This window comes from Rosa rugosa, chromosome 4 (genome assembly GCF_958449725.1).
Source record: "Rosa rugosa chromosome 4, drRosRugo1.1, whole genome shotgun sequence".
NCBI classification, from domain to species: Eukaryota; Viridiplantae; Streptophyta; class Magnoliopsida; order Rosales; family Rosaceae; genus Rosa; species Rosa rugosa.
Genome location: NC_084823.1, coordinates 21,876,678 through 21,948,766, shown reverse-complemented (window position 1 = coordinate 21,948,766; position 72,089 = coordinate 21,876,678). Strand labels below are relative to the sequence as shown.

The 72,089-nt window shown below is 39.5% G+C and overlaps 3 protein-coding genes and 2 pseudogenes across 6 annotated transcripts in view; 3 read left to right on the top strand and 2 right to left on the bottom strand.

The window, feature by feature from the left end:
• LOC133741973 (uncharacterized) overlaps nucleotides 1-1,899 on the bottom strand; it is a 3,557-nt gene extending 1,658 nt beyond the window's left edge. For both annotated transcript variants that reach the window (XR_009862287.1, XM_062169673.1), the window contains exons 1-5: nucleotides 1,813-1,899; nucleotides 964-1,053; nucleotides 793-840; nucleotides 412-558; nucleotides 1-3 (exon numbers count right to left, since the gene is read on the bottom strand). The exon at nucleotides 1-3 is cut by the window's left edge and continues 147 nt beyond it. Coding sequence is in view for 1 of the 2 variants with exons in the window: in XM_062169673.1 (XP_062025657.1) it covers nucleotides 1-3; nucleotides 412-558; nucleotides 793-840; nucleotides 964-1,048 (283 nt within the window). In the remaining variant the exon portion in view is untranslated. The remainder of the gene's footprint in view (nucleotides 4-411; nucleotides 559-792; nucleotides 841-963; nucleotides 1,054-1,812) is intronic.
• Nucleotides 1,900-29,126: 27,227 nt separating this feature from the next.
• Nucleotides 29,127-34,127, top strand: LOC133745908 (protein kinase STUNTED-like). Its single transcript, XM_062174071.1, has 9 exons — nucleotides 29,127-29,913; nucleotides 30,014-30,141; nucleotides 30,224-30,321; nucleotides 30,779-31,347; nucleotides 31,958-32,121; nucleotides 32,552-32,619; nucleotides 32,762-32,897; nucleotides 33,012-33,164; nucleotides 33,671-34,127. Exons 1-9 carry the CDS (start codon nucleotides 29,448-29,450, stop codon nucleotides 33,734-33,736), a joined length of 1,848 nt encoding a protein of 615 aa, XP_062030055.1. The 5' UTR covers nucleotides 29,127-29,447; the 3' UTR covers nucleotides 33,737-34,127.
• Nucleotides 34,128-41,184: 7,057 nt separating this feature from the next.
• On the top strand, nucleotides 41,185-43,080 carry LOC133745893 (3-ketoacyl-CoA synthase 7-like; annotated as a pseudogene).
• Nucleotides 43,081-43,284: 204 nt separating this feature from the next.
• Nucleotides 43,285-52,254, bottom strand: LOC133745892 (pentatricopeptide repeat-containing protein At1g10910, chloroplastic). Of its 3 annotated transcripts, none has more exons than XM_062174054.1 (11): nucleotides 52,064-52,254; nucleotides 51,493-51,802; nucleotides 51,049-51,133; nucleotides 50,686-50,949; nucleotides 49,951-50,253; nucleotides 47,246-47,350; nucleotides 46,349-46,448; nucleotides 45,539-45,858; nucleotides 45,085-45,261; nucleotides 44,844-44,972; nucleotides 43,285-43,797 (listed from the first exon to the last, which is right to left on the bottom strand). In XM_062174054.1, exons 2-11 carry the CDS (start codon nucleotides 51,762-51,764, stop codon nucleotides 43,573-43,575), a joined length of 1,980 nt encoding a protein of 659 aa, XP_062030038.1. In that variant the 5' UTR covers nucleotides 51,765-51,802; nucleotides 52,064-52,254; the 3' UTR covers nucleotides 43,285-43,572. The 3 variants fall into 3 exon arrangements, with proteins under 3 accessions (XP_062030038.1, XP_062030037.1, XP_062030039.1); XM_062174053.1 differs by lacking the exon at nucleotides 52,064-52,254 and adding an exon at nucleotides 51,929-52,058; XM_062174055.1 differs by lacking the exon at nucleotides 52,064-52,254 and adding an exon at nucleotides 51,884-51,905.
• Nucleotides 52,255-54,958: 2,704 nt separating this feature from the next.
• On the top strand, nucleotides 54,959-65,269 carry LOC133706562 (anaphase-promoting complex subunit 2-like; annotated as a pseudogene).
• Nucleotides 65,270-72,089: the final 6,820 nt, after the last annotated feature.

Sequence of the window (72,089 nt, the reverse complement as noted above, 5' to 3'; positions counted from 1 at the left end):
TGCCTGCATGCAAACAATCAGATTTTGTCTCTGAGTTTCTCAGATTTTATCAAAAAGGCTTCCTTCATTTTCTGTTTTTCGAGAATCAGAGAGAGAATTACAAATACAAAAACCAAAAGTACAACAACAAATAGGGATGCCTACATATTATATTTTTATGCAAAGATAAGAATGATAAAATATAATATACAACACACAGGAAAACCATTTATTTAATGATTACAAAAACATAGTTATCACCTGTTAGCTTATTCCAAGTCTAAACTGGTATCCACATTTATAATAAGCAAAGTGAAGAAACATATAAAACAGTACAAAAATCAAAATCAAATATAACTGAACTTGAGCAAACAGATAAAAATGATCAAAATGGTTGAGAAAAATATCCGAAACTTGCTAATGCTCACTCACCACGGCTTGATCTGGTAAAATGACTTTCCTGCTCTTCAGCACTATCAGAAATAGGAATTGCTTGCATTTCCCTTCCATTATTACGATTTTGACAATAACTGTCTTCTAACAGTCTTTTTGTTCTTGTCCATTTCTTCGGACCCATACCTGTATACAAACAATTATACTTTATAATTCTCCTACGTATGTGTAAACTCAAAGCATTTTATTTCTTAACATTTACTAATAAAACAGGGTTGTATGTCTCACAGCACTGAAGAACATGAAACAAATCAAAACACATGCATACTTCATTTCCAAATCCAAGCACAAAATCTTGATTACCAAATAGGAACCGCAAAATGTGACAAAAATAATAAACATAAAATTACAGACTCATACCTGAATCCAAACCAGTTAAAAGACTTGACAGGCTACTGTTCCTAAGATCTGTAGAACAAAGGAAAACCACTTGAACAGGTTGATAATCAAACCATATACAGAGATATGATAGCCAAACTGCAAAAACAATTAAAATCAAATTCTTAACTATAAATAATAAAAAGAACAAACCTGATGAGGAACACGACACCAAAATAATAACAAATGATATCCACAGGAACAGTGCCAGCAAACTTGTATGGAAATTTTTTTGCATAAAATCTAAAAAACACAAACAAAACAACACCAAAATTGTAAAGTCAATCATTAGACAATAAAAACTGACTTTAACATAAGCTCTCGTAAACAGAATCAGAACAGAAATTGTTCTTACTTTAATAAATTAGTAGATGCCTATTAAGAAACCAGCAAATGAAAAGTATAAAGCAGCAAACAATACAAACATTAAGTTGTTTTTTTTCTTATTGAAAACAGAAAGTAATTACAACCATAAGCGCAAGTATTAAACTGCACCAAATTTACTTGTCTCCATACATATGCATGAAGGAAAAAAAAAAAAAAAAAAAAGCTACCGTAAGCAATTCATTTCTATAAATTTGTTCGCATGACATAGCATTCACCAGAGAAATAGACAAGACCTTTACCAACTAAAATTCCAGAGCTGGTTTCTCTTTAGCATACATACAGAATGCTAACCTTGGAACAAACTGCTTAAAGTCTAAAACTTCTATGTTTAGAAGTTTAAAAAAAACTGGTGTTGCCAACTTCCTGACTATATACAACTTTTCAGTCTGAACTACATAAAAAAACCCAAAAAAAAAAAAAAGTAAAAAACAATAATCTCTACTTTCATTAGCAGAGTCTAACCTTTGAGGATTAAAACGCAGCATACCAAAAACATAAGATTATACTTTCAATGATAAACCAAATACTTGTTTGTAACTATCTTATTTCTCAAAATCCAGGATACCAAAAATATAAAACCATACTTCCACATACAATAAGAACGAAAGCTCATACCTGATCACCTTCACGGTAGAGACAACAGTACCGAATCAACAAAGCAACAACAGCCAAATATTCCAGTCAACAATATTGAGAACTGCAGAAGACAATGAAACAATAGATGAAACCGAAAACTCAAAATAACACATCAAAAATTGATCATTGAGTTTGTCCTATCAATTATCATAACAACTTCTCAAAGATATGAACAATCAAACAAACTGCCTCTAGAAGCAGAGAGGGGAAAAAAAGAGAGAGAGAGAAAAAAAACACATTCTATATTTTCTAGATAATATAATAATCGTTATGGAAACCGAGCAAAAACAACTTCCAACATCCTATATATATTTGAAATAAGAAGCATTCTGATCCATTCTTCAGTCATTCTTCAGTCGTATTCATACATCAGTTGCTAACTATAAAGCATATACAACTTATGATGAATCTTTCGCGTCAACACAAACTCACAATTCACTAAACAATAACAAAGATGAGAAAGATTAAAAACAAAACCTGTTCTATTTCTTTTTAACCCAATCCTTTTCCCTCAGAATCTTCAAAAAAGATTGGATCTTGGAAGCGATTAAATGTTAAAACCCAGACTACCAAACAAAGCCAAATCGCATACACTAATCTGATAAAAAATCACAAAACAAATCCATAAAATCAAGGAAGCCACCGTTTAATATCAGATAAAATTCAGACACAAATAACACAACGAAAACCACAATATGATATAACCGAAGAACATCCAAATCCTACCAAGAAAAGAAACCCAACTCTTTTGTTGCTTTTGCTGAAAAGAAAACCACAAAATGCAAACCCAGGTTAATTGAAAACTACTTAGATTGGTTCTTGAACAGGAAAAACCCAAAACGGTGATGTATGATGATGGAAAAGCTGAGAGACCAACAAAAAAGTAAATCAAATGTACATACCTCCAACAATATGGAGTATTTGTTATCTCACCAAGCATAAGTAACACCCTCTTTGGGACACCCACAAGCCATGGTGAACCCCAACCGCTACTTGCATCTTGTAGCCCTATGTTCAAGCTACGCTACGGTATCCGGAAATGGCGAATCCGTCGCCGGGAAGCCACCTTCCCGGCCTTGCCAAGTTGCCTTCATAATAGGCCTTTCTACACTAGAATAGTGATATTTGAGTCCCACATCTAAGAAAATATCTCCCCATGCTCGTAAGCACCGATACTATCTACTTTTACTTTAACTGAATGTATTTTGCAACTGCCCACGTGCAGTATTGAATGATATGATATTACCTATGAATTGAATACTCTCACAACGAACGAAACACTCCTACTCGCCACACCCACCAACTGCATTAAACGAATGCTAACGATTATCGCCATTCGACCTATGATCGGTCAAACATTTTACTCCCGTCATTATTGCCATAGGCCTTATGCTGGCCACCATAACACACAACAGGCAAGGGCACGCTGTATAGCAACCCCAACTTATTGCCTACGCGTTCTATAATGTCAATGCGATATCGCTCAAGGCCGGTTCCGCTAATACAGCACGATGCTGTCCCTCGCGAACCATTGCGCTGCCAATCGCGATCAACGAATGAATGAATGCTCTTATCAATGAATGAATATTAACGATAGGCGATACTCCGCCATCAATGAATGAATGTTAACGATATGCGATACTCCGCCATCAATGAATGCTCCCATCAATGAATGAATGTTAACGATAGAAGATACTCCACCATTAATGAATGCTCCTATCAATGAATGAATGTTAACGATAGGCGATACTCCGCCACCAATGAATGAATGTTAACGATAGGCGATACTCCGCCATCAATGAATGCTCGTATCAACGAATGAATGAATGCTCCTACGAATGCATGAATGCCTAAACGCCACACGATACATCTCCATGAACGAATGAATGAATGATACGCGAGTCTCCATGAATAAATGAATGAACGATATGCGATACGTCTCCATGAATAAATGCATGAATGCTACGCAATACTTCGCCATGAACCAACTAAATGAATGATAGGCGATACATCGCCACGAACAAATAGTCAGCGCTACGCGACACACCGCGATTCATGAGCCCCTTTAAAAATGTAACGATATACGATACAAGGCAGCAACGGCCAATGCTAACATGATGCAACGCCAAACAGTATCACCCAATGCTAAAGGCTCGCCACTTGCTCTCACCACAAGTATCGACATCATACTGCCTCGCCACAACATGCGGCATCCACACTCGCACTCCACCACAATGACATGCGATACACAATAAAAAGCATACAACAATAAAAGGCGATAGCATAATGAAAGGCAATACATTCTCCAAAAGGGGATGCTTATTATAAGAGGCTTTGCGGCCAATAGCGATACACCAATTGATACTCCATACAGATGCGATACACAGCGACAACATATTACATATTAATACAAATGCGATACAAATACAACTATCTTCGCTTGTCCTCCCGAGTCCGGTGCAAGCTGGCTCCGACCAAGTCTGATTCTTTGGAATATGAGGAGCTCCAGAAGAAGATCAATGAATTGGAGGATTGATAGGCTAGCGGGGCTCCGGTGGGACAGACTGGGGGCAGTTGCACCGCACCACTCTCCGCCATATCGCCACCCTATCTCCATCGTTGTAGCCCGCCGCCCCTCCAGCGACCTTAGTCCTTGGGTTTCTCACTTGGATAGGTTTTCAGTTCCGCAGGGGCACAGAGTGCTCAATCCCCAAATGGGTGATGAAGCCGAACCCTTGTGAGATTAGGCTATAAAACCTATAACCCAAGATGAGATTAAGCTATAAAGCCCAGAAATCTGGAAACACACACCGCCTAACGGAAGAAAAGATTTCAGAAGCAGGAGCACAATGATAAACAAGGAAAACGCCATGTTGAAAATTTGATCAACATACCTCCTTTCCTTTGCCTATTTATAGAGGCAAACCACCGCCATTAACCGTCTCCAGACGACCAATCATCGCGTCGCTTTAATGACCTGCAGTAATGACAAGCCAACCAATCAACAAAGCAATAAATGAGTTCAACGCACGAGGGACTATCGCCCAACAATATCTATTTCCCATAAACTTTTCGTGTCCCAACGACAAGTGGACACTCCAAAAACCAGACCACTCGGTCAATGTCTCAACAAAATCCAAAGCATTTACAAAAAAGAAAAACCTATCGCTAACACAAAGCAAAGCAATCCAGAAGTTATGTCTCGCCCTCGGCACTACGTGTCTGCTCCCCTACTCGATCTCACCTCGCCCTCAGTACCCACGCGAGCCTCCCACTCGCCAGTAGCACCCTCCGCCTCGCGATCGCCAGCTTGGCCCGACAAATGCTCCGGAACAGCCTACTCGCAAATCACAATCCCAGCACCTCGACCACCACTCGCGGCACTGGCCTACGACCTCGCCGCCTTCTTGGCCTGTATATCCCGAACCATCTTCTTCTGATCAATCCAACCGGCAGTGATACCATCTCGGATCGAGTGCAGGGCCCCATCCGAGAAGGCTTTGTTCATCTTCTCTTGAAAATGGTCTGAGCGGAGGTAGAGATCCACCGTCTTATCCGCGCCATCCCGCTTAGCCTTCTGAAGTTTGTCAAAATGTGTCTCGACAGCGGCGCGCAAGCGAATGCAGTCCTCGGTAAAGCTATTGGCCCGAGTCTGCTGCTCAGCTAACTCCTTCCTCAGTCACTCCATCTCAGTCAACCTCCCTCTGCAGAATACCAACCTGCCCCTCCAATTCTACTACACGATCGAGAAAATGAGCCAAACTCTCCAGAGCAGCCGCACGAAGCTCCAACTCGGCATCGCGATCCCGGACTTGCCTTTCCAACTCTTGCAAACGCTCTTCAGCCTTGCTAACCCGGGCCCTAACCTGATCCACCGCCTTCAGGCCATCCTCCGCCCGTTGTAGCTTCCCAGTCAGATCCAAATTGGACTCCTTCAGCGGAGCGATGGCATCCTCGGCCTCTTGACGACGAGCCTCCTCCATTGCGAGTGATCACTCCAACTCCATCCTCCTCGCAATCCCTTCATCAATTGCACACCTCATATCCTCACACTCCACCTGGCCTTGGTCCAATACAATCTGAAGCTCGTGTGCCCGCCCCTCTCGGCATCCAGCTCCCCCTGAAGTCGGCTATCTCCATATCAAAGTGGGCTACCAACTCGGCCGAGGCATGGTAATTCATGTTCACAGCCTGCACCGTACACCATAGTGTCAACATACCTACACGAAAGAAATAAACAAACCATACAAGCTCATAGAAATACATACCCTCATCAGCCTCTCCTGAGCCTCCCGATACCCCAGACGAGAATCTTCAGCATTCGCACGACTGCGGTCTCGATGACAGTTCCGCAAGTCGGCAATCTCGCCCAGAGTGCGCGTGAGACCTCCGGCAACCTCATCGCGCGAACCCCTCGAGCCCCCACTTGTCGACCTCGAGTGCGATACATTCTCAGTCCGAGACCTCTTGCCCCCATGAGTGTCGACAATCACACTGACTGGGGGACTCCCGAGCCGAAGCTGCGATGTAGTCCTTTTCTTCGACTCGACCTCGTATGTGCGGGCGCATGTATCCTTTACTCGGATCCTATCTCCCTCGCCAACCTGACCATGGGCCCCCACCTCGGTAACCTGGGCACCCCCAACCACGCCTTCTCCAGACTCCGGTTGCACATCGGGAACCTCAACCGTCAGACCCGTCTCGCTCACAGCTTGGCTGGTTACCTCCGTCTATCCACTATCGACAATAATGACATCCCGCGAGACTGGACCGCCAGTGTCATCGCTGAAGACAGCATCCAGCTGCTCTAACACCGCATCCTGCACTAGACGTGCGCGAGCGCTGGTATCGCTTTGGCATCGCTCCACTTCTTCCAGCAACTCCTCGACGGAGATCTCCACCTCAACCACTGGCTCCGAAGGCCTAGCCACATCACCAAGATCCACCCCTCCTGCCGAGACTCGGGGGGACTGTCTCGCCACTTCCCGATTCTTGGGGGACTGGTACTCGCCAACACGTACTTGGGGACGCTTGCCCGCTCCACCCACTTGGATTGGTGGCCCCTGGGGATTTTGAGCCGGTTCTCGAGCATCCTGAGCCTCATGCCCCTCGGCACCAGCTTCTTCCTAGGCCCGCTGGTTGAGATACTCTAGAACAGTATCGGGAAACCTCTGATACATCTCGTCGGGCAACGACATATTCACCCGATGGTCAGTCATACGTACCTTATCTGGAAGATCAACATCAACTCGCCTTGCCGTCTCCGATTCTCGCAACAACCCCTGAATAATGGTATCGGGATCAACATCGGCGTACGGGGCGTCGCTCTTGCTAGGGGCCTCGTTCGGCATGTCCACTGCAAAATAAACGTACAATGTTAGCGAGGCCACAACATAGCATACAATTGGCAACCACGAGCAAAAAAAAAAAAGAGAACCCCTCACCCGGACACCTCCCCAACTCAAACCTCTCGTATATCGGGAGCCTACACAGGCGATAGAACCCCTTCGCTCCCCAGGGAAACGCACTCATCAGCCTCGCCACACACTTCCGCTCCAGCGTGGTCAGGTCAACCTCCTGCCTCACTACGATACAAAGACATGCTATTAGCACACACACCAAAGGCAAAATCCACCAAAAATGCAAGTCACGATACTCACAGATGGGTTGGAAACGGGTCGGAGCCCGATGCACCATATCCGGATTCTGCCACCGGCCTCCTACCAAGCAAGGCCTTCCCCGCCAACGAGCATATATGTTTGACGGCAAGTCCACAATAATCGAACAGCCGCGTGCCCTAAAATTTACACATCCCTATCGCCAGTTTTGGTCGAGTATTGCATCTTGAACATGGAATTAAACTCGCCAATGTTGGGACATAACAGTCTGCTAAGCTTCCATAGCAGCAACACTCCCATTATTTGCCTCAACGCATTTGGCGATAGTTGCCCTGTCGATATATTTAGGCACGATAGCATATACTACATCTCCTCTGGTATCGGGAACGTCAACCCACACTTGAGCTGATACTCGTATAAGCATGCCCACCCCACCTCGGGGTGGCTAAAATTTTCACTCTCCCTCAAAGGGCGCAACAGGATATTGTCCGGAATCGGCCAAGTGGCCCTCATCTCGGCGATCTGCTCCTCCGTCATACTCGGACCGGGTTGATCAATGGGCATATCGCCAAGGAGCAACCGCCCTCGTGGAAAACGCGGCATCTCTAATACTTCAACATCCCCCACATCAGGTATGTTGGAAACCACGGGTTGCTCAACCCTACTAGGAACTCCACGAGACGAACCCTCACCACTTTCTCAGGAAATACCCTCGCCGCCTCCTCAAGAACTGCCCGCGGCACCCCTGCCAGGAACACCATCACCACCTCCTCGGGAAGCACCCTCGCCACCTCCTCAGGAACCACCCACGGTACGCCCGCGGGGAACACCTTCGCCACGACTGCGAGAAGTGCCCTCGCCACCTCCGCAAGAAGCGCTGACACCACCATGAGAAGCTCCTTCCCCTCCACGAGAGGAACCCTCTCGCCTACCGCAACTGCGATTCTCCCGCGCCATGCTGCGAGCGATAAAAACAACTGGTCAATCGCCTCTTACCTATCGTCTTCCTCGACCCTCCCCCGCAAAATTTCGAATCTTAACAACTTGCCCGGAACCCCAACGGCAAACCCAGCTCAACCCGAAATTCACCCGTCCCCAAAACCTCACCAGACCTAACGCAACCCAGAACCCGCCGGTAAATCTCACTCTCGGAATATGACCCCCCTCAACAAAACCCACGCATACAAACGCACCCAGACGGACCCAGAAAGGCCAAGAGAGCGTACCTGTTCACTCCTCCAATCGAAGACAGAGACAACGACGCCTACAACACAAAAATTCCGACCACCTCCTGAAAGTTCCAAGCTTTCTACACACCAATGGCTCTAACTTCACCCAGTACTTATCTCAATCTCCAACAAGAACGCAGGAACAGTAACCATCTCAATATCTCCCCTTTGTCCTTATATAGGGACCTCGAGAACATAGGGATCGTTGGACGTGCAAGGACGACGACACCAGATCTCACCACGTGTCCGACATCCCTGAACCTTACAGAGGTCATGCGCCGTCGCCTCGGCTCTTCACCACTATGTCATTATTACATGTTACGGACTCCAGTGCATCGGACTTCCCACACACGAAAAACGAATGCCATCACTACATGTGTCACCAGGGCACGGCATATGCGCCAAAAGGCGCATGAAACCCTACCACCGATTCGCGATAGCGACACAATGCCAAGTGCGAGTACAATCTCCTCACCCCAGCCAAGACTCCTCTTAAGTAGGGACTTGGGGAACTGGGGGTAATGGCTGTACGGAAGCCACGTGGCATGAACTCGCCTTGAACTTCCTATACTTTTACCGAAGACAAACTCCCTACCCAAGAGAACTCTTGACCGGGGACTTGAAGGACTTGTTGGTATGCACATACCTCCTAGGCACAAGTATCGGAAGCACAAGACTCGTATCGCCAATACACAAGCAAGGTAAGCTCCCAGCCAAGGGTCCCGATACCCCTCGGGGAGATATCGGGAACCCCGAGCGTCCCACACCGAAGGAAACAGAACCAAGCTCCCACAAATCTGCTACATTAAGGTCATCTCCAACAACCCAAAGAGGTAACTGTTCTACTATCACTGTACATACCTCCAATAATATGGAGTATTTACTACATCACCAAGCATAAGTAACACCCACTTTGGGACATCCACAAGACATGGCAAGGCCCAACCGAGACATGCATCATGTAGCCCTATGTTCAGGCTACGCGGCGGTATCCGGAAGTCACAAATCCGCCACCGGGAAGCCACCTTCCCGCCCTTGCCAAGATGCCGCCACAACATGACTTTCTACATGCTTCTAGGCATTTCTAGACTAGAATAGTAACTTTGCTTGTCCCACATCGAAGAACAAGTAAATGAGAAGCATTCCTTCATCTATAAAAGGAATGCCTCCTCCCACAACTCAACACATTCATTACATCTCTTGTAATCTTGTTAGGCCGCAAGGCTCGACACACTAGTATAGCTTTCAAGTGGACGTAGTCTCCCGCTCATGCGGAGACGAACCACTATACATCTTGTGTCAACTCTCTCTCTCTCTTTACTTATCGTTAATTAGATCCCCAACGGATCAAAGCATTAACATTGGCGCCGTCTGTGGGAAGCCAACACAATGGCTTCGTCACCTACCGTGAGCTAAGTCTGCTTAGCGGAGCTTGAAGAAATTCCTTCCTTCTTTGAATTAATGTTTCTTGGCGGCAACTAGAGCAGAATGTGCAGAAATTTGCACTTTGTGGGCCGGTCAACACTGGTCAACGCCGGTCAACACGTAGTCAACGCCCAAGGAGTGGTCAAAATTTGCAGAAATTGCTCAAAACACCAACATATGGGGCGGTCAATGCTTGGTCAACGCCCAGCGGGGTTGGTCAACGCCCGGCGGAGCTAGTCAACGCCCATCAGGCTTGGTAAAACTTTCGGTCAGCGCCAGTCAAGGTTGGTCAACGCCCAACCCATGAAGGTCAACACTGGCTGCCTAAAAAAAAATAAAAAAAGGGTGGCGGTAAACTGCTCTGGGCACCCAGAAAATTTCTCTGGGCACCCATCTCCTTTGTTTTCAAATTTCCCGCCAGCCTTTTATCCGCCAGCGACAACTCCAGTCAGCGGAAGGGCGACCTTGGGCGCTCCAATCAGCCGGAAGCTCCAGTCGGCGGCGGAGCTCCAATCAGAGGCGTAGTTCCAGTCAGCGACAACCCAGCCCGCCGGGGCCTTCCGCTAAGCGTCAAACCGCTGGCAAAAAATCACCGCTGAGATTCACCGCTGGACAACCACTCATCCGGCAACGCTCTCTGCCAAGCCCCCCGCTGAGTTCCGAGTCTCCGCCCAACTCTTGCGGACTGAGATGCTCCGCCGGACTGCGATCTCCGCTGCACTTCGCTCCGCTGAGCTAGCTCTCCACCATCCTCCGCCGAACTCCCCCGCTGGGAATCATCAGCGGCACACCACCGCCCAGCTCACCATGCTCCGCCGGGAATAGCTCCCCCCAACCTCATCCGCCGAGCTCCGATTCCCCGCTGAGCTCCGTGGTTTCCACTGGCCATCAGCGCTCAGCTCCTCCGCTGAACCTAGTGCTCCGCCTCTAGCTAGTCCTCCGCCGGACTGTGCTTCAGCGGCACACCTCCGCCGAACTTAGCCAACGGCTCCTCTCCGCTAGACATCTCGGACGGCAATGCTCGGCTGCACACCCACTGCCTTCGAGCCGCACAGACCGCCAGGCACCACCGCTGCCCATCTCTGCTAGCCGGCCTCCGCTCCCCTAATATCCATCAGCGGTGGTTTTTCCGCTAAGCTCCATCGCTCATGCCTTCATCGAATCACTCACTTTGCTCGAGCCAAAGACCACCCAAGATAAGTCCACTGCTTAACAACTCATACTTCTCTGCTATTCTGATCGCCTGATCCTTACTCACAAGCAGACCACGTGCTTATTTGTGAGACAGCATGGCTATTTATTGCCACATATCAACGCCTCATAATGCCTCTGATGCAATTACATGCAATTATACACTTGCCATGCAATTACACATGCATTTAATTGTGACCTTGCTCTCATTTATCTCTAAATGAAGTCAACACACTCTTTATTTGTGCTGCATGCTTCCTCTGTTCTGCACGTAACAATTTATGCGCACATGCTGCATGGTACATAGCATACTTGACGTACACTTAGTATATGCACTTGGTCTATTCAAACATATGAAATTCCAATCATACACATGGTATAATTCCAATCATACACATGATACATGTATACACATGTATATATCAACAAAATTCATGGCCAAATAGCAACTCATCTTCGATTGCCTATACACTTTGCTCACAAGTTTGTCACAGTACATATGCAAAATACTAGTCTTGATTCTACATACTCATGAACTAATCACCTATTCTGTTCTAAGGAAATTCAATTATTTCTATGGAGCATGCACTCTCCACTACGAGTTGACATCCATTATCGGAATACTTTATCCGCCACAGGCAGTGGACCGTCATGCTCGGCCAACTCCGCTCGCCTCCAAACCGGCACCGGATAAGTACCTTCCTCTTATCTTTGCGCTCTTGCAAATTTGAGCTACCGCACATGCCATGTCTATACATGCTTGCTCTGTGTGTTGTCATTTTTTTTTTTTTTTTTTTTTTTCGTGCACATACAAACTGTACGAGTCCACGGTCTACGACCAAAACCGCCAAGCGGTCAGGCAACGCCTCATAATAGCCATTGATCCGGCAGCAAGGGACTAGTTAACACAGCCTACGGCAGCCATTGATCCGGCAGTTAACCCCGACGCTTGGGTACCAAAGATTGGGATCGCTTCCCAACACCCTCTGCTCCGTGCAGCTCCCCCTCAACAAACATGGCTGGGGAGTCGGGGACTCTCTAGCGGGGCCTAGCAGGGGCCCACCCCAGTGAGCTTCCCGCTCATGCCTTCCCGGCACCCATTGAGCTTCCGCTCACGAGCTTCCGCTCACGAGCTTCCCGCTCATGCCTTCCCGGCACCCATTGAGCTTCCGCTCACGAGCTTCCCGCTCATGCCTTCCCGGCACCCATTGAGCTTCCGCTCACGAGCTTCCCGCTCATGCCTTCCCGGCACCCCTTGAGCTTCCGCTCACGAGCTTCCCGCTCACGCCTTCCCGGCATTCTACTCGACACACCAGACGTTAATGGAACATGGAATTCTTCTACCATTTGTCGCTCCCGACAAATTGAATTCTTTTCGCGTTCCATTAATACGAGCGACAACCAAACGCTTACCTTCGCAAGCGCTCATACAACTTACATTTATCATATGCAATCCATATGCTCACACGGCCATACGCGCTCTCGAGTTGTGTACGTCGTAATCGATCGTCCTCGACGCCATTCGCGTGTATACATCAAACATGTATCACGCACCTCATACGTTTGTATATGCCAACGCATATCAATGCACCTCACATTTTGTTGCCCAATGCAACGAGCATTCTACATATGCCTGTCTTCTTGTCTTTGATTGTACAGGTTAACGAGTCCCTTCTTGCTTACGGAGTTCGGGGACTTGTAGGGGCTTCGTACCGCCCGGTTACTTATGCTTGATGACTTCATGATTTGAACTCCCCAACCAAGAAGCTCCTCTTACTTGGGGACTTCGGGGACTTGTACATACCTCCAATAATATGGAGTATTTACTACATCACCAAGCATAAGTAACACCCACTTTGGGACATCCACAAGACATGGCAAGGCCCAACCGAGACATGCATCATGTAGCCCTATGTTCAGGCTACGCGGCGGTATCCGGAAGTCACAAATCCGCCACCGGGAAGCCACCTTCCCGCCCTTGCCAAGATGCCGCCACAACATGACTTTCTACATGCTTCTAGGCATTTCTAGACTAGAATAGTAACTTTGCTTGTCCCACATCGAAGAACAAGTAAATGAGAAGCATTCCTTCATCTATAAAAGGAATGCCTCCTCCCACAACTCAACACATTCGTTACATCTCTTGTAATCTTGTTAGGCCGCAAGGCTCGACACACTAGTATAGCTTTCAAGTGGACGTAGTCTCCCGCTCATGCCGAGGCGAACCACTATACATCTTGTGTCAACTCTCTCTCTCTCTTTACTTATCGTTAATTAGATCCCCAACGGATCAAAGCATTAACAATCACTTTCCATTATCATTATCTTATACGATACTGACTTAGGCATCGAAGCGTTGAAGGCCAGCACACCCGGTCTTCCCTCTGACCTTCGTCTGTTTTGCAGATAAACGGGACCGATAGTGACAGTAGCAGGCTGATACATCCCGTGTTTAGCTGGATCAGACCCATCTCGAGACAGCTGAAACACAGTACATATTGATATTTAACAGAAGAAGTTGGGGGATCTCAAAATGTTGGATTTACAAAGACTGATTGCTATAATTTTGTAAGCAGAGAGAATGATTATGCTTGAAGTAGGGGATGCCCAAAGCTTGAGCAATTTATTCAAGAGAAAGCAAATTGAAGATCCTATGTTTTTCTACACCATGCAAGTGGATCAAGAAAATCGAATGACAAACTTTTTCTGGGGAGATGGAAAGTCGAAAACTGACTTTGAATGCTTTGGGGACGTAGTAGTATTTGATACTACTTACCGAACCAATAAGTATAACATGATTTGTGCTCCTTTCATTGGGGTTGTGCATTTTTCTAGATGAGACAACTACTTCATTTATTTGGTTATTTGAGACATTCTTAGAAGCAATGGAAGGTAAGAAACCCAAGACTATATTTACGGATCGATGTCAGGCAATGACAAATGCCATTAAGAAGGTCTTTCCTGAGACATGTCATCAGTTATGTCTGTGGCACATATCAAATAATGCGGTACAAAACTTAAATTGGATGTATAGAAACCCTTATTTTAGTGAGCTTTTCATGAAGTTGCATGTTTTTTGGACGTGTGACAGAAGATGAATTCGAGTCCACTTGGAATGAAATAGGATTAAATTCAGTTTACCCCCCTAAGGTTTGGGGGTAATTTCATGTTAGTCTCTGTCCTTTCAATTTAATCAGTTTACCCCCCAAGCTTTCCAATTTCAATCAACCGTGTCCAATTTCTACTATTCCGTCCAATTTGGACCATTAAGTCTGACTTTTGAGGGCTAAAATGGTCATTTCAAGACAAAAAAAAAACTATAAAAAAAAAAAAGGAATTTTTTTTTTTTTACTTTTTTTTTTTTTTTTTCATTTACAATTTTTTTTTTCCATCTTTTTTTTTATATATACAAATTTTGTCTTCAACCTATACACCACAAGTTATAATAGGTTTATAAAAACAAAAAGATACTCTAGGCGGTTGAAAGTCTCTCGCTGATCTACGATATTTATGATATATCTCCGATAAAAGAAGAATTTTATGATATATCCCCAATAAAGTGAAGAAATGTCTGTGTAAAATTATTTTTTACAGATATTTACAGATAAAGTGTAAAATCATGAAGAAATATCTGTGTAAAATCATTTTTTACAGATATTTATAGATAAAGTGTAAAATCGTTTTTTACAGATATTTCTTCACTTTATCGGAGATATATCACAAATATCGTAGATCAGCGAGCGGCTTTCAACCACCTAGAGTATTTTTTTGTTCTTATAAACCTATTATAACTTGTGGTGTATAGGTTGAAGACAAAATTTATATAAAAAAAATGAAAAAACAGAAGAAAAAAAAATTAAAAACGAAAAAACAGAAAAAATAAAAATAAAAAAAATAAAAAACAGAAGAAAAAATAATAATAAATTCCTTTTTTTTTTTAGTTTTTTTTTTGTCTTGAAATGACCATTTTAGCCCTCAAAAGTTAGACTTAACGTCCAAATTGGATGGAATGGACACGGTTGAGGAGAATTGACAAGTTTGGGGGGTAAACTGATTAAATTGAAAGGACAGGGACTAACGTGAAATTACCCCCAAACCTCAGGGGGGTAAACTGAATTTAATCCAATGAAATAATAGAGAAGTTTGATCTTGCAGGGAACACATGGCTCAAGACACTTTATGACTTTCGTGAAAAATTGTGTGCATTATTTAGCAAGGATACATTCTCCGCCGGAATATTATCTACACAAAGAAGTGAGAGCACAAACAATGTATTTACCCTCATGTCTACTAAAACACTAAGTCTTACTGAATTTGAGCATCATTATGATAAATAAGCAGAACAAATGTGTTCAAGTGAATTGGAAAAGACTTTTCGATGCAATAACGGAATACCTTCTATGGCTGCAAAAAGTAGTGGAATTAAGAAGCAAGCTGGTATGGTCTACACTAGAAAAATTTACAATTTATTTGAGTTTGAGTTTATCGCTAGCTTGGCAATGAAGATGGAGGAGGTTGGAAGTGATGGAATACTGCAGACATTTGAACTTAATGAGAAAGGCCATAAAAGAGTGTACATTGTCTAATTCAATTCTTCGAATCTGATCGTCTCTTGTAGTTGTCAGATGTATGAATCTATGGGCTGGTTATGTCGTCATGCTTTGAGGGTTTTAACTGTGAAAAATATTACTCAAATACCAACACACTATATACTAAAGAGATGGACAAAGGATGCAAAGAAAGGAGTTTAGGCAAATAGTGTACCACTACAGGTCAAGGAGAAAACAACGGTGACATTGCGCAGGAATACTTTAATGTGAAGGGCTTATGGTATAATCAGTAAAGGCGTAGAGACAACTAGTGGTAAGGGTAATGCATAAAAAAGTAAAACATGTTTCTTTTTTTCTTCCTTTTTTTCTTTTTATTGTATTTTATAGTGCAATAATTTTAACTCGTTTCAAAAATGAAATTTTTGCAGCTGTTCTATGATTTTGGTGATATGGATATGCTATGATTTTTAGGGGAGAAGACTTTTGATATGCTACCGGTGGAGAAAAAACAACCAATAATAGTAGTTTGGGGATTGGCTTAGATTGGCTTGGATTGTTATGTTATACTAATGAAGAGTATAAAATGTGTTTGCTTGGGATTTCGGTATTTGTGTAATGCTTAGTTGAAATGAGTTTGGTTATGCTCAATAGAATCCTACTTCTATCTTTTTGTTTCACGTCTGATCCATGATCTCTCTGTCTTTTTTTTTTTTTGATAACTCTCTCTGTCTGTCTCTGATGATTGTTTATTGCTAATGTCACGCCCCGAATTTTGAATAAATAAATTCAAATCCGAAACGCGATAACTTAACAAGCACAAGAAAAACACATAGAAAAATTTTCAAATAAATTAAGCAACTAAACAACTGAGCTCACAATGTACATACTGACTCATTCTTTAGAGTCACATATTACATTACAGATAGTTTACAAATTAAACTGAATGACAATTCAATAAGTAAACACACCCACCACAACTCACTACACAGCGGAAGACTAAAACCAAAGTACCCTTCGACGTCCACGCTACCGAACGTACACCTCAGCTTCGACGACGATCACTTGATACTCTAGCCTGCACAATGACCCCTACACCATGGAATAGTGCACCGGGATTGTAAACAACAAACCCGATAAGCTTTTTAAGCTCGTATGAGTAAACTCAAATAAAATGACTCACGTCACTCATGCTTATAATTTCTCAACTCGTGAGATAAATTAAAGCAACAATACTTAACTCCACAAAACACAACCAAACATCAAGTTCATATCATATCTTATCATGCTCACGTAGGTTAACTCATATCAAAATCAACATGCTCTGACTCTCGACTCATGCACCCAATTTCACAAATATACAACTAACAATCAAACTCCAGTAATCTCAAATCATGCTCCTTTTATCTCAACCAAATAATTGTCACCTCAGTGACCTTTCAAAATCATTGAAATCTCAACAACCACTTCTCGAGAAATGTAAGGCACTCACAATTCAAAATCAAGTAAAAAGTAATCCCTGCATATGAATTAGTTCAGGAGATCACATCAAAAGCACATCAAGCAAATCATAGTAATCCCTGCGTATAGTTTAGTTCAGGAGACTACGAAAGAAGACAAGTAAGTCCATAATAGAAATAAACTAAAAGTCAATACCATTCATCTATTAATAACACCAAACACCACATCTACAATCTCAAACATCAATCATCGCCACTTTGGTCACCACTTTGGTATTACAATATAAACTATCGTCACTCTGGTCGCCACTTTGGTATTACAATATAAATTATCGCCACTTTGGTACTACTATATAAATTATCGCCACTTTGGTCACCACTTTGGTACTACTATATAAATTATCGCCATTTTGGTCACCACACAGGTCAACAACTCACACTAGAGTCGATGATCACCCATCAACACCAAAGTCGATGATCACCCATCAACTTCAAATAAATCATCTCACAACAACCCACATCATTTACACAATAATCAACACATCATGATAATTGTATGCTCGTAAGAGAAATGCTCGAAATAACAATTCAATCAACTCTCAATGATTACTTCAACAATATCATACCATCCAATATATATATTCCACGTAAATATATATATATATATATATATATATATATATATATATATATATATATATATACACGTAGTCATTCACGCAGGAATGACCACTAATACCAACTATAGTTTTATAAATTATACGTCTCGAAAATCATTTTATATCAAAACATTGTTTTAACTTACCCATGAACCGTTGTTGATCAAGTTCATATATTTTAAAACAAATAATTTGTTTCGAAAATTATTTATCAATTAAACAAGTAATTCCGAGTAATAAATAAATCCGTTTGTAAATGAACCACGTGAGATTTACTCACCTCCAAATCTTGCTGCGTCTTCACACAAAACCAAGACAAGCACAAAATCATCCATACTCCGCTCACACAATTCCGTCAATCACCTAATCACATCAAGGTCACACTCAATACAACACAAAGCACACAATTCACAACACACAATTATACGACGATCCAACAGTCAGATCCTCATCCGAGACCATCCAACAATCTCGGAACACTTCTACGATCAATAAATCAAAACTACAAGTCGATCGAACGGCCGAATCCTCACGGATCGATAACCGAAACTATCGAAATCACAAAAACCCTAACATGCTCATACGATCTCCAAAAATTACGTATTGTATATCGAAATGCTCGTATCGACGAGTAGATCGAAATCAGAAACATAAACCATCCCTGAGGTGGCCGGAAACCGCCGGAAAACACCACCACAGTGGTGGCACCGACACCGGCCCAAAGTCGGAATTTGGCAAAACTTCTAACACCAAAGTTCTTCATCTCAACTCCAATTGAAACTTTCATAACTAGCACAAAGTCAGAATCAAAGCCATTTGGCCGGAATTTACCTCGCAAGTTTTGAAAACCGATGAACCCTAGATTCCCAATCTTCCAAATTCGAGCTCCACAAGTTGAATTGTTGCAAGCCACCTTGGGAGAAGCATCTACGTCCTCTGGGCTCTAAAAGCCCTCAAGAAACACCTGCTATGGTGGCCGGAATCGGAAGTTCCGATCTGGGTTCGAGGCATCGCCGCCGCCAAACTTCCCTGCCTTGTAGCGCCGTCTACGGTGCTTCCCACCACGAATCACCACCACAGCCGTGTAGAAGGGACTAAGGAGAGCAGGATTCCCTTTGGAATCGAAGCAAAAGGTGGCCGGAGGAGGAAGAACGACGCCGGCGAAGGTGAGGGGGCGAATCGGGGTCAGGACCGAAGAGAAAGAAAAGTTTCCCAAAATGGAAACTCTGATTTTTCTGATATTTTTCCGGAAAAATCCCATATATACCAAAATTGAAACTTTTTCCGAAAGAGATAACTTCATCATACGAACTCCGATTTCTGCGTTCCGCATGTCCACGAACTCGTATCGACGCGCTCTACGATTTCCGTGAAGGAAGTTTCGACAGAACCCTAACGTATAAAAAGTCAAACTTCGTAACCCCCTAAAACATGCACTTCGAATAATTATTCGTCCGAAAATAATTCCACTCCACCCTCGAACCACGAAATCGTACAAACTGAAAGCTTGAAGAAGAAAAGCAATAAAAAAAACAAGGAAATTGAGAGAGAAGAAAATTGTACTAGAATGTATAGGCTCTGATACATACGAAAGGAAGACCTGCAACTACATATACCAAGTCCATGTGGTGGTAATTACACATTTACCCTTAACATCCCCCCTCAACCTGATGGGAAAGGAACACTCATCAGGTTGCAACAGAAACAAAAGAAAAAAAAACAGTTGTAGTTGATACAGGAGCACAAAAATGTTTATCTTATCCGGGTGGAATTAGTTGCTGTGATTGCCGCAGCCCCATATCATGACAGATCTGCCTACAATTCATTAATTGTCTATCTGGAGGAGTGGAGTGTAGCTGCAAAGTGCCTTGTATCAACACACTGTTAATTTCTTTGAGTATAGCTTGTTGCCATGTTGGGGTATCAATGGAGACAGTCATTGGTTTAAAAGTGGGAAAGGCAGCCGGGGCTTGACATTCTACAGTAGAGCCAGAACCATCCTGTTGAGATTGAGTCATCTTGGTTACAGGAGGCACAACACCAAGTTCAGTGAAGGCACCGAGTTGTTGCAATATGTTATTTTGCTAAAAACCTCCATTTTGCTGCTGTGAAAAGACACCACCATTTTGCTGCAGTGAAAAAGTATCCACTTTGCCATTGTTTTTGTTGTTGTAGTTGAGAACCCTATTGATTGGAAATTGAGGATAGCAACTGCTATTGTTGTTCTCTAAAATATTATTATAGCTTCTTTCATTGAACTTCCCAGAAGGATCCCCAGATTCCTGTGAGAAATCATGTTTTGGACCATAGCAGGGCAGTAATATTCTACCACTATAGGGAACTTGCATATATCCACCATCAGAGTATACATTGTGATTAATATGTGCTTGCTGGGATGTGAAATTACTTGTATTTCTTTGTGAGAAGTTTCCTTGCTGTGGGGCCCCATAGTGCATAGATGGTGGTGAAGCATATCCAACTTGGCTTGTGCTAACAGGAGACATATTATATGTGTTGTAGTTTGTGACCCCAGTAGTGACAGAAGGCATATAATATGTGTTTGTGCTAGCAGGAGTAGAGCAATTAAAGGGCATAGATAAACTAGCAGGATTAAAGCTGCTACCAAGATGTTGAGAAAAACCAGTAGGCAAATATGGTGAGGTGTGAACAATATTTGCATTAGGAGGATGAACAAAGAAATCAGATGCACTGGGAGAGAATGTCATCATGTTAGTCAGTACTTGACATATAGGGTAACCCAAAATTTCCATTTTGCATCATGGCATTAGCAGCATATGCAGTATTCATAGCAGAACCAGATGTAGTGACATAGTTGGTATTATTAGGCATAATAGTATGTTGAGGTACACAAGCAAATTTAGTAGTAAAATGTGTACCAGGAGATTGGTTCTCATGATTAACAACAGATGTAGTCACGGGAGCAGAAGCAAGAGATCTTGATTCTTGAACAATGTCAGACTCAAAATCCAATAATAGTGTGCGCAGCTTGCTTAGAGTGATCGGCGTCTTACTAGCTCTGATGACAATTTTTATGGTTGAGAAATCAACAGGCAATCCATTCAAGATCAAAGTCACTATGTCTTCATCAGAAATATAAACTCCAGCTAATGAAAGTTTGTCCCGAATAGTTTTAAATCGCTCCATATACTTGTCAATGCTATCATTACCTTTCTGAATTTTCTGCATAAAGTTCTGGAGCTCAAAAGCTTTGAACTTCGAAAGTTTAGCAAATCTCTCTTCAAGCAAAAACCAAACTTCTTTTGAGGTCTTACTTCCAACAATGAATGAAAGAGCATCTGATGACAAAGTAGCAGCTAGTAAAGTAATCAAGGCAGAGTCATTCTTCCTCCAATCCTTATACTCTTGTGTAAACTCAGGGGTAATACCAGTCTCTGTGTTTTTGTATTGTGGAGGACAAGGCACAGAGCCATCAATATATCCCATTAGATCACACCCTACCAACATTGACTCTAGCATGAATCTCCAAGTGACATAATTGGTATCATCTAACTGCAGAGTGATGAGATTGCAGAAGTTGGAAAGGAGACAATTATCCAATCGACTGGTATTCATGATTATGAGAGCAGTGGTAATAAGAAACACACAACTGAATACGAGTTAAAGATGCTTCTAATTCACAAAAAAAAAAAAAAAAAAGACCAAATAGAGAAATCTGGAAATAACCAATTTCCAAACCTGCAATTTCTTCACAAGAAAACCAATAAAACTGAATTGCTTCAATTATCCCCAAAATCTCAGAGTTCAGAGACGTTCTTCTAAATTTTCACTCTATCAATCAAAACCCCCAAATTTCTGAAGATCAGATTACACAAGAGTAAGTAGAGACTGACAGTGAACCAAAAAACTGTATGCTGGAGATGAGTAACTTTCAGTAAACACCAAATCGAACACAGGTAATAAAAATGGCTTGAATAAAAATGTATGTAGTATCGAATATCTCTCACACAGAGAAGAGAGCAACAAATCTGAGTCTTGAATTTCATCAATCGAAAAAGCTAGGGTATCAATCTTCACTTTCAACTTCCAAATCAAATTACTAAGAACAACTTGCTTGAATTACTAACAGTATGCTTTTGTATTAAGAATCTTCAACAAATCATCAATATATTCCAACAAATCTTGACTAACCCAAATTGTAGAGCTATGAAATTGAGCTTATCTGAAACTAGAACTCAAACCCCCTGAAAAAGACGATCAAGAACAGAATCCACCGAGAATATAAGCTTTGCTTGAGTGGCTAGGGCTCCGATGAAGAATTCCGGTCCCGATCAGAACCTGGCTCCTGATGCCATGAAAGCTTGAAGAAGAAAAGCAATAAAAAAACAAGGAAATTGAGAGAGAAGAAAATTGTACTATAATGTATAGGCTCTGATACATACGAAAAGAAGACCTGCAACTACATATACCAAGTCCATGTGGTGGTAATTACACATTTACCCTTAACACAAACGAATTCTTTATTAATCTCAGGAAACATTTTGGAATTAATAACAAATTTCCGAGGTCTTACAGCTAATCTGTTCCATTGATTACCTAAAAAAAAAACATAGAAATATGTACACAATACGCTACAAAATACATGGTAGTCTTGCTTAAAACAAGCAAAATTCGTGAACAGAACACATTGATCAATCCCTAAGCTTCTGTATATTTTAGGCAATCAACCATAATTTGTGTCCCAAAGAGCAAGCTTGATATAATTATCGATCCGATTACAGATAATCCACACGTAATGACACAAAGTCATCTGATTAACTAAGGACAATCAAGCAACATAACTCCAACAATCTAACAAGTTATATATACCAAATCATGTTCACTAGTGCAAAGGCCCACGCGACGCTGCGAGTTTCTTTGCTTCCTGAATTTTATGCTTAATAAATTGCATCATCATAAATTCCTTTTGAGCTGCACTGAGCACAGACTTGAGCCAATTGAGCATCCTTGTCTACAAGGCTGAAACCTGTGAAACAGCTTTGGATCGGTCATGAATCAATAGTTTCATAATGGTCAGTAGTGCCCTCCAGGCTTCAAGTAATATTCTGGTCGATAGTATCCTGCAGAATATATATCCAGTCAGCAGTACCCTCTAATGCGTCATCTGGTCAGCAGTGCTCTCCAGATGGTAGGAAACGGTTAGTCGGCAGTACCCTCTGTAATACCCCGGAAATTCATTATTAATTTATGATGATTTTCCAGAATTTATTAAGTTCATTGTTGGGACGATTTCGTAGTTCGAGGGTGAAGTGAAAGTGTTCCAGACGAATAATTACTCGAAACGTTTTATTTTCGAGGGGTCAAAGGGTTGACTTTTATTCGTTGGGTTTCTCCGAAAACTTCCTTCACGAAAGTCGTAGAGTGCGTCGATACGAGTTTGTGGATATGCAGAACACGAGAACCGGAGTTCGTATGAAGAAGTTATGACCAACGGAAAAAGTTTCCATTTTGGGATATATATATATATATATATATATAGGAAAAATCCGAAAAAATATCAGAAAAATTGAAAGTTTCCAAAAAGGGAAACTTTTCTCTCTCTTCGGTCCCGATCCAGGTTTCGCCCCCTTCCCTTCGCCGGCGTCGTTCTCCGTTGTCCGGCTACCTTTAGCCACGAGACAATTTGCAATAGTTTCGCCTCAATCTCCTCTTGAAGTCTGTGGTGGCAATCGAGCACGAAACGAGCTGTGGACGGAGAAGCAAGGCCGGGAAGTTTGGCGGCTGCGCTGCATCGAGCCCAGATCGGAACTTCCGATTCCAGCCACCATAGGTGATGATTCTTGAGGGCTTTTGGAGCCAAGAGGACGTAGATGCTTTTCCCCAAGGTGGCTTGCAACAATTCAAAGTGTGGAGGTCGAATTTTGAAGATTGGGATTCTAGGGTTCATCGAGTTTCAGAGCTTTCGAGGTGATTGATGGAATTGCGTGAGCGGAGTTTGGATGATTTGGTACTTGTTTTGGTTATTGTGTCAAGACGCAGCAGGATTTGGAGGTGAGTAAATCTCACATTGTTTTGGGTGATAAATTAGTTGAGTGATAGTTAGTAGAATAAATTGTTAGCTGTAAGATCATATCTGTCGCAAAATAATTATTTGTTTTGAAATATATGAACTTGATCGACAACAGTTCATGGGTAAGTAAAAACAAGGTTTTGTTACCAATGATTTTTGGTTTGAGTAGATTTTGAAATATAGTTGGAATTGTTTGGAGAAGTGAAAAATATTGTTTTGCGTGATTTTATCATTATTGGGTTGCGAGGTGATTTTGAGGAAAATAAATGAATTTGAAAAGGGAAATGACGATGTGTTTGATTTCTGTTTTGAAAAGGAAATTGTACGATTTAGAAAATGTTTTGTTATGGTTTTGAGGTTGTTGGAGATAAGGAAACAATACTTGAGGCGATCAGTTTTATTGTGTTAATGAGATTTGGGATTGTGTTTGGAGTTGGGTGATTATTTAAGTAGAGCGTGGTGTAGTAGGACCTGTGTGGCGGAACCAGTGTGGTGTAGGAGTAATTAAATAGAGTGTAGTATGGTAAGACCTGCGTGGCAGAACCAGTGTGGCAATTTGTGTGATGATTGTTATGAAAATGATATGGATTATTGTTGAGTGATTGATGTTTGAGATTGATGATGTGGTGTTTAGTGTTATCAGTAGATGAAAGTGTATGGACTTTCTTGTTTATTCTTATTAATGAATTGCTTGTTTTCTTGCGTAATCTCCTGAACTAAACTTTACGCAGGGATTACTCTTTTCTGAATTTGATTGGTTTTAATGTAATCTCCTGAACTAAACTATATGCAGGGATTACTGTGATTTGCTTGATGTACTTTTGAATGTGATCTCCTGAACTAATTCACATACAGGGATTACTTCTTACTTGATTTTGAATTATCATTGCTTTACATTTTTCGAGAAGTGGTTGTTGAGATTTTAAATGATTTTGGAAGGTCACTGAGGTGACAATGATTCTGTTGAGATAAAAGGTGCATGATTTTGGATTATAGGAGTTTTAATGTTTTAAAACGTTACTTGAGTTTGATTGTTTAGTTGAGCCTTAATTTGTTAAATTAAATGCATCAATTGAGAGTCAGAGCATGTGTGTTTTAGATTTGAGTTAACGTACGTGAGCATGATTTGATGTGATATGAACTTGGTGTTATGTTGTGATAATTGTATAATGATTTGCTTAGGTTGAGATGGTTTATGCATGTGTTTCTTCTTTGTTGTTTTGAGTTTACTCACACGAGCTTTCATAAGCTTACCGGGTTTGTTATTTTCAACCCGGTGCACTATTCAATATTGGTGTAGGGGTCTATCTGCAGTTTAGGATGAACGTGATAGAGCTGTGGGCCCCTGCCATTGCAGTTGTGAGTTTAGGAGTTCATTCATAGTGTGCAATTGTTAGTCTTCCGCTGTGTAGTGAGTTAGTGAGGTTGTTTACATATTGAATTGTTATTTCAGTTTAATTTGTAAACTTGGTGTAGTGTAATATATGACTCTAAAGATCGGCTCTGTATTAACATTGTGGGTTAATGACATCTTTACTTGTTGTTCTTTAAAGAAAATTTTTCCAAGTGTTTTGTACTGATGTCTGAACCATCACGCCTGGAGTATTTGTGATTGTTATTTGTTTATAATTGTACTTGAAAATCAGGGCGTGACACCTCTAACCTTGACTTCCTAGTAATCCGGTCGGTAGTACCCTCCGATGTGTCATTTGGTCAGCAGTACGCTCCAGATGGCATGAATGACTAATCGGCAATACCCTCTAGTCATCGCGCAGATTGTATGTGTTATTTAGATACTTTAGATATAGTGAGTAGAGTTGTAATGACCTGGATTTTCGTATTAATTTCTCGTATTTTTCTTGAAATTAATAAATGTCCCAGTTAGTAAATATTTTGGGTTCGATGCCTTGTTCTTTTGGTTAATCGTGAATTAGATATATTTTAAACTATTATTCGCTTGAAATGTTTCAATTCAAGAGTTGACTTTTTGTACATTTCGATTTTGTGAAAACTTCCTTCACGAAAGTTGTAGAGCGTGTCGATACGAGTTCGTGGACATGCGGAACGTGAAAATCGGAGTTCGTATGAAGGAGTTATGGCCTTCGGAAAAATTTTCCATTTTGCTTAAATGGGAAAAATCCGAAAACAATCCCAAAGTTTCCAAAAATGGAAACTCCTTCTCTCTCATCTCTCCCGACCCCGGTTTCGCCTAGCAACCTTCGTCGACCTTTTTCTTCCTCCTCCAACCACCATAGGACGTCAAACCACTTGGGTTTTCTTTGCCTCGATCTCCTCGACAAATCTGTGGAAGAATTGCATCAAGATTCGAGCGGTCGAGGGCGTGGCAAGGCCTGGAAGTTTGGCGGCGGCACTACAAATGGCCTTGGTCGGAGTTGACGATTCCGGCTACCATAGGTGGAATTTCTTGAGGGCTTTTGTAGCCCAAAGGCTGAGGAAGGTTTCCCCCCAAGGTGGCTTGCAGCGATTTCACATGTGGAGCTCGAATCAAAAGATTGAAATTTTAGGGTTTCAATCGGCCCCTTTTGTTCCAGGTAAAATTCGATCATATGGCTTCGATTTAGACTTTGTGATAGTTGGGAAAGTTGTTGTACATGTTGAGAAGAAGATTTTTGGTTTAGGAAGTGTGGCCAAATTTTGAGCTTGACGGCGGCGGTGGTTTCCTGCCACTTTCGGCCACCCCAGGAACAGTTTATGTTCCTCTTTTTAATCTACACATCGATACGATCATTTCGATAAACAACACTTAATTTTTTGTGATCGTATGAGCATGTTAGGGTTTTCGATTCGATAGGTTTTCGATCCGTGCGGATCCAGCCTTCTGATCGACTTGTAGCTTTGGTATATTGATCGCTTAAGTGTTCCGGAGACCTCGGGTGGTCTCGGATGAAGTTTCGCCTCGATTGACATTACTTTTGGGATTTTAGGGCAAACGGGGGTTCGAAACTTAATCGTTTTTTATTCATGTACTAAGTTGTGACGTACATTCCTTAGGTGATTGACGGAGAGTAGTCGATACCTTATCTCTGCGGTAAGAGAAGACGCAACCGGATTTTTAGGTGAGTAAATCTCACGTGGTTCATTTACGAACCGAGTTATTTAATAGTCGGAATTGATTGATAATTGTAAATCATTTCAAAAATAAATATTTATTTTAAATATATAATATGAACTCGATCGACTACGGTTCATAGAACTGCGGTTCACAAGTATGAAAAATGGATTTTTATTATGAAAATGAATTTTTCGGTTTTTGGTGCATGCGAACTATAGTTGGTGTTAGTAGGCATTCTTGAGTGGATGACTACGTATATATACGTGGAATATATATGTTGATGGCGTGACATTGTGATATGAGTGAATTGTGATTTATTTAGAATATCGTTTTGGAACTGTTACTTATTGTGTTGAATAAGTAGTCGAGTTCAGTGATGTGTTGAGTCACGTGGGACTTTAAATGTTTTCGGATCTGTGGATCCGGGTCACAAGTAGTGACAGAGACAATTATTATCGTAGGTCTGAACTTCGGCCGAGGTGACAGGCTACGATTCAATTAGAGCTCTAGTATGTCTGTCATTATATTGCATGGGAGTAACACATGGGTTACATGAGACCCTTGAGTACGCATTTTAAAAGAGAGTTCGTGTGGTTTCTTTCTTTTATCGTCCATGGGGGGACTTGGGATATTATTAATTATGGAGTTGTGTTTGGATTCCTTTGATTTCTCTAGTGTGGTGAAATTGTCAAGCATGCGGGCTTGTGTCTTTTAAATTGAGTTTACTCATACAAGCTTCAAAAGCTTACCAGGTTTGTTATTTACAACCCGGTGTACTATTCCATGGTGTAGCGGTTATTCCTGTAGGTCAGGACCACCAGGGCTGAGTTCGAGGCATAGTTGCAGCAGTTTTAGGTCCATAACTTATTTTGTTATCATACTGCTGTATGTGGTATGTTCCTAGCGAGCGTTTACATTTGTATTTCTTTTCCCTCGAGTTTTGTAAACACTTGTTGATGTAATATTCGACTCGAGTGAGTGAGTCTTTATTGACATCATGTTTTTGGTTATGTTGTTGCTTAGATTTAATTGAAAAAGTTTCCATGTATTTCGGGCAATTAGTTAAGTTATCGCGTTCCGGATTCGAATTTCTTTATTCGAAATTCGGGGCGTGACAAGAGTATTTCGGTCGATAGTACCCTCTGATGCGTCATTTGGTTGGCAGTATCTCCAAATGGCATGAGATGTCAGTCAACAGTAAAATATAGATATTTCAACTAAAGTGAGTAGTGTACAGTGTAATTTGTCCTTCTGGCATCTTCTGTTTAGTGGGAACTGATCTTAGTAGCAGTTTGGTGAGTGCTACTGGTGACATGATCCTAGCGACCGTCTGATGAATGCTTCTGGTGATATGATCCTAGTGGTCGTCTGATGAGCACTACTAGTGACATAATCCTAGTGGTCGTCTGGTGAGTGCTGCAAGTGAGGTAATTACTCAGCTAGTGACCACTTGGTGAGAGTTATGGGTGAAGTGCTTGATATTTATTTCGTATTATCGATTTTTGGTTTTAAATAGATTACTTTAATTGCTATTATTTCTTTTTGTATCAAAAATTTATTGGTCAAGATTTAAGGGCAGTGACCCATATGTATTTTGTTTGGAGATGGTTGATATTATGGGAGCAGGTAGGCTCCAAGACTCTTGGAGGTTGGAATTGTGTAATAGGAGTGTTGAGTTTGTTTTACAGGTCTGGGTAGACCACTTTTAAGGGAAATTCTGCCAAATTTTCGGTAGAACTTCTTCTAATGTGTGCTAGCCGACTTCGAATTTCAGAGTGAAATCTGGGACGGGTCATGTCAAAAACAAACAATATAAATGTCGCATTTTATGCTCCCATCACCACCATCTACGTAGAACTCAAGCATGATTCCTCAGCCGTCAATACTCTCAACCACGGCCACGACCTTCACGATTGGGAAACCAACATGCACGGACAAGATTGCGACCCGTGTAGCAAGGTAGTCGACCCGCCCTACACGATGGGCTAGCGCTAAAACTCATCGTCGATACCGCCCAGCCACAAACTCCTAGGGTTTGCAAGAGAAACCATAAGTTTTCGACTTTTTTTAATGGAGATAAGAGTTGAAGTTAAATAGTCATTTTTCTCATAAAAACAAAGTGTTAAATCACGTTTTAAAACAAAATTAAAAACGTATATATAAAATCAATTGGCACTTTGATCTCATCAAAGACAGGGACACACCCCGCGCGGCCTCTTGTGGTGAAGCTAGCACTTGGGGCATTTGATGAGCAACTTCTGTTTTTCCTTGAGATTGATGAGTCAAACAACAAACATAGGCAGTTGCAATTGGTCACCCAATGAGTCGTGCAACAGAGTAAAAGGTATAGTTTGTTTTCTTCGATGAATCATCATCTCAAACAAACAAAAAGCTCACATCAACGTAACGATAATAACTACACTCCCCCTTGTTCAACCACCTTGGAAGCTAAGCCGTTCATGGCGGAATCGGCTATGAAACAACCCCAAGAAACTCTACACCATTCACAAACCCATCCAAAACCCTCGTCTTTATCACATTTTGGCTCCACCCTTTCATCATCATCATCTTCATTACAACAAGACTTCAAGTACCAGAGTACCACAGAAATGAGAACTGAGAGGGAGGTGTCAAGAGAGGCTGTGATTGTGGCGGTGGACGCAAAAAGGAGCAAGGAAAACTTGGAAACAGTGGACTGGGCCTTCAGATACTTGGTTCGTCCAGGAGACATCCTCCTTGTCTTGGGAGTTTTGCATGATGACCAACTCGGACAACCCAAGAAGCACTCCTGCTTTCCCTCCTTCAATTTTCTCTCAGCCACCAGCCATTGTAATTTCCTCGTTTTCACGAGCTCCGAAAGCATTTTTGTTACCTAATATGACACCCCAATGTGTTTGATGTAATTCCTAATAGAGCGTCTGTTTTGCAGGCGAGAGATCAGGAATGGTTGACCACGAGGAACTGGATTCTATCGAGCTTAAAGAGACATACGAGAAAAGGAGAGGAGAGTACCAGATTAGCCTCCAAACTATAAGGCGCCAATGCCAAAGCAATGATGTTGGTGATTGTAACTACTACAAGCCAGTATAAGTTTTGGCAATGTAATGCATACTTTTTAAGTACCTGTTGTGGTGTGCAGGTGAAGTTGCAACTTAAATTCGCAGCGGGGTATTGTCCTGCGGGATTGGCAATTGAGGAAGCACGAAACCTTAATACCCGGTGGATCGTATTGGACAGGTATAATCTCACGGCACTCCACGCTATATAACAAAGTTGGGCAAGCATTTCACAGAGCCAATGAAAATCAGTTACTTCATATGCTTCTACTCTTCACTACTAAGTGGAATCAGTAAAAGTGGAACCAATGAACTGCCATGCTATCATAGTTTAAAATGGCAAATTAAGAATCAGAGAGAGATTATAGCATTGAATGTAGATCATGATAAGGGAGAGGTATGGAACAGAGTAATGATGTTTTTGTAAGTCCCCCATAATTTGGGTCAAATCTTATTTACTTGCAGTCTTCAAAAATCTCTTAGGATTTTAATTGAGTTCAAGTCTCTCATGTAATAAACCGGGTTACATATTGTGCTCTACATAGAAGGTTTGCAGTGATTTTAAAACTTCATGTATTCTCAGTTTTCCTTCTTCACATTGTGCTCATTTTTCTGACTATTGTATTTTGGCTTGCCAGTCACTTTAGGAAATCCCAACTTTTTCTACGGGGACATGTAAGCTGCAACATTGCAGTAATGAAGGGTAAAGATTTCGCTACCTTGATGCTGTCAGAAGCTACCCCACCAGACATCTTTCCTGGAAATTCTGAAGAAAGTTACAATTCAGCTCCTATAGACAATCCTATGGAAGTGCCTACTAAAATTTTAAGTCCTGATCAATTAAGAAAGTCACATGCACCCGCACCTCATCGTCAAAATCCTTGTTGCTACCCAATGTCTATGAGAACTGGCTTCCCTCGAGTATTTTCGCACAATGAACTTGAAGTGATAACAAATGGCTTTGCTGATGACTATATATCAAAAGAAATGGAGGGCTTGAAAGTTTACCTAGGAATATTGCAAGACACAACTGTTTTAGTCAAGTCTTATGAAGAAGTAAATGAATGCTTCTGGTCAATGCTAGTGATCCTTTCTCGGGTATGTCACCGCAATATCATGAACCTTGTAGGGTACTGCTACACTGGTGCTGCTGCATACTTGATCTTTGACTTTCCATGTTTGGATAACATGGAATACAACTTGCGAAGTAAGAACGACCACTTTTCTAATTGAGTTACCACTATCTGCAAAAGATAATTTCTAATGCATACTGCTTTTAAAAGGTTTAGTTTAATTACGACAGTATATTAGTATTTTGCAAAGATGAACTTACACATACCCATGTTGGTTAACGAATACATTGCATTCACGAGGCAATAATGCTTCTGTATAAGAAATTATGGACCCCTAGCCTGTGAAAACCTAAGAGACGACTGGTGGTACTAGGTAGCTTGTTCTTGCAGGCAAGGCATCCATGTCATACAGCTTCATTCTGATGAACCTGAGTCATGAAATTACCTCATCCTATATTCCTTGTGCCTCCTATTTGTCTGAAGTATTAACATAATGTCCATGCCCCATCGACTACTCTCACATAATCAATGAGTGTTGTCTTCAACATGAAACCATATCTCGATAGTTTATTTTTATTTTTTTGGTGAGAGCAAATGAAGCTATATAGGCCTTGCTTTCTTAATGCTATAATTATTACTCGAACATAAAATATTTAAAGGCTTCATCCTCATGTTTTTCAGTCTGGAGTCTCTGGACTAAAATTTCAGTTTTGTTAGTATTTAACTGAGGTCTATCATTTGTAGTTGAGGAATTGGCTCAGAAGCTGGGGTGGAAAGCAAGGTGGTATATTGCTCTAGAGATAGGCGGAAGCTTGCGCTATCTTCATGAGGAATGTGCTGATGGTTCTATTGTTCACAAATCTGTTTGTTCATGTAGTGTTGCACTTTCTCATGATTACTCTGCAATGGTGAGTTCTGATGCTCCACATACCTATATGGGAACAACATTATGGGTAAATTATGAACTTAAATAAATTGCAGTCAGATTGAACTCCAAGGACTTCATACTTCCCTTTTTCTTTTTTGTTCAAAACAAATTGTGCACCGCACTCTTTTTTCTTTCTTAAGTAACAGTTCAAAGAATCACAGCAACTAAAAATTTCGTGATAGCATCACGAACAATTCAATTTCTTACTACTCACCATCCACCATCAATTTGTTGCTATTTGGAATTATGCCTATGGAAAGACTTGCACTGCTATAAGAGAAGACGTTACACCAGATTGATCTGATGCTTATTGAAGCCAATTGAAAAATCTATCTGGGATTCTCCATAATTTATTGATATTTGTTGTTTCTCTCCTGTCACTGAATAATTGGCTTTGTCTGTTACTGAAGCTTTCCAGATTCGCAACTGCTGAATGGCTTGCTGAATGTGTTCCCCATGATGAAGATTTGATTGCCAGGTAAGAGAACTTAAATGTTATGATTGTAATACAAGTGTAATCCTTTTTCTATCTGCCAAAACTAAAAAACAAAACAAAACAAAACACTTGATCATGCTGGTATGATGGCTTATCATTTTATCTGCTGTGTGATGTTTAAAAGATGCTCAAATTTCGAAGAAGACGAGAGACTTTTTGTAGATGTACGCGGATATGGGAAATTCCTCCTGGAGCTTATTACAGGAAAAAGTGCATGTAGCTTTCCAAACCAAGGGAAGGATCAGTCCATGATTGACTGGGTAAGATCTCTGGGACAATGTAAAGCTAGTGGTTCCTCTCATTTGTCCTAGAGCAACTTAAAATACAAATTTGCTTCTTCTAACAGAGCAAGTATTTGGTCTTTTCCATAACAGGCATTGCCACTTCTAGAAAATGGTGCGCTTAGGAACCTAATGGACTGCCGAGTGACAGAAAGTGCTGGTGACCGTAGATTGGTACGTCAGATGGCCCATGCTGCATTGCGCTGCCTAAATGTTGATTCAGATCACAAACTTTCAATAAGCGAGGTAATGAAAATAAAATACAGTTGTTATCTAGCTTTTACTTCTCATATTCATCATACCGCTTTATTTAAACATTTTCCAATCCCAGTTGATATTCAAATTCTTCTTCCCAAGAATGAAATGTGAAAAACAAATGTGTTCAGACAAATTACCATAATGAACTGATCATGAATTCATGATCTCAAAATGAGCCACATAAACAATGGAAATTAATGAATTTGTTAAGAGTGTTTACAAGCTCAAGTTACCCTCTCGAACACAACTGTAATTGGACTCTAAGCCTCTGTGAGGAGCAATTTCCTTTTGCTAGTTTAGACTTTTTCAATTATTCAAATGATTTTTAATTTGCAAAAGCTTTTCTACAGTATTTAATTTACCTGAAATTACTTTAGATTCTTTATAACACAAATGAAAAGAAAAACAACAGTATGAATGGAATATTGAGCCAGTAAATTGCTTCTATATATTTCTATAGTACTAGAACTAATGGATGGAGTTATTTTTTACAGGCCTTGGCCATTGTTCGAGGTGATGAACTTGTGGTATCCGTTCAAGCCCTGAAGATTTTTGAATAACTCCAGGAAATTACTTTTTTTTTTGTTAGTAGTTTATTATACAAATATATCTATATATATATATATGTGTTTAAGGAAAACGTAAATTAACAAAGAGAATGAGAGAGAGTAATGTTGCAGAGAGAATGGAGATTCAAGTGTATTATTCATCTCACAAAGGAGTGTATTTATGGGAATACAAAGCTAGTGTGAAAGCTCCAAGAGAAACTCAATTTGGTAACATTCTTCTCTTGGTTGATTGAGGGCTGCAGCTCCACATGGTGGCTGTAAAGATCATATTTGCCATGCTTGTTGCCTCTTGGCATAAAGCATGTCATACAAGTCCTCATACACTCAAGTACCTATGTTTATACACTCAAATACCTATTACATGATTTAGACATTTATACTATGACTCATGTATACTACAACATGACTCATATATACTACAACACTCCCCCTTGGATATTTCATGTCAATAGTATTGTCTAGGCCGTGCGCTTCTAAGTTGCCTCGTTAAAAACCTTGCCAAGTAGTAAAACCCTGTGGGAAAAAACAACCTTGGTCGAAGGAGAAAAAGAGCACAACGCGCGTTGAGTGTGGAGTATGTTTCTGGATACTCCCCCTGATTTAGACTTCTCCTTGTGTCTCCCAAACGTGGTGCTTCTCTCGTTGCCTCATTAAAAACTTTGCCGAGAAACAAAAACCCTGTGGGACAAAAATAACCTTGGTCGAAAGGGAAAAAGAGCACAACACACTCTTCACATTTCGAGACCATATATATAGACATCTCCCCCTTGTGCCGCTCAAACTTGGCGGTGACGCTTCATCCGTTGCCTCGTTAAAACCTTACTCGAGTGTAAAACCCTGTGGGACAAAAACAAGCTCGAGGAGGAAAAAGAGTACAACACGTCCTTCACTTTTCGAGATCGACCATGTTGACATCATAACTCCCCCTGATGTCGATATCTCCCCCTGATTGCTTCAACCATGGGAGTTCGGATAACCTTTCCAATCCGATGTTTTTCACATGTTTCTCGAATGTGGATTTATGTAACGACTTCTAGTGAATAAGTCCGCTACATTATCCTTTGATTGGATTTGATTCTTTTCAATCTTGAGGAGAGTCTGTTGTTGCTGATTATGCTTGGTGTTGTCGCTTTTGATGTAGCCTTGCTTCATTTGTTCAAAAATAAGCAGCATTATCCTAATTGCTTGTAGGCTCATCTGTGGTAGACTTCAAACCACAACTATTCGAACATGCGTAACTATGGATCCAATCCATATACATTCACGAACCACTTTGTGAAGAGCAATAATCTCTGCATCATTCGAAGTATAGCGACTAAAGTCTATTCTGTAGACCTCTAAGATATCGCGGTCTTACCCATGGTGAACACTTAACCAGTTTTTGGGAAGACCTTGTATGGGTTATGAGATACCCAACATCAGCAAAACCTTCCAAAACACTTATGTTGTTTTGGGGTGGGGATAGAAAACGAAGGCCAGCGTTGGCGGCGTTTCTGGTTGTAGGGATAGAATAAGCCCATATCAATCATACATCTCAAGTATCGAAAGATATCTTTTTACACCAATTCAATGGTGTTGCGTTGGAGCAGAGCTATACTTTTAGCTAACAAGTTCATGGTAAAATGAGATGTCCAGTCTTGTGTATTTGAGCTAAGTATAATAATGCGCTTATTATACTTAAAGTAAGGCACTACTGCCTCTAGTACATCTTCGTCATCATCCTTTGTACGAAGAGGATCCTTTTCAGGATTAAGACTATGCACGATCATGGAGGTGCTTGAAGGCTTGACCTTGTCAAAATGCCTAAGCTTTTATTAGCACGATGCTTCAAGTTTCAAACCGAGGCATAATCGTGTTCTCCCAAAAATCCTTCATCTCAAACTCGGATTTCAAGTGTTCAGCGGTTTCCCTTAGCTCTTTAAGGGCTTCTAATGAAGATCATGTCCAACATGAACCGCGATAGAATCCGAAACTTGTTTATGAAAACGCGAGGGCATATCCCTTCCCAATCAAGTAGTCACTTCAGTGAGCGTTTCAAACTTTATTGCAAACGCGCTCCGTGGTCTAGAGCCACTTGACTTGGGTAAATAAAGTTCATCATGTACTTTCATATATATTCTGTATCTAGATCCCCATAGAGATACGTAGTGACCACATTTATAAGCTGCATGTTCAGTTATTCGGGAACTACCAAACTGACAGGGCAGTGGAGTGCAATGACATCCATTACTAGAGAATATGTCTCATCGTAGTCAATTCCAGGGCGTTTTTGTGAGAAGCCTTGCTCCATAAGGCGAGATTGTCATCTCTTTTTCTCAACACGCTTTCTAACGAAGACCTATTAATCAATAGGTTTTATGTAAGGAGGTGTTGGCATCACTTGGCTCAAAGACCTTCCTCTTTGTTTAGAGAATCCATCTTAACCTGGATCGCATCTTTCCTTTTTAGGCCAAATTTCTCTATGTTGGTATTCATGCTTCAACAGAGTGTGGTTCGATATCATCGTACTCAACAAACTCATGCGCAATAAAATGCGCAACTACATCATCAATTATGATGGAGTTTCTATCCCACGTCTCATGTACACTAGTGTAATTTTCATAGAGCTCTATATTCTCAGGAATAGGTTCTGATGTTTGAGGCGTCCCCCAACGATAACCATAATCCGGAAGATACTCATGAGACGGATGTTGAGTGTGATCCAAGGATTGGTTTGTGCCAAAGTATCATTCGAATCCACTGGCCTCCCATGCATCTTAGCTAGAGCCATGGCCTGTAACGCCAGAGTGCCACTCTCTATGGCGTTGGCGCCTTGCCTACCTCTATGTAGGGTGGCGCTACGTCCTCTTGTAGGGACGTCCTTCCTTGTAGGCATATTTGCAGCAAATGTGTGTGATCTTGTCACTTTAATAGGGATCGAGATGAGACATAGTGGGGACAGACCACGACAATTCCTGTCGTTCCTACTGAACATTCATGTTCTTATCTCCCCCTAACGACGGGGAGACTGTCTCATCAAAGTGATATTTTAAGGAGATTGCCTTGCAAGGGCATTAAGTGGCGGACGATTGTTGGAGTCTCAAATCCAACTGAGTTGCTCACTCGTTTTGAAGGACCTATCATAGTGTGCTGTGGCGGCGCAATTGGCACATAAATGGCTCACTCGAATGTGCGTAAGTACAAAATACTTGTACCCAGCCACTAGCTGTAACGCAGAGATACATTGAGTGGCGGTAGGTCGGAGATGATTTAGCATAGTTGTATGCGATATTGCATCACCGCAAGCGGTTTATAAGGAGATTTGGTGCTCATCACCAATGTCCAAACTATCATCGTAGTTATTTCCGCGAGACCATTTGGGTGTGTATATGGGAATGTGATGTCCAACATCTCCCATTGCAATAACCATCGAAACTCTTCGATGTAAACTCTCTAGCATAGTCAAACCCGATTGACTGAATAGGATGATCCGGGGAGTGAGCCCGTTGTCATATGATATGTGCTAGGAGTATAGCATAAGCAGCTTTTACAGATGGACAATGGCACAACATGTGACTAGCGTGTTTGCGTGTCAACCAACAACATGAGATATTTAAACGTCCGCAAGTTGGTTGAATGGGTCCATATATATCAATTTGGATTCTTTGCAAGAATGGTATTTAGTGTCTTTTGCATAGGATGGTCTCGATCCTACCTGTTAACGTTAGTGACCGAGGGGTCTCTAGTTAGCTTTAGAGAGAGAGAGAGAGAGAGTGAGTGACACAAGCGAAGTATAGTGGTTCGCCTCCTGCCTTAGCGGGAGACTACGTCCACTTGAAAGCTTAACTAGTGTGTGTTGAGCCTTGCGGCCTAACATGATTAAAAAGTGTGTTGTAATGGAGTGTGGAGTAAGTGGGAAGGAGTCTCCTTTTATAGGGGAAGGAGGCTATCTTCTTTACATGGTTTTCGATGTGGGACAAGCAAAGATAACTATTCTAGTGTAGAAATGCCTATTATGGAGGCAACTTGGCAAGGCCGGAAAGGTGGCTTCCCGGCGACGGATTTACGACTTCCGGATACCGTAGCGTAGCTTGAACATAGGGCTACAAGATGCAAGTAGCGGTTGGGCCTCACCATGGCTTGTGGGTGTCCCAAAGAGGGTGTTAATTATGCTTGGTGAGATAGCAAACTAGTCTTGCTAGTAGAGGTATCTACAAGTCCCCGAAGTCCCCAAGTAAGAGGAGCTTCTTGGTTGGGGAGTTATACATATGATGTCACCAAGCATAAGTAACCGGGCGGTACGGAGCCCCTACACTACCTTTGCTAGAAAGCAAGCTTTGCAAAATGAAAGATATCCGTGTGTTTTAATATATGGATCATCATATCATGACCTGGATGTTCCAACCGGTCGTGCCAAAGCTTATATGTGTCAGAATCCCATAAGTCATCTCTTTATGACATGGTTTGATTTAATGACTTGAATAGTGGCTGCATGCAACCCACTAGAGCGACACATAAGTTCCTCTAATACTCGTTTATGTCCGTAGTCATTAGAGGTGATGCAAAGGAACTCTTTTCCATTCTCACCATGTGTTTTCACATGAAAACCATTGGCTCTTTATATCTTTCAAATAATAAAGTTCGGATTTTAACACATGTCCATGACATTGAATAATAATGCGACACTTTATTAATAGTCAATGATTACATCAAAGTTTTCCAAAGTCTATTCCAAAATCAAACTTTAGAGACAAATTGTAGTCACTCAATCCGTTTGGTAACTCCAATAAAATATGATCAGGTAAGTAGAGAGATGTTGGTGGAGCGAGGCTCGCTTAAATACCCCGATCTCAATTACTTTCCTAGACATCATATTTCATTGGGTGCGCCACTGAGAAAGAGTTAATACAATTGTCTTTTATTGACTAAGGCACATTTGCCGTTTTTGGAAAATAGAAAAGACTATTCTAATCAAAGTCTGCGGCATCCTCGTGCTCTTTATTTGCAGCTTGGAAGTCTTCAGTGGTGAGAGTGATATCTTCACCATCTTTATCTTCAGCAAGATTGATTTCTTGCTCTCTCAATTGCCTATACTCCTTGTAGCTTGCAACTAGTTGGGTACTTGCATGGCATTGCTTGAACCAGTGCTCAATTGATCCATATCGATGACACATGTCATTGTGGTTAGCTCCCTTTATTTGAGGTGCAGGTTGTGCACGTTGTGGATATGACCTAGGAGGGTTGCTGCTACTACCATATCTCATGGTGCGACCTCCACGTACGGCTGGTGTTGCCATATCCACCTCTCCCACGTGTGGCGTTGCCATCCCGTGTGCCCGCTCTATAGTTGCGGTTTCCTTCCTTATTGGGGCGGTTATATGGACTTGTTCGTCCTCCATATCCCTTGTTATTAGGGTACCGCTCCTTGCGCCCTCTTTTGGGTGCAATATAATTCGCCTCACGAACGCTCTTGGTTCCTATAGGCCTTGAATTATAATTCTTTACGAGGATGTTGTCGTGCTTTTCAGCTACCGACAAAAACATTTATGAGCTCATTAAACCTCGTAAGTCGTCCAACATTGAAGTCAGTGCGATATTGCTTTGACAGTATAAGTGCTGCGACAGGGAAGGTGGAGAGAGTCTTCTCAATTAGCTCTTCTTCTGTGAGAGGTTTTCCACAGAACCTTAACATAGCTTTGAGGCGAAGAGCTTCTGAATTGTATTCAGAAACAGACTTGAAGTCGGAGAAGCGTATATCATTCCACTGAATCTTCAAGTGATCAGGGAGGATGGTATCTTGGATATTGCCAAAGCGCTCTTCTAGCGCTACCCATAGCTCTCTTGCATTCTTGATCGACATATACTCCAACCTGAGTGCTTTGTCCATATGACGTCGCATCAAGATAATTGCTTGAGCATGCTTTATGGGTGTTCGATAGAACACAAGGCCCTGGTGAGGCGCCTGGATTATGGGCAATATCTCCCTCGAAGTGAGATAGTTCTCAACATCGGTTACCCAGCTATAGTAACCTGAGCCTGTTGAGTCAAGCATAGGAAAATCGAGTCTAGGTTCATTCGACATCCTGAGAATAAGAAAAGAAGATATATTAGTTTCGGAGCTAAACTTCCACGAAAACTAAAATAATAAGATTTCCGAGCTATGCTACCAAGAAATCAACTTCCAAGAATATTTAGATTAGATCGAAACAATGATGTTTATATGGTCATAAATCGATGCTTACGGACGCTCTTAGTCCGAAGTCTTATGAACACTCTTAGTTCATTGATTACGAACGCTCTTAGTTCGTATAGCGTGAATCCCCACGATTCAATGCTTACAGACGCTCTTAGTCCGAAGTCTTATGAACACTCTTAGTTCATTGATTACGAGCGCTCTTAGTTCATATAGCGTGAATCCCCACGATTCCGCTTTCTGATTGTAAGTTCCTGGGAAAAACAAGAGAGGAAAAAGAAATAAAAACTCAAAAGCGGGAACTTTTAGTAAGAAATACCTCGAAATAGTGTTGTCGAAAAATCACCGAAAAGTGTCCGGAAAGTCGCCGGAAAAGTATCCGAAAAGTTGCCGGAAAAGTCGCCGGAAAGTTGTCGGAAAAGTCGTTGGAAAGTTGTCGGAAAAGTCGCCGGAAAAGTGTCCGAAAAGTTGTCGGAAAAGTCACCGGAAAGTTGTCGGAAAAGTCATCGGAAAGTGTCCGAAAAGTCGCCGGAAAGTTGTCGGAAAAGTCGCCGGAAAAGTGCTCGGCAGCTGCTGCGCAGCGTCTCGGCGGATGCTCGGCAGCTGCTGTGCAGCGTCTCGGCAGGTCCTACGCAGCTGCTCGGCAGGGCTTCGACAGCGGTTCGGCAGCGGTCCGATTTTCTGGCCGCCGGTTCAGGCAGTTTCTGGCCGGTTCTGGTGGTTCTGAGACCGGTTCTGGACTCCTTGGATCAAGGGCTTTGATATGTGGTAGGGTTTGGGGGTTTGTTGTAGGTTTGGAAAAATGACTTTGTTGGATTTGAACTTGCTCTACTCTTTGTTGATTTTTGATTCTAATTCTAGAGCAACATCGTGCTGATAACGTGTTTAAGGAAACCGTAAATTAACAAAGAGAATGAGAGAGAGTAATGTTGCAGAGAGAATGGAGATTCAAGTGTATTATTCATCTCACAAAGGAGTGTATTTATAGGAATACAAAGCTAGTGTAAAAGCTCCAAGAGAAACTCAATTTGGTAACATTCTTCTCTTGGTTGATTGAGGGCTGCAGCTCCACATGGTGGCTGTAAAGATCATATTTGCCATGCTTGTTGCCTCTTGGCATAAAGCATGTCATACAAGTCCTCATACACTCAAGTACCTATGTTTATACACTCAAATACCTATTACATGATATAGACATTTATACAATGACTCATGTATACTACAACATGACTCATATATACTACAACAATATGCTAAAACAATAGAACAACATTTATATATAGCTAGCTAAACAGAAGACGAAGTCGCAGTATATCACGCAAACTGGATGTTATCAGGTTGATCTGCGCATGAATATTTTGTGATCAAACAGACAAACAAACTAAAGATTGCCTTTACCTGTAACATTGGAATGCAACCGTGTATAACTGTATATATATATACATGAACAAAAATATGAAAACAAAAGCATTCAAAAGTTGACATGGAGACTTGGCTGCTTAGACCATTCTCATCTGTCACTACAGAATCATTTCCGATTTCCTTCACTCATTTGTTAGCTGGAACCACTTTGATCATTGCAGTTCTCCTTTTAAAATTCACATCCAAGAGGATATATCTAATTGATTTCACCTGCTATCTGCCTCCTGGTAGATTGCGGGTTCCAAAGTCGCACTTCATCGAACATGTGAAGCTGTCTAACGTCAATGGCAGAGAGGGTATCGACTTCCAAGTCAAGGTATTGGAAAGATCAGGCATTGGATCAGAGACTTGCACGCCTACTTCATTGCACGAGATCCCGCCTCGTGGGTCTTTGGATGATACTTGAAAAGAAGTTGAAATGGTTCTCTTCACTGTTGCTGAAGACCTTCTTTCCAAGCACAAAGTAGATCCTAAAAGCATTGACATTCTTGTGTCAAACTGCAGCATTTTCTGCTCAGCACCATCCATTAGTTCTATGATCATAAACAAGTTTGGATTTCGAAGCAACATAAAGAGCGTCAACCTCAGTGGAATGGGCTGCAGTGCTGGAATCTTGTCAATTTGTTTGGCCAAAGATCTTCTCAAAGTTCATAAAAACTCATTGGCATTAGTCCTCAGCATGGAAGCTGTAACTCCCAATGGCTATGCGGGTAAGAAAAAATCAATGCTTCTTCCCAACATCTTGTTTCGGATGGGAGGAGCTGCTATTCTACTATCGAATAGGAAGCAAGACAAGGGAATGGCAAAGTATGAGCTTGAGCATCTTGTTCAAACCCACATTGGTTCGGATGACGAAGCATACCAATCTGTTTTCCAGAAATCAGATGATGGAGTTGAAGGGGTCTCACTATCAAGAGCCCTACTAAATGTGGCAACAAAAGCTCTAAAAACAAACATATCATCTCTGGGGCCACTTGTGCTACCAAACTCCGAGCAGCTTCGGTTCGCATGGTCCATGATCCGTAAGAAACTCTTGTTTTTGTCAAGACAGAAGGGAGCTTATGTGCCAAATTTCAAGAAGGCGATCCAACATTTCTGTATACATGCTGGTGGAGAGCAGTGATCGATGGCATAGAGCAAAATCTGAAACTGCAGAAGGAAGATGGAGAGGCTTCAAGAATGACATTACATAGATTTGGAAACACATCATCTTCTTCAATCTGGTATGAGCTTTGCTATTTGGAAACAAAAGGAAGGGTGAAGAAAGGAAACAAAGTTTGGCAAATTGCATTTGGAAGTGGCTTCAAGTGTAACAGTGCAGTTTGGAAATGCATTTCAGATGTTGATCCAACAAAAAGAAATGCATGGTCAGACAGCATCAATTTGTATCCTATTATTGATGATGAGATCCCAAACTAATAGCACCTGTCCACTGAGATTTAGTAAGGTAACTCAATATATACAATGTACCAATAAGGATGTTCTTTAATTTTCTCTACGTTCGACAATTAACATAAGCTTCTCATAACATTTATTATTCTTTCATCTACATCGAGAAATTTTTCAGTGCTTCCATCAAACTATGTCAGCATACTGAGGTGATTTGAGACAAAATCAAATTATAACAAATTGACGATCACGAGCGCATGGTAGTAATTAATTTTTTTTTAGAATAAAAAATATATTAAAAAAAACAACGAGGATGTGTGAATAGAGCAAAGAAAAAGGGGGAAATGATTCGAATGATATTAGATTTTATGAGCGAGTAATCTTTCACAATTCCAGTACCAAATACCATTCAGAGGACAATTGTTGTGAACCAAAATGCCATTCCAACTTATACTTAAGCAAACCCTTCCATCGAGTATGCTAACCAACAACACTTTCAATTCTTCAAATGTGAAAACCTGCTTAAAGTCAAATGTGCAAAATTGTCTTAACAAAAGAAGATAAAGAAGAGCCATTTTGTATAGCAAAAGAATTAGCAATTAGTTCCAGTCTCTGATTACATGCATGCAAGGTTATATAATCTAAAATAATACAATCTAGCACTATACATGGGTTAGTATGCCCTAAACCAGTTAAGGAAGCTTAGGTTTCAATAAGCCAAGCAGCAGACCGATTATACTGGTAGTGAAGTGTGAACCACTATAAGCATCCAACAACAAAAAATTTTTCACGGAGTGCTGAACCAACCATGGTGTAAGGTACCGGGAATTGCACAGTTTCCAACTCACTTATCTTTAGTAGATTTTGAAGCTTTTGATATCATATGCTGCTTTGATAGCATCTCAGCAATGTGATGGCGACCAAATAAGTGAGAGTTTTTCAGTATTAGGTTTCTTGTAGATGAATCCACAGTATAACCTTGTCCCGGCATCCACTGTAGTAACTGAAGAAGCAGGTCCTTCTTGTCAGGGTCTGAAATAGAACGTGATATGGCCATCTGAAATACTCCCTGTGGGATGCAGGAAGGATTCGTAGCTATATTAGTTGCCAAAGTGAAAACAGAAACAAAAGAGGTAGATGAAAAGCTTCCATTGAGGATGAAACATAGAGTTTCTACAAGGTGTACTTTTCTACAGCCCTTGATCTCAGCAGTCAGGCTCAACTATTTCTCTTCAAGAAATATTTTCCTTTCTCATCAATAGTACAACAACAACAACACAAAAAAAAAAAAAAACAAAAAAACAAAACAAAAGAGAGGTAGTGAGAGAAATCTTCCATTGAATAAGATACCAGAAGAGCGCAAAGATAGTCACACGCCCACAAAGGCGTGTGAAAGCACCAACACTTATAGCCCAGAAAATGACATGAATAAATAAGTCCAAGACAAACCCTCACCAGTTAGCCTGTTAATTCAAACAAGTGGAAATTAGGAAAGGCTAATTTTTCTTCCCTCCACGGATCCTACTATGTGGAGGGTGACATCAGTTGTCACACTATTTTTAATATCTGTAATTCTCGCCGTACTTTGACAGAACCCATGATTAGTTTGAACATGCCTAGGGCACATGCGAGTAACAGTGTGAGACTGTGAGGTATATGCCCAAACCTGATATTTGAGTTAATTAATTACAAAGTAGACTGTAATCCTGAAATCATTTCTAGAATTGCACCTGCAAAAGGACTATACTCAAGAAGGGAATTTTCTTTAGTTTTTTGCTCCTCTTATTTCTTGGAAGACGATTTACGAAAATCCAACAGTTCTCTCTTGCCATTTTTAGCCTTTTATTTGTTCCTTAGTTTAAGCAAGGAAAAGACTTCCTTTTTTCTGAAAGGTGAGGCTATTTTAACCTTACTCTCTCAATGTATCTGTTAATTTGGATTAGCAATAGGTTCCATGGTTCCACCTAAACTGTCAACAAGGAAGCAAGGCAGCCTTGAGGTTTGTCACTCAAACTACCACAAATGTGTCCACCCTAATAATTGTTCGAAATATGCATGCAAGTTTGTTCAAGAGAAAAATAATGCTCCAATTTATTAACACCCGTAATAGTTTACCTGATCAATCTTGAAACCAGAACCATCAATTGCCTTCAAAACATCATTTATCAAGTTGATATTTCCCAATTTCATAAATGCAGTTGCAAATTTCATTGTAGCAGGCTTAGAAATCAACCCCGGATTATCCTGACCAAAAGAAAAAAAAAATTAGACTAAAATTTAAAAAATAAAAAGTTAAAAAGGTCGAGACGAACAATTATAGGTTAGACAAGAAACTTGATTTAAAACTGTAGCTAACCTTGACTACTACATAAGCATCTTTGAGAAGCCTTCCTGCTACTAGAATGTGTAGAATCTTCTCATGAAGGGCCTTGCACATGGTTCGCTTACTATACCTTAGCATATTGTAAATAGAGTATGCTTCTGAATATGCTCTTATCTTACCAAGATGAAACATTAAGGAGGAACAAAGTTCCTGCAGTACAACATAGTATTTAGTCTGGTGTTTTCGGACCAAATCATATACTTGAAAAATAAAAGTTCTTACATCATCTTTACACCACAAAGGATTCTGATATTTCATTTTTATATAAACAAATGGCTTTGTAACATTATATCAATGGTTTCATCATCTCTAGTTTTTTCTGAAGGCCATTCTTTTGTTTTTCCTTCATTTATTAAAATGAACAATAACAAAAAGGCACTGTTCAACAGGTATTATCAACAAGATGCATCTCGAGAGAATATAATACCTCATCTGGTGGGTAGCCTTTGTTGTGCATGTCCTCCATGGTCTTATAAGCAAGCATGTATAACTTCTCCTTACAGAAGTACTTTATTAGAATATGGAAGGTATTATTATCAGGTATGATTTTTAATTCATCCATTTTTCTCAGCATTTCCATTACACTATCCATTTCACCTGCTCTGCAATAGGCACAGATCATTGTATTCAACATAACCAAATCATATTTGTCATAAGTTCTTTCAAAATCCTTAGCCAACTGCTTTGCATCATCTACAAGCCCACCTCGGCAGAAAGCAGAAATCATGATACTGTAGGAATATCCATCTGCAAGTGGGGAAAAATAATAAAGTTGCAGCACTATGTACAAAAATAAACTTCTGCACAGGAAGGAAGGTTCTGCAGGAAAATATCAACTTTATTTCTTAAAGCTCCATATAAATTTATACTACTTGTGGATGCCACTTATTGTGACAGAATAAGGATTAGTTATCTGTTAACGAGGCTATGTAACAGCAAGTAAATATCTGTTAACAAGGCTATGTAAGAGCAAGTAATTTGTGCAGAGCATCTGTAAAGACCATACAAATAATCAAGGATTTCTTCTTCAGAGTATGAATTAACACCAGGAATAGAAGAAGACACAAATACACAGCATCTTTCGCATGGTTCATAACCATACATAGTTTTGAAGACAACAATTCCATTAGTCCTATGGCTTTCAGTGTATTGTGTGTTAAAAGTAATAATCATATGCATATCAAAATAACAGATAGCTTGCTCTGAGGGTTCGTCTCTGGTAAAAGTTGAAAGATACCTGATCGTACGGATTTCTCCTTCATTTCATCAAAAACCAATTTAGCATCTTGTATACGCCCAGCCTTAGCAAGGGCATCCATCAATAGACAGTATGGCATCTACAAATAAATGTAATTGGATGAGCTAAAGAAGAAAAAAAAAAAAAAAACAATTTACGATAGCGAACTAAAACAATGCACCTAATGATGGATGCATAGAAAACCTTCAATCAATTTTCCAAGAAAAGCAAAAGTATTCTTATCAAAAAAGAACAACAACCTTACAAAAGCCTCAATAATCATGGTGATCACTTTTAAAAGTTTTCCACCAATCTTTGGGTCAAGTTAATGGGATTAGCTCATGATAAGTCGCAGGTGCAAATGTTACAGAGGAAATATATAAACAAATGAAGTTCCTAAACATATGATAGCAGCATGGTGGTCCAATAGTTCACAAGCAAACATTACAGTAGCTAAAACTTCAACAAGATAAAGATTACAAGCTAATACCACATAATTTAGAAAACAAAGGATCATTGGGATTTAAGGTACAGAAATACTTAAAGAGAATGCCAGAAGAATTTATCTAATGCAACTTTACCAATTATTTTGATAGATAACTTCAGGAAATGAGACAAAAGTTAATACCATCTGTGAAAGCAAACAAAAATGGTTTCACAAGGATGTGCACTGGACCTTTGCAGATGTTATCTAGAAGAGATTGAATAATTCATAATTTTGGTTACTACCCAAAGGAAAAGAAAAGAACAAAAAAAAAAGCAAATCCTATTTGTCTCTGAATCACTCCTTCCAATGAGAAATTATTACCAAAATAGCACAAAACCATAGAAATCATGGAAAAGTAGATATGTCCTGGATTTCAAGCTAATAATTATGAGGCAAAGGTTTTACTATACCTCATCTTCAGCATATCCCAAAGCTTCCAGTTCGGCTAATAAGTCTCTTGATTTTTCAAACAACCCACCTCTGACATAAGCCTTCAATAAAGTTGTCAAAATAACCTGCAAGGATTTGCAGTAGGAACAGGAAACATATTACCAAATTGATAAAATCTACATAAAAAAAATTTAGTAAGAATAAATAGGTGAACACTATGACTAGATCAGGATACCAGGATATTAGTAGTTCAAACTGAAACACCAATATGGTGGCCCATTGTATTATTTATAACGTAAGCTTTACTTAACCACTTGTACACCAGATGCCGAAAAAACATCTAAATAAAATATCGATCACACAGACTAATTCCTCTACATTTACCTTTGCACCTAAAACACAAGCAAGATTTTATCAATCAACAAATGAACAGGTAAATGATGCTATCAGATCGTAGTAATCCACATTGTTGGAAACTTAGCATAAAAAATAATGTTCGCTTGCACGTCTTAACATGTTTAATCTATTGGGAATATCGGTAAACCAACAAAGTGTCGTGTCAAAGCAATAACTGAGTTCAAATCATTGTAGTTGCAACCTCCCAATATAAGTTGCATTCCACATGGTGGGCTCTCATATGGAGAGAACCATTTAGATATAAATTACTGTTTGTCCTTGTAGCTTACGCTTTCAGAAATATTGGTGATGCAACAAACTTTATCATTAGTATTATCTTGATATGAAACTTAAGAGACCTACCACACAAGAGTACAGGGGATTTGTTGTTTGGCAAAACCTATCTCGGAAGTCTTGTTAAGCAGTCAAAACTCACGACATTTAGTGGAAGAGATCTGATGCAAATCATCTCTTTTAGAGGGGAGATTTAGCTACCAAATTTCGCAACAACCCCGACCTACTTACATGACATACGCTCTAGTATCTCATGTCTGCAGTCTTAAAAAACAAGAATACAAAAGTGCACATGGGAACTATTCTCTTATCTCTTACTGACAAAACTATACTGAAGGTATAGTTTTGTGGATTGTTATCAAAGCATTTCTTACCTCAAGGATCATTTTGATCTTAGATCATAATGTACAGTATGCTGTGGACTGAATTCTTAATTATTTGATATCTTAAACTGAAGGCCACCCTACCAAGTATATAACTTGTGCTCTGTGTTTGTCAACTTTACTTTACAGCCAATACAGATGGATACATTTACATAAGTCTAAGTGCCTCATGCCAACATAGTGCCCAACTGCCAATAGAAGAACCAGTTGAACCCACCAGATCATGTCCTTCAGAATACACACATATCAACACAAATGCACAATGAGCTTTCTGTAAGCTTTCATTGTTTTTTATTATTATTTTTGTTAACAAGAACTGAGACATTTTACTAAAACAAAACAGCTGACAGAACATCCTTGACACTACAACTAACAAGGAATCCAAACAATAACAGAAAGAACCTACAAAATCTCAGAGAAAAAGAAAATAACCCCAAAGAACATCCTCACTACTACAGCTAACAAAAGCATAACAATACAAAAAGATATAGTCGCTACAGTCAGTAGTAATGGATGCCCACAGAACAGAAGAGAACCACACCCAATCCCAAAGCTCTTCCACTCCCGCCCTGGCCTATAATCCTCGAAAGTCCATCTGTTATGTTGCATGATAGAACCCCAAAAAATGCCATTGATTAGCAGCCACATAGGGGTTTAGCTCTCTTTCATTTTCTCAATGCCTGGAAAACTAATACTCAGCAAATCAGAGTACCCCTTTGAAATGACCCAACAGATTCTAATTTCCCTAGACAGGATAGCCTCTACAATTTTTAACAAAACAGGCAGTGGAGGAAAGCATGATCCATACTCTCCTCCCGAGCTGTACATAAAATGCTCAGCGCGAAAAGCAAAGAAAAGGCCTCATGACAAGATCACAGGTGACAATCCTACCAATAGCCACCGATCAGGCCAAAACATTTACTGTTGGAGGGACCATGAGTTTCAGATCTCAGAAGAAGGTGAGAGATAAGAAAGACTCTCTTTCTCACAAAAAATATTTTTGCAAGATTTGCAAGAAAACATCCCTCAGCCTTCTAACTTCCAGCTCCTTCAATCCGCTTTTGGAGGACATGAACGATCCTCTTCCAAATTTCCTAACATTACAATGAGGTCATCCACCTCCATATCACTAAACTTTCTGCTGAAAAGGTTACTGAGAAGTATCAATAAATCTTGAAATACTTTCCTGTTGTTTTAGGCAACCTATAGAATCTGGGAAACAATAGTTGCAATGGAACTTCCTCCAACCAACCACCCTCCCAGAACCTCACTCTGACCTTATTTTCCAAGTGTGAGAGAAAAGGCTCTCGTTAGAGTATATAATATGTATCTGAGGAAAGTCTTCCCAAGATTTTATATATTATACAAGGCTTACATTCCCACTGTGTGATTCTACACCGTCCCACATATAATAATATGAGCATTTTCTTGGAGTTTAGAAGATTAGACTTTGAGTGAATGACTAAAAATTTACTGATTCTATATATTATGCTACCAAATATTAGCCATGCTCTTGTGACTACCTATATGAATTACTGTTTATATGTCCCTCAGTGCAACTCTTTCAATATGGCAAATCAGAAATGGAAACAATTACTAACAGGCAAGTTTCCCATAGAGGAAACATTTATGGTAGTTGAACATGAACAAACCTTATTAGGTACTAACCCTGCAGATTTCATATCTTGCACCAAATCATCAGCCTTTTTGTAGTTCCCGCTGATAGAGTAAGCATTGAGCAAAGAGCTGTAATGGAATTCATTTGGTATATGACCTTCATCCTTCATCTGCTTAAAATAACTTTCTGCTTCCTCCCATTTATTATTTGAAGCACAGATAGCCAAAAGTGTACCATATATTACCCTGTCCATCTGCAGCTCATTATTCTGTAATTCTTGAACTAGCTCTAATGCCTTCGAATAACCGTGTTTGAATTTGATGCAACCTGCAAGCAGCTAAGGATGGTAGTGGATAATAACAACGAAGGTCGAATATACAAATAAGAAATGTAGGTCTCAAACAGTTTTTACTTCTCAGATGAAAAATGGGAAGTTCAGAAGTGAAGGTAAGTCAATGAATAAAAATGATATATATTCATATTAATATATAACAGCTTTCGTGAAGAACTAAGGAGCTCTTCTTAGACTAACCATCTACCATGTCGGTGAGTGTTAGATTGTTTTTATTTCCTTCAATTATGTAAACTGTTAACTCCTTACTTTTAATAGTTAAAAAAAAGTTCACAATCATTTGGTCACTTGACACCATTTTCACTGTGAATAGTAGTTTGTATTTGTTTGTTTTTATCAGTGTCGCTCTGCATTGCTATTTTTCAAGGAGCAAAATTTTTGTTTAAACCAGTGTGACATGAATACTGAAATGCGTACCGTACTATAGGTAACAGCATCTGGTGTTAAGCCATCCTGCTTCATCTGGTGAAATAACTTAATACTGCCATCAAACTTGCCCCTCCTGACCAGACTACCAAGAACCGAATTGCATATGTGAACGTTCTTTTTGGTTGATTCATCTTGAATGCTATTGTAAATTTCTAGTGCTTTTACGGGATTGAGGCTCTTCCCCATGAATTTTATATAGCTGCTATATGACGACGCACTAATTTTTCCATTCTGTTGCATCCATTCAAAGAGCTGCAACAATTGAAACATATCAACATATTAACAACTGGAAGAACAAATTAAATCCAATATTCAAAAATAACAACAAAAAGAGTTTTTCAAGTCATAGACCTGGGAAAGATCATGCCATCTTTTCAGCATCCCAAAATGGCGTATTATGGCATTCAAGTCTTGAACCTTCAAACTTCCACCTAATCTGAGACCATAAAGTTAATCTGAGTTAGTCATATATTCCTATATTTCAGACATGCAACCAAGTACAAAACTTATAAAAAATATAAAAACATATCAAATAATAAAATAAAAACATATCTTGTCCAATTCTTTGTATTTTTTTTCTTTTAATCAATAAAAGTCTGTTTCTTATTTAATAAAAAAATAATAATAAAACAACAGAGTCAATTGCAATTCAAACAGAAGAAGCCACCAATTACCAATTACAAAACTCAAATGTCAACTAAACGCATAATGTTCATGTTCAATACAAATTTCATTACATAAAAAGAAGAAATATTAGATAGATGAAAGTAAAAAAAAAAAAAAAAATGAAACTACCTTGGAAGAGCAGATTCCAAGTCAGAGGACTGTTGGACTTGAAGAATTGCCGATTGTCTAGCCAAATATTGCTTGGAGTGAGGCCTTGTGACCCTCCTAGTGTCAGAGTTGGGAGGCTGCCGGCGGAGGGGCTCTTTGTCAAGAGTTGTGGCAGCACAACAAACATGAGAAGTATTCAGTCTTGTGCTCCAAGGTGTCACTGAGGGAATAAATGGAACGGAGTTGCAGCAGAGGACATGTTGGACACCAACACCGAGTGCCGACACCTCCATTTCGGTTTGTGAGGGTGATAGCAGGATAAGTGTCCGAGCTGAGAAGACAGTGATAATTGTAAATTAAACAACAATAATTAATGCAATTTAATTTATTACAGTCTTGGGCAAAGTCTCACACAATTGCAATCTTGATAATAACCAGTAAAAGAGGAATAAACTACCCAAATTCAGTTGAGCAGGAGACTGTGCCCGCAAAACGAACGAATAGTTTGGGCATATCAAGTGAAAATTGAGATTGACAGTAAATGGGGAATGGAAAATAACACCAATTCCCAACATTTAATCTCATCCCTTACCTTTCTTTGTCAACCAAGCATTTCCCAGCCAGCAGAATTTCACACTTTGTTCGTTCTTCTTCTTCTTCTTCGTATCACTTGAGGACCCAATAAGAGAACAAAATCTCAATTATGTGGAACCAATTATCACAGATAGAACAAATTTCTCACCACCACCGGTAGCAAATAAATTTCTTCAAGCTTTTCCTTTGTGTTTTTTTTTTCCTTAATTTTTTGTAGCCAACCGGAGCGCAGCGCTCTTTTCATTTCATTTTGTATTGTCAGTTTGTCTGTTTTACCATTTTAGCCTCACTGTAAAAATAGACCTTAAACCCCTCCCCACCCCCGCCCCCCCGCCGCCCCCCCCCCCCCCCAAGTTAACTAACTCCTTTTGAATCGGAAAAATTTTATTAACACATCCCTAAATACTTAATACACATTCTAATTTTTTTACATTTAAAATCAGATTATATAGGTAAATGAAATGACTGAAAAGACATTCATATTAGAAAATGAACTATAATTGGAATATGTTTAATAGCTTTTAATATTGTTATAAATTCAAGTTGAAATCTTTGTCATGAGTTCATGACAAGCTTGATTATTAGCAATTATGCATTACAAAATTCTTATGATCGTTCATATTGTTTCTTGGTAATTAATAGAAAGAAAATAAAACCTAGTATGATATATATAAACCCTAATTGGAATCTTCTTCTACAAGCTTGACTACTAGCAATTTTGCATTACAAAATCCTTATGATTGTATATGTTGTTTCATGATAACTAATGGAGAGAAAATAATAACAATATAGTTATAAACCTAGTTGGGATCCTCTTCATGTGTTCTTGATTATTTTTCAACAATTTTGACTACCAGCATTTTTTTTTTTTTTTTAGAAGATGACTACCAGCAATTTTGAATAACAAAATTGTTAAGATTGTACAGGTCTCATGATAATAAGTTGACCCAGATTTTGAAAGTACTAGGACCCAGTATTTTCTCTATGCAATGGACCCTCTCTGCTAGGGTCTGTACCTGCCTCCATCTTCGATGAAGAAAAATTCCAGCCCTTCCCTTGGGGTCGCAGCTATCGAGTACGGTTCTGTCCGTCCTTCCTGTCTTTTCGTTTCTCTCCTTGAAGTCAAGATCGGGGGCTTTTTCTCCCTCTCAACTTGATTCGCATCGGGGTTTGAGGCTGTGCTCCTTTCGGCTGCTAACTGAACTGATGGCTATTGGTGTTTGGAAGATTTGGGATCCAGGGCGTTTCATGGATTCTACTGGACCCGGATTGGATCGGGTTCGTCTGATGGCGGGATGGTTGAGTGAGCGGATCGAGAGGGGCCGTTGTTTCACCAAGCTTTCTGGTGTGGTGGTGAGGCGATTGTCGGGAATCACTGGGTTTCGTGGTGATCCAGCAGCAGAGGTTGCGCGGCACAGGGTTTGGACTCTGGGAGGGATTTTCGTCACGACTGGTGGATTTGGTGGCGGCGGCTGGCGTCGAGTTGGTGAGGCCGAGATGATCCTGCTCCGATCAAGGGAGGTGGAGCAACATTCAAAGCCAGGGTCAGGGAAGGTCTGGGTGCCCAAAGAGTTTTTGGGTGCCCAAAGGAGGAATCTGTGGGCCTGGGCCTCAGTTTCGTTGGACTGTTGTAAGGTTTTTGGTTGGGCCTTCCTTCTTGGGGCTTTGCAACCGATGTATGAGCCCGTTGCTGTTACGGTTCGCATCTGGGATCCGGGAGACGTTTTATGGGCCCTAAATTTTTCTACATTTTGGATCTGCTTCTTTCGCTACTCAGGTAGAAGATTGCTCTCTATTCGGCTTATTTTTTTGTGTAGAGTAGGCAAGGTCGGTCACACTACCGTTGGTCACCTTGATAGAAGGTTACCCTCTATTCGGCGTATATCTTTGCGTGGAAGTATGGTTGACCATACTATTGGTACCGGTTTACATAGCCCGGATTCTATCCGGTGCTTCATCAAATGCTTAATTGCATCCCTTATTAGAGCATCTTCAACAGTAAAAGCTATTTTTTTAGCTAAATCATCTAAAAGTTAAATTTAGGTAGTAAATTTCCAGCTTTTCCTCCAGCAGTGTTAGCTAAACTAAAAAAATAGAACGTGGAGTGTTTAGCTTTTTGTTATTTTCTCTCTCCTCCCTAGCTAAATTTAGCTAGAGATTTTAGCAAAAGCCAAATTTGACTTTTATATAGCTATTCTGCTGGAGTGCTAAACTATCTCAAATTAGCCAAATTTTTAACTTTTTGTTGAAATAGCTAGTCTGTTGGAGATGCCCTTAGGTTTTATTTCCGATGTTTTATTGCATCTAGTATTGATTTTGTTATTTCATATGTTGATGTAGTTTCTACATCTATAAGTTGTAATTTTTCGTATGATTATTTTTTTTTTTTTTATTTATTTATTTTTTTTTTAAAAGGAGGTACTGGGAAGGACCACAAGGAGGCACGCAATGACCTTTTTTACCCGAAGTCCAGCACAGTGCCGCGCCAAAGACGCAATTTCATATGTTGATGTAGTTTCTACATCTATAAGTTGTAATTTTTCGTATGATTATTATTAATGAAGTGGTTGACTATTACTCTAAAAAAAAAAAGGTCTCATGATAATAATTGAAAGAAAATTAAAATTATTACGATGATTCTGATAATTAAATGCATTTAAATTCATTATGATATGTATAGAATGTTGTGATTATGATAAAGTTTAGCATGATGATTTTAATATTGATTTATATATAGTGATTTTATATAGAATTTTGAGATTTGAGGATAATTTAGGTAGTTTGAGTGGTGTATTTAATAAAATGATAGAATAAGAAATCAAATGGGTGGTGTATTAAGTAAGAGGTGTGTATTAAGTATTTAGGGATGTGCCAATAAAATTTCCCTTTGAATCGCGATTTGCGATTTTGAAGAATATGGAAGTCAAATTCTGGCGCCATTTCCAGGGCACACGATGACGACGACGACGTTTCGATCGGAGAGCAAGTTTTCTACAACGCCATCACACTGGAAAAGCAGTAGCAGGACAAGTGCTGGTTCATGCTTTACAGACTTATTATTACGGCCATGATTCCGATGACGTCATATCAATTATCAGTGTCCTCGGTTCTTATGGCCACTCTTCCTCGGCAATTTCCAGGTACATTGGGAAATTTCACCATCTTAGCTTTTCGATTACTTCGTTTCGAATTTTTGTGACTAGTTTAGTTTGTGATTGTTATCCTTTTTGTATTATGGTGTTGATTCTTACCTTAGAGATACTCAACTGGTATTTTAAGTTTAAGGCAAGGTTGGAGGAATTGAGTACTATAATGGCCGGAGACGAACCTCGTGACGATGAGGATGAAGATGATAGGGATGATATGGAGTTGGATGAGAAATGTAGAGTGTCAAACAGGAGTCGACAAATGGAGACTGATGAATGTTATCCCCAAGTGAGGTTCAGGTTCTTTGATAATAATAAATTGGTCAGCAACATAGGGAGGGTCGTACATGATTTGAAGAGTCTTGGATTCATATCTATGACTGAAGATGCATATGCATCTGCTATCTTTTTGTTTCTTAAGGTGATCATTGCTTGTTCTGTTGCCTTTAATATGTGTCCTGCTTTGAGGTTGAATCGGATTCAGCTATCCTTATCAACCTTCTAAAGAGTTCTGACACAGGGTTACATCCTCTTGGTACTTTACTCGCAAATTGCAGGAAGCTTATGGAGTCTTTCTCCAGCTGTTTATTCACTCACATCCACCGTGAGAGAAATATGGTTGCAGATGGGTTGGCAAAGAAAAGCATTGATCAGGATCGGGGGTTATGCAGGCTGCCTCTAATGCCTAACTTCATTGTCCAAGACGTCCTTGATGATGCTAATGGCCTTGTAAGGCCTAGAGCTGTTGCCACAGCTATTTCTTAGTTTCTTTCTGTTTTTTGCTTTCTTTTCTAGGTCTTTGACCCCCATTGTACCAAAAAAAAAAAATATGCGTCCTGCTTTTACTTGTTATCTCATATGTCTCGGTAACTTATAAAGTTCATGTTTGAATGCCGGACAAAGTTCATGACCTTGCTGGTGATGATTATCGGATTTCTGTTTTGGAGTCTATTAAGGGGTGGATACTGCAGGTTGCTTTCTTGTGCTTGTGTTTCCTTTCGATTTATGTGCCCTTTGAAAATTGCCAAATTTTTTAACCAACCAATTGGGGCTTTATGTTTCCTATTCCATTTTGTTGTATGATGCACTGTAATGCAGAATTACAGGATTTGAGAATAGCAAAATTATTTGAGATTATTGTGGATTATCCTGACAGGTACTTTAATCATGTCTTTCCATTGGTTTTTATTTCCATATGATAAATGATTGAGTATTCAAATTTGCACTTCAATATGATTGCTTGTGTGAAGAGGACCCTTTCAAGAGAACGTAATAGCTTTTGAGATCTGAGTTGTAATGATGATTGTGTCTCTTAAACAACCTCAATTTTGATCGTGGTTGTCCTTGATCATTTTTCTCCTCTCGTGGTTTTCCAGCTCTCCTGCGATTGAAGATTTGAAACAGTGTCTTGAGTACACTGGACAACATTCTAAGCTTGTGGAGTCATTTATTTTGGCACTACAATATCGCTTGCTCACTGCAGGTGCCTCAACAAATGACATTTTGCATCAATATGTTTCAACGATTAAAGCACTCCGAACAATAGATCCAGCAGGTGTACGTTTTCCTTGAAGCAGTCGGTGAGCCAATAAGGGACTATTTAAGGGGAAGGAAAGACACCATAAAGTGCATCGTGACCATGCTTACCGATGGGACTGGTGCAAATGCTAATGTATCTGGAAACACTGGGGATAGCCTTCTTGAAGAATTAAATAGAGACGAAGAAAGCCAAGAGAACATTGCTCTTGAGGATGACTTTCATACTGATGACAAGCAAGCTTGGATAAATGCTTCACGGTAAGCTCATAAGCAAAGTTGTGGGTGAATTTTAATTCAGTTGTTTGCAAGTTATAGGAACAACTTAGTACATGTTAGGCCAATTATGTAAGACTGAATGAGCAAAACCAAATCCATGATCAATTCACAAATACATAAACACACTGTATATTAATCCAGACCACATGAACCAAACTACAAGTTTATATACTAACCTTCTTCGGTATTAGGAGCCATTGCAGTAGCACTAAACGATCTTGACAATGAACGTGGATTGATCTTCTCCTCAACTCTGGATTCAAGCTCCTTTCTATGGGGCAGGACTTAATGCTTTGTAACAGAGAGAGCAGGGACCAACACTTCTATATATATTGGTTATGTTCCTAAGAATCCTCCCATAAAGATGTTTCTTAGAAACCAAGTCACCAACAATTAGAAAACCTAATGCAACACTAAATCGGATTACAATGTAAACCAACTAATGGATTCCTAACCAATGAGATGATATAATTGTCTCAATAGGTTTCTAGGTATTGTACTTAGCTTACAACTCCTATTAATGAATCAAGTTATAATCCAATTTGCATTCTGCATAATAGTTGATGATAGGTCCATTTAGTTCTAACATTCTCCCACTTGGACCATCATTGTCTATTTACAAACTGAATTAAAACAATTTCCAGAAATAGCTGAAGTGTGCACTGAGATGTAAGTGTACTTTAAATCCATTCAATTCTGTCAAAATGCACAACCATTGCAGAATCAAGAAATAGGCATGTTCAAAATGAGCATACTCGTTCCAGACCACAAAGCAACAGCTTCTGCACTTCACATGAATCTAAACTTAATGTGATGCAATCAAATAACATTTTATATCAAACTGCAGTTGTTATTCGACAACAGTCCAACCTAAGTATTTTGAATATCAAAATCACAACGCAAACACAATTTCTTTTCACACACAGTGGATCAAAGTTTGCTTCTAACTGAATATATGCATATATTACAATCCACCTGATGAACTGATAAAAGAACAACAACTTAAAAATTTAACTGAAGAAAAATAAAGCTGTCATAACTTGAACTGAAAATACCTCATTTTATTAAACCAAAGCATGAAGTACAAAATATCTGTTACACGATTAAAAAACAAGAAATAAGAACTGTAACCAAATAAAACTAAACTGAAAACAATTTCCTCCAAAACATTTTGCTCCCACTGAACTTAAGCATCTTCAAAACTTGACAGAATTCCCATGTTCTTGGAATGCTCCTTAAAAGCTGCTACTGACAATGCTTTAGTAAATGGATCTGCCAATTGGTCACTTGTCTTGACTCCAGAAATCTCAACTTCACCATCTTTAACTCTCTTTCTGATACCATAGAATTTTAAATCTATGTGCTTAGAGTTATTTGATCTCTTACTATTCTTACTGAAAAACACTGCAGCCTCATTATCACAAAACACCTTTAAACTTCCAGTTACAAGATCATTCAACACTTTAGTCTCCAAAATGAAATTCCTGATCCACAATCCCTCACACACTCCTTCATATATAGCTATCAACTCTGCCTGCATGGTGGAAGTAGCTATCAATGACTGCTTCATTGTTTTCCAAGCTACTGCACCACCTGCTAGCAGATAAACATAGCCACAGGTCGACTTCATAGATGTAGGATAATTCCCAGCAAAATCAGAATCAGTAAAGCCAACTAATTCAAGCTTTTTCACACGTTTATACACAAGCATATGGCCTTTGGTCCTTTGCAGGTACCTTAGAACCTTCTTACCAGCTGTCCAATGCTCATGTCCAGGATTTGACTGAAACCTGGATAGCATCCCAACTGCAAACGACAAGTCTGGTCTTGTACAGACCTGTGCATACATTAAACTCCCTACTAGCCTAGCATATGGTATCGACTCCATCTCAGTTTTCTCAATAACAGTTTTAGGACACTGATTTTTAGTTAGTTTATCTCCCTTAGACATTGGAACTTCACCATTAGCACAGGTTTCCATTCCAAATCTTTTCAGAATTTTTGAAATATAATTTTGTTGAGATAACCCCAACAATCCCTGCTTTCTATCTCTCTTAATCTCAATTCCTAATACATATGATGCTTCTCCCAGATCCTTCATGTCAAAATTACTTGACAAGAAACTTTTAGTATCTTTCAGCAATTTCACATTACTGCTAGCAAGAAGAATATCATCTACATATAGGATAAGAAAGATAAAATTGTTTCCAACAACTTTAAGATAAACACACTCATCGACAAGATTTTCAGTAAATCCAAAAGATGAAACCACTGAGTCAAATTTCTTATACCACTGCCTACTAGCTTGTTTGAGTCCATAAATGGATTTCTTGAGTCTACAGACCATATTTTCTTTCCCTGCCTCAATAAAACCTTCAGGTTGTACCATGAAGATTTCTTCCTCCAGCTCCCCATTCAGGAAGGCTGTTTTTACATCCATTTGATGTAATTCCATGTCATAATGAGCTACTAGAGCCATTATGATTCTAAATGAATCTTTAGTTGAAACAGGTGAGAAAGTTTCTGTAAAATCTATCCCTTCCTTCTGTGTGAAACCCTTAGCAACTAGTCTAGCTTTATGTCTCTCTATGTTTCCACTGACATCCCTTTTGGTTTTAAAAACCCACTTGCAGCCAATAGGCTTGTGATTTTCTTTTGGCTTTACAAGCTCCCATACACCATTTTTATACATTGAATCAAGCTCTGCAATCATAGCTTGAGTCCAAGCATCAGAATCATTACTTCCAGTTGCTTGTTTAAAACTAGTGGGATCATTGTCATCAGATAATGCAGATTCTACTTCATTTAAATAAACTTCATAAATATCATCCTCCCCTCCAAACCTTGGTTTCCTCACTCTCTGTGATCTTCTAGGTTGCACAACTTGATCTTGTTGTGGTTCAGGTTGAGGTTGAGGTTCAGGTACAGGCTCAAGTTGTGGTCCAGTTTGAGGTTCAGTTGGAAGTTCTTGTACTTGCTCCTGCTCTAAGTTTGGTTCAGCCATTTCAGAATCATGGTCACTAGCCTCTAAGACATTATCTATCGCATTTTGATCTTCGACTAGATTTTGGCTTTGAACTAATCCTGAACTTAATGAATTATTTTGAATGCTTGGCATTACTGCTATATTATCCACATTCTCTGCAATTTCTTCAAAATCTGAAGACAAGTCCTCAAAATTTGTATTGCAGACACTTTCACCTAAAAATTTAACTTGATGAGTTTCAAAAACTCTAGGTGAATGATGAGGTGAATAAAGTTTATATCCTTTAGACTTTTCACAGTAGCCAATAAAATGACAAGTTACAGACTTTGGATCAAGCTTTCCTAAATTTGGATTATAAATCCTTGCTTCAGCTTTACATCCCCAGACATGACAATGGTGTAAACTTGGTTGCCTACCACACCATAATTCAAATGGTGTTTTATCTACAGCTTTGCTTGGGGATCTGTTGCAAAGATAATTTGCAGTTCTTAAAGCTTCTCCCCAAAACATTTTTGGCAATCCTGAAGTACACATCATACTTCTTACCATGTTTAATAGAGTTCTATTTTTCCTCTCGGCTACTCCATTTTGTTGGGGATTATATGGTGTTGTATACTGAGCCTTTATGCCTACACTTTGCAGATATAATGCAAAAGGACCCTTTTGTTGTCCTTGCTCAGTATATTTGCCATAAAACTCTCCCCCCCCCTATCAGACCTCACAACCTTAATTTTCAATTCCAGTTGATGTTCAACCTCAGTTTTGAAAATTTTAAAAGCCTCAAGTGATTGTGATTTTTCTGACAGTAAGTAGATGTAGCTATACCTGGAAAAATCGTCTATAAAGGTAATGAAGTAAATATTTCCACATATTGTCTTGTGTCTAAAAGGTCCACATATATCTGTATGGATTAATTCCAACAGTTTCTTACTTCTGTTGGCATTTTTCTTTCTTAAGTTTGTCATTTTTCCTTTATAACATTCAATACAATTCTCAAGATCATCAAAGTCTAATTCTGGAAGTGTTTTATTTTTCACAAGTACTTTCAATCTATCTTTTGATATGTGACCAAGTCTCCTGTGCCACAAATATGCAGATTTTTCATTGTGTAGGGTTCTTTTGACACCAGTAATGGTGTTTATGCTTGATGTGTTATTGTTATTTTCAACAAGTAAAGTTTCTTGTTGACCTAATGAACAATTCAATCTTAAATAATCATTCACAATAATACCAGAACCAAAAATAGAATAATCTTTAGGTAAGAAATCAAGAGAATCCTTGAAAATTTTTATTCCATTAGAACCAATGTAAAAATTACATCCACTCTTAACCAAAAGACTAACTGAAAGCAAATTCCTCTTAATTGAGGGAATATAATAAACACTATCTAAAACCAGAAAATTTCCTAATCCCAAATCTAGTCTCAAAGATCCTACTGCCTTGACTGCAACCCTCATTCCATTCCCTACGCAGATGTTAGCTTCATCACTTCTTGGCTTCCTCATCCCTATGAATCCCTGCAAAGAGTTCGTAATGTGTAAGGGACTGCCACTATCTAACCAATAAGAATGAGGTTCAATGTTAACAAAATTAACTTCTAATGAAAAAGTTTCTAAATGATCAAATAAATCAATCTTACCCTTTTTCACAAGCCATGCCTTAAAACCTGTACAGTCCTTCTTCATGTGTCCTACTTTCTTACAAAAATAGCACTTGAACTTAAATGGCTTGTTGACTTTAGCTGCTGCAGTATTTCCTGATGGTTTAGCTATAGTTTTCTTAGGCTTGAATTTGTTCTGTTTCTTTGGCTTCTCAACTAAATTGACAGAGGTGGAGGGTTGTTTCTCTTTCTTCATTCTACTCTCCTCATCCACGCAAATAGCTATCAGTTCATTCAAGGTCCAGTTCTCCTTCTGTGCATTGTAGCTAGTCCTTAGGGTGTTGAAGCTAGGTGGCAGAGAATCTAAGGCATTGTGGACGAGTTGGTCATCCTTGACTCCCAGATCTAAATCCCTGAGCCTAGTGTTCAGCTCAGTGAGCTTCAAGATATGCTGCCTAACACCTCCACTACCAGTGTACTTCAACTCATTCATCTCCTTGGAAAGCTGCCTCAGCCTTATTGCTCTCCTTGAATTTTTCAGCTATTGCCTCCATATAATCAACTGCCAAAACAGGCTCTTCTATACTACCCCTCACAGTATCAGACATGGTAGTTCTCATTACATTCTTAGCCCTATAATTGGATCTATGCCAGTCTCGATAATATTTCTTGTCATCAGATGAGCTATTTGCATCTACTCCAAAAGGCTCTATATCAGTAAAACACAAATCCATGTTGTCATGCATCATTAGGTAGAACTCTACACCACTCTTCCAGGCCTTAAAGTTTGATCCAGTAAGCATCTGGATATTGTTCAAATTCATGTAGGTGATTCCTAGGGAGCAAAACAAGGAAAAATAAGTTTTAGTTTTCAACAGTTCTCAAAATAAATTTTGTCAAAAAGATGTTCTGCATACATGTGTTAATTCTAAAGCAGTTCAGGTAAACACATAAGCAGAAAACAAAACTTTTAACAAAACAAAACAATATCAAAAGCAAATAATGCAATTTTAACCCCAAAATTCTGTAGTCAATATCAAGTATCACTTTTATAGCAGAAAACATGATATTCTGAAGATTTCTTTATCGTTATGCCACAAGTAGTGAATTCAATGTTATTCTAAAGACAATCATCATCTTTATGACAGAAGAAAAGTCCCTAGAATCCAAAATTTGAACTCAAATTATGCATAATGCTGTTCCACTTTTAAACCATATAGCTCAAACTTCTTTGGAAGACAATATACATATACTGTTTAAAAGCAAAACACAAGTTTCTGATCTTCTCTTTATCTTAATGAATTTTAAATAACAAGCAGATAATCACTTTGTGCAACATATCCACTTAACCATTTAAAATCACAGACCATGAAAATTTTCCTTTCAATCTGCAACTTTTAGTATAACAAGTATGTACAGGGAGATCGATTTAATCACATGTCATATTATACCATCGCAGACCACCAAATACAGAAAATTTCACAACATATAAACAATCATATCAAAAACCAGCAGGATATTCAAGTTCATGCTCATTCCGAAACCATCACATCACAAAAACAAATTCTAAAAATTAAGTTTCATCCGGTCACCATCTACTCTAGCCTAGGTGCACGCCGGGAATGCCTCTATTGTTCTTGCACATTACGATGATCATAATATTCCAATTTTAAAAAAAAAATTCAAAATTTTCCAGAAATTCTAACCTTGTTCATTCTTAATTTGCTGCAAGATTATATCGCGGAAGCATGAAGTTTTAACCAAAAGCAGCAGTCAATCAGTTCGGCCTCTGAATCATCAGAATTCAGTGTTTTGAATTCCATAGAGGATATAAACATCCTCTTCGCTTTCAATCTCGGACCAAAAACCCTAAAACCCCAAAACGAATATGACCGTTAGGATATAACGGTCATCTGAAGCAGGGTTCTGAATGGGATTTGGGGCCGGGTCAGCGTCTGCGGGTTTTGGGACGAAAAGTTTTTCTGAAACCGGCCCACTCGTGGCCTTTTCCTTTATCAAGGTTTTTAGAACAATATTTTGTAAATTTTTACTGAAATATAAAATTTGGTTCTTCCAAAAATTGATTGATCAAAATTGATTTATGTTTGTGAAAACTTGAAGCTCTGATACCATTTGTAAGACTGAATGAGCAAAACCAAATCCATGATCAATTCACAAATACATAAACACACTGTATATTAATCAAGACCACATGAACCAAACTACAAGTTTATATACTAACCTTCTTCGGTATTAGGAGCCATTGCAGTAGCACTAAACGATCTTGACAATGAACGTGGATTAATCTTCTCCTCAGCTTTGGATTCAAGCTCCTTTCTATGGGGCAGGACTTAATGCTTTGTAACAGAGAGAGCAGGGACCAACACTTCTATATATATTGGTTATGTTCCTAAGAATCCTCCCATAAAGATGTTTCTTAGAAACCAAGTCACCAACAATTAGAAAACCTAATGCAACACTAAATCGGATTACAATGTAAACCAACTAATGGATTCCTAACCAATGAGATGATATAATTGTCTCAATAGGTTTCTAGGTATTGTACTTAGCTTACAACTCCTATTAATGAATCAAGTTATAATCCAATTTGCATTCTGCATAATAGTTGATGATAGGTCCATTTAGTTCTAACAAATTAGATGCTATATTTTTGCTTCTCTAATACTCAGCCAAAGTATCCGTCTGAATGATTTCTGCTTTCAGCTGGGAGCCTGACCCTGTAGAAGCTGACCCCTTGAAAGGTAGTAGGAACCGAAGGAAGGTTGACATACTTGGAATGACTGTGGGCGTAATTGGTTCACAAGACCAACTTGTTTATGAATACCGTGTTATGCTGGCCGAAAAGCTTCTTAACAAATCTGATTATGACATTGATTCAGAGATACGTACTCTTGAACTCCTCAAGGCAAGTGGTTTATTTGTTTAGTTGGGTCTATTGAGTGCAGTTGGGACCTGTTTTTGTAGTTTTGAAACTGTCTACCTTAATTCATTTTGGTGAAATCATTCTTCAGATACATTTTGGAGAGAACAACATGCAGAAATGTGAAATTATGCTCAATGATCTGATTGGCTCTAAGAGGACCAACACCAATATTAAAGCAACCATAGCTCAGCCATCTCATACAGGTAGCTTTGAAAATATATATTTTTTTTCTGTACTGGTGTTATTACTTTTGGGGTTATTTGCTCTCGTATTACCAGAAGGCTACTATATTTATTAAACTTCTTTAACTTTGGGTGGATGTAGATGCAGGCAGTGAGCTGGGGGATAACAGGGTATCCATACATGGATGTTCTTCATGCTACAGTTATCTCTTCAAATTTTTGGCCTCCAATCCAGGTTGGCAATCATTACCTGTGGTAGTATCATTTATCGCGGAATTTTATTGAAGGGAAGGAATTTGTATTCACATTCTTATAGTTTGAAATATCATCTTGGATTCCTGAGTCTCAAAGTTGAGAGAGCACATATGCATTCTCTGGAATTGCAGATACCATACATGCAAATATGACGTCTGGATGTGATGTTAACTGTTTTAATTATCTCATTTGGATTTGGGAGGAGCTTTGAATAGTTTAATGCTCCTCAAGGCCTCCTCAGTTGTGGTTTGCTGCAAGTACCTCAAGTTTGTGTCATTTTTCTATCAGATCACTTAACTGCAGTGCTTCCTTTCCCATGATTTCTTCTTCCCATGATCACTTAACATCAAAAATAGTATGAACATCTTTAATCTGTGATCTTTCACATTACATCTCCAACATGGCTTTCTCCGCATCCTCCAAGCTGCTTGACTTATCAGTGAAAGTAACAGCAACTTCACCAATCCATAGTCCACACACCAAAACCAAATCAGCTCCAAAAATCAACGAAACGTATGTAAGATCAAATATGGACATAACACATATCATCATAAAGTAATTGATGATTAGCTTAATATCAATCCTAGTTTAACATGGATACAAACAGTAAATCAATACTAGTGACTTAATGAAGTAGTGTATCAATTCATGAAGGATAGTAATCAATTGCTTAGTCTACAAGAAAGGCTACAAGTTGTGTTACATTAGGAATCTAACAGTGAAACCTAAACCGACAAGGAATGCTTTAATGGGAAGCTTCTTGAGGTTTAAGTCTCATATATATACAGATGAATTGGTCCCTGATTACTACCACGACTATTGCATAAGATCTGTCCATTGAGAAGCAAGTTGGTAAGTAACAGAAGACTACATTCAGTGATTGAGTTAAGCAGTTGCATAAGATGGAATCCATGCCAGTAATTGCAGAAGGTAAGCTTTGATCCTTTTATGATTGTTGTGCATATGTTGTGAGCATGTAACTATGGTTTTTACAATTGGTATCAGAGCATAGGCTCACAAATATGAAAAAATCGTTTTAGGGTTTTGCAAAACAAACATAAATTTTTTTAAGGGTTTTTGCTTTACGGGTCAAGTAACTGATCAGGTTACTGACCAAGTCACTGGTCATGTAACTGATCAAGTACCTGACCAAGTAAGTAACTGACCAAGTAACTGGTCAGGTACCTGATCAAGGTAAGTTACTTAAGTCGACTGCTGCATCTGGTTAACTATAAAATTCACGCTTCCGCTATGATTTTTTAGCAGCAAATTGGGGAAAAAGCAAAAACAGGTTTTTCTGTGAAAATTGTTTTCGATTCATAGCATGATAATTAAGTTTTGATTGTGCTCAAGAACCCTAGTACCATTCCGGGCGTGCGTTAGGCTAGAGTAGATGGTGACCGGATGAAATTTACAATTTCTTGATTGTTCTGTGGTTTCTTGGAATCGAATCAATTTTGGTTATGCTTGAATATGCATGTTGAATTGATTGATGATATGGTATTGTATCTGTGATTGTGTAAAATTGTATGAAGAACTGAAATCTCCCAGATTTTGTTTACACGTTGTTAAAGTTGACAGATACAAGAGCTTAATTTTCTTACAAGGATGAATCTGGATAGAATGTAAAGTAAAAGAGCTCATATGTTTTGTGGTTTTCTATTGGCATAAGTGATTATGATGCACAAAGCATCCTTCATTGATGTTGGCAGAAAACATTGATCAGGTACGTGTAACTGGTCAAGTAACTAACCAAGTAACTGTACCTGATCGAGTAACAAAACTGAAATTGTGTTTTGTGTTTTAAAACTATGCTTCAGTTTTATCTTCCAAAGAAGTGGTTAAGTATGGTTTTAGAATACAAAACAGCAGTATGCATGCTTGATGAAAATAAATACGGATACTTAGAAATTTTTCTTCTGTCTAAAGATGTGGATAAATTTCTTTGGATAACTTGTTTTCATTGAACATGGCATATTGATAAAGAACTCCAGGATGTTATGCTTCTGCTCAAAAGTGTTGCTTAACATTGTTTTTTGTTATGGACTGACATGAATGCAAGTATGTTTTGTTTAGGTTTTCTGTATGTTCTTGTTTTGGTTGCTTAAAGCTAAATAAAACACAGAAAACTTAAAGTTATTTTCTTTACAAAATTGAGAACTCACATGAATTTTGTTTTGCTCCTTAGGTAACTCTTACATGAACTTGAATAGTGTCTTGATGTTAACTGGAACAAATTATAGAGCTTGGCTAGACTCCGTAGAAAACTACATGGGAATGCATGAGAACATAGACTATTGCTTTACTGAGGATAAGCCTGAAGAGTTGAATGAAAAGAGCACCAAGAAAGATACTGACCTTTACAAGAAGTGGCATAGATCAAATAGAATGGCTAAGAACCTCATCCGAACATCTATGTCTAAGACTGTCAGGGGAAGTATAGAAGAGCCTGAGCTAGCATCAGATTTTTTGGAGCTCATAGGTGCTAAGTTTAAAGAAAGTGAAAAAGCAGAAGCAGCTAGGCTAACCAAGGAGTTTCATGATCTAAAGTACATGGGTTCAGGGGGAGTTAGAGAGCATATTATGAAGATGATCAATATAAATGGCAGACTCAGAGAGCTCTTGATGGGGGTTAGGGATGAGCAGGTAGTGCATTATGCACTACATTCCTTGCCTAACAGTTTTAGTCATCTTAGGACCAGTTACAACTCTCAAAAGGGAAACTGGACTCTAGATGAACTTATATCCATCTGTGTGGATGAGGAATCTAGGATCAAGGAAGAAAATGAACCTGCTACAACCATTAACCTCATTGAGAAGCCTAAAAGGAAAAAGCCCCAGAATAAGCTCAAGCCTACCAAAGCCATAACTAAGAGTTCAACAGCTGCAGTGGCCAAGGAAAACAGGTCATTCAGGTTCAAGTGCTACTTTTGCAAAAGAGTAGGACACATGAAAAAGGACTGCACTGGCTATAAGAACTGGTTAGCCAAAAAGGGTAAAAAAATTTCTAATACAGTTTTTTCCTTAGAAATTAATCTTATAAATGTTGAACCACAGTCTTGGTGGATAGATTCAGGCTCACCTATTCATATTACTAATTCTTTGCAGGGATTCATAAGGAGGAGAATCCCAAAAAGTGATGAAGTGAACCTGTGTGTAGGCAATGGCATGAGAGTGGTAGTCAAGGCTATTGGAACCTTAAAGCTCGATTTAGGATTAGGAAAATTGTTAGTTCTGGACAATGTTTTTAATGTACCTTCCATGAGAAGGAATTTGGTTTCAGTTTCTCTTTTAGTAAAATCTGGTTGTAGACTTGTTATGGATAGCAATGGAATTTTTATTTCTAAAAATTCTGTTCAAATTGGTTCTGGTGTTATTATGAATGATTATTTACAGTTAAATTGTTCAATGGCTCAACAAGAAATTTTACTTGTTGAAAATAAAACCAACAGTAATAGCACTTTAACAGGTGTTAAAAGAACCAAACTAAATGAAAAGTCTGCATTTTTATGGCATAGCAGACTCGGCCATGTTTCAAAAGAGAGACTGAAAATTTTGGTGAAAAACAACATCCTAAATGAACTTGATTTTTCTGATCTAACAGACTGTGTTGAATGCTTTAAGGGAAAAATAACTAATACTAGAAAGAAGACTGCATATAGAAGCCAAAATTTATTAGAACTCATACACACTGATATATGTGGACCATTTAGGCATCAAACTATCTGTGGGAATGTGTATTTTATCACATTCATTGATGACTTTTCTAGATACAGTTATATTTATCTACTTTCAGAAAAGGCACAAGCATTGAAAGCCTTTAAAATCTTTAAGTCTGAGGTAGAAAATCAACTAGAAAAGAAAATCAAAACAGTGAGATCAGATAGAGGGGGTGAGTTCTATGGCAAGTACACTGAATCCGGCCAACAAAAGGGTCCATTTGCCTTGTTTTTGCAAGACAATGGAATTAAAGCTCAATATACAACACCCTATAACCCACAACAGAATGGTGTTGCAGAGAGAAAGAATAGGACTCTTTTGAACATGGTTAGATGTATGATGTGTACAACAGGTTTGCCTAAATTTCTGTGGGGTGAGGCTTTAAAAACTGCAAATTATATTTGCAATAGAACACCTAGCAAAGCCATAGAAAATACTGCTTTTGAGCTTTGGTGTGGCAGGAAACCTAGTCTTCATCACTGCCATGTTTGGGGATGCCATGCAGAAGCTAGGATTTATAATCCAAGCTTGAATAAACTTGATCCTAAGACAGTTAGTTGCTATTTTATAGGTTATCCAGATAAATCTAAAGGCTATAAATTATATTCTGCTTATCATTCACCTAGAATTTTTGAAACACATCAAGTAAAGTTTCTAAGTGAAAAAGTTCACAATACAAACCTTGAGGATTTATCCTCAGATTTTGAGGAAATTGTGTCGGATGAGGATATAAGTGTAGCATTGCCTTTAGAACAAGAAGTAACTGATCAAGTCACTGGTTGAGTAACTGACCAAGTAACTGATCACGTACCTATAACTAGTCAAGCAACTGACCATGTCATTGGACAAGTCACTGACCATGTAACTGGTCAAGTATCTGACCAAGTCACTGATCGAGTACATGTAGACCATGTAACTGGTCAAGTACCTGTAACTAGTCATGTCACTGACCAAGTAACTGGTCAAGTAACTGACCACGTAACTGACAATCCTCAGCCTAGAAGATCACAGAGAGCAAGAAAACCAACTTATGGGGGGGGGGGGGGGGGAAGATAGTGACTACATTGTTTATCTGCAAGAAGCAGAAGTTGAAATGGACTGTGCAGAGGACAATGATCCAATTACATTTAACCAGGCTATTGAAAGTAATGAATCTCACCAATGGCAGCTAGCAATGGAAGCAGAAATTGATTCCATGAGCCAAAATGCAGTTTGGGAATTAGTTGAACCTAACCCTAATCAGAAACCTATACGTTGTAAATGGGTTTTCAAAACCAAAAGAGATGCAAATGGCAATGTAGAGAGACATAAAGCAAGATTAGTTGCCAAGGGTTTTACACAGAAGGAGGGCATTGATTTTACTTAGACTTTTTCTCCAGTTTCTACAAAAGACTCGTTTAGGATAATCATGGCTTTAGTGGCTCATTTTGATATGGAGCTGCACCAAATGGATGTTAAAACAGCCTTCTTGAATGGTGAACTAGATGAAGTGGTTTATATGAGGCAGCCAGAAGGTTTGGTGCAAGCTGGAAGTGAAAACTTAGTATGCAGGTTAAGAAAATCAATTTATGGCCTTAAACAAGCTTCTAGACAGTGGTACAAGAAATTTGATTCTGTGATTTCTACTTTTGGATTTACAGAAAATCTTGTTGATGAGTGTGTTTACTTGAAGACAGTTGGGAACAATTTTATTTTCCTAGTTCTCTATGTGGATGATATACTTTTGGCTAGCAGTAACATTAAACTGCTTAAAGACACCAAGAGCTTTTTGTCAAAGAATTTTGACATGAAAGACTTAGGAGAAGCATCCTATGTACTAGGCATTGAGATTAAAAGAGATAGAGCACAGAGACTACTTGGTTTGTCTCAACAAAATTATATTACCAAAGTTTTGAAGAGACTTGGTATGGAAAAGTGTGCAGCTGGAGAAGTTCCCATGTCCAAAGGTGATAAGTTAACCAAGAAGCAGAGTCCTAATAGTGATGTTGAGAAAGAAATTATGGAGTCAAAGCCTTATGCTAGACTTGTAGGAAGTCTCATGTATGCACAAGTCTGCACTAGGCCAGACATGTCTTTTGCAGTAGGGATTTTATCGAGATTCCAGTCTAATCCAGGCCATGAACATTGGGTAGCTGGGAAGAAAGTGTTGAGGTACCTGCAGAAAACAAAGAATTACATGCTAGTTTATAGGCAAGTGGAGGATCTGAAACTTGTTGGATTTTCAGATTATGATTTCGCATGGAATTATCCAGACTCCAAGAAGTCAACTTGTGGATATGTGTACATGCTAGCAGGAGGTGCAGTTGCTTGGAAAACCATGAAGCAAACTCTAGTTTCAACCTCCACCATGCAAGCTGAATTTATTGCAGTATATGAAACTGTGTGTGAAGGACTTTGGATCAGGAATTTCTTGATGCAGACCAAAGTGTTAAGTCACATTGTGGCAGGCACACTTGTGATTTATTGTGATAATGAAGCAGCAGTTTTCTTTAGCAAGAACAGTAAAAGATCAAATAATTCTAAACACATGATTTAAAGTATTACAGTGTTAGAGAAAGGGTTAAGCATGGTGAGATAGCTGTTTTGAGCATTGACACGAATTCACAGCTAGCAGACCCCTTCACCAAGGCATTGTCAGTGGCTGCATTCCAGAAGCATACAGCCAGCATTGGAGTTTTAGCTAATTTAGATGCTTAGGTTCAGTAGAGAGTTAATCCAGTTGGAGCAATTTAAATTTCTAAGGTTTTTGAGTTCTTGTATTTTTAGTTGTGATCTTTTGACTTTATTTATCACAACTTATTTGTAATGACAGATTTTATTATTAATAAATTTTGAGGTATTTTCATATTTTGGTTATTGCTGCAGTTTTTGTTGAATGTTCTGAAAATTATCGATTTTGTGTTTAAAGTTATACTTGCTATCAGATGGCTTAAATCATGTGAAGCATGATGTTAAGGTTCAAGCAATATTTTTAAGCCATCAGTGTTCAGTAAATTTGCTTGAGTTTCTGGTTTTAGAAACATAAAGTAGGACCTAATATATGTTTACTTGTTGATACACATTAACATATATTGTATCACTTCTGGTTGAACATATGTGGATTGCAGAAGCTTGTGTTAGTGGTTTTGAAACTCTGCATTTTTGTTAAAATGTATACTGTTTCTTGCTCTACATAAGTAACTGTGATCTGACCATGTTGGAATGGATTTTCGTTTTGAGTTTGTTATCTGGCACACACTTCAGTAAGTTAAGTAGGTTTTGATGTTCTCTGGTGCAAATCATCGAGCATGATATGTGTGAGTCCAAGGGGGAGATTGTAAGATCAAATATGGACATAACACATATCATCATAAAGTAATTGATGATTAGCTTAATA

Bases quoted from the DNA above. Each gene is read 5' to 3' on its own strand.
- LOC133745908 (XM_062174071.1), top strand. From the start codon at position 29,448: ATGAATCATCATCTCAAACAAACAAAAAGCTCACATCAACGTAACGAT. The intron at 31,348-31,957 runs GTAAGAACGACC...TATCATTTGTAG, and splicing joins CATGGAATACAACTTGCGAA to TTGAGGAATTGGCTCAGAAG. The intron at 33,165-33,670 runs GTAATGAAAATA...TATTTTTTACAG, and splicing joins ACAAACTTTCAATAAGCGAG to GCCTTGGCCATTGTTCGAGG.
- LOC133745892 (XM_062174053.1), bottom strand. From the start codon at position 52,046: ATGTTGGGAATTGGTGTTATTTTCCATTCCCCATTTACTGTCAATCTC. The intron at 50,950-51,048 runs GTCTATGACTTG...CAATTGTTGCAG, and splicing joins GATGGCATGATCTTTCCCAG to CTCTTTGAATGGATGCAACA. The intron at 43,798-44,843 runs GTAAACTATTAC...TGCATCCCACAG, and splicing joins CTGGTTTCAAGATTGATCAG to GGAGTATTTCAGATGGCCAT.